The following is a 62,057-nucleotide window of genomic DNA, read 5'->3' as shown; positions in this document are numbered from 1 at the left end:
AATAATAATAATAACAATAATAACGGTAATAATAGTAATAATAATAATAATAATAGTTAATAATAATAATGATAATAATAATAATGATAGTTAATAATAATAGTAGTAATAATAATAATAATAATAATAATAATTAAAAGTAATAATTGAAATAATATGCAAATTCGGGCCTGGGACACTTATGCAAATTTGGGCTTGGGACAGAGAAGCCCAACTACCAATCCATGGGTTGCATCCTTAGCTTTTAACATTCTTGCCTAAAGATGCACCTTCCAACTGGTACCATTTCAAACCAGCTTCTATTGCTTGACAGAGAATGGTGGTGGGCAGGCTAGACGGGGTCATGGAAGACGTTGCGAGGTGGTGGCAAATGAGGATCGTGTAGCAGCGACGCCTCAGCTGGTGGCGCGAAGATTGCCACAACGGCGAGAGCGCCATTGCCCATGATATGCGTCGATGGGGGCCGCGGTTTCGTCGTGGGTACAGCATGGCGTCGGAAACTCGCGAGCAGGAGCAGACATGGGGTAGGAGGCGCAGAATAGCCAAGTGGTGGTGGTGATATCGGTGTCGGTGATGGTGGAGATGCGTGGCTTTCGAAGCCACGGCACCAACCGGTGGACGTCTCCGCTGATGGCGTCGTCGACCACGCCGCGGGAGCAGTCGAACGGCAAGCAGGCCGTCGTCGACAGCCTAGAGAGATACGTCCCGAACCGGAGCAGCAGCGCCGAACTCCTAAGGTGGCTCCGACGAGGTCTGTGGGGAATGGAAGGCTTGCTTGGCTGCTGCCCGCTCCCAGCCACTGAAGAGGACTTGCGCGCATGGAGGTGTGAGTGATGGTGGATACGCGGGCATAGAGAAAAAGAAGGTGGTGAGGGGTGGGATTGGCATGGAGATGGGTGTTTGCATGGATATTGCAGGGTTGGGATGGAGTGATGGCAACTTCGTGTGGCCATGCAAGGGTGGAGAGAAACTGGAAGTTCTCAATGCCATGATCAAACATCAAACCCAAGTGAAGATCCGCTTGTAGGGGAAATATCAACAAAATTGCAGGAAGCGAAAAAAACAGAGCAAGCATTTTTCCTTTGGGGTCTTAGATACCCACAGCAAGTCACCAAAAATAATTAAAAGAGAACCTTACCTGAATATTCCACCGCGTCACCTTCCTCTCTCTCGTCTGAATCTCCTCTGGAACCCGCCAGCCTTCCTTCTTTCTCCCCTCCTCCTTTCTCTCCTCACAGAAGGTCCCCTCCTCCTTTCTCTCCTCACAGAAGGTCCCCTCTTCTGGAATTTTCTTTCCCGCTCTTTCCTTGACAGCCCACCACCTACTCCCTGTCCCGCGTCCCATCTCGCCGCCACCCCCAGCTTGATTTCGGAGCGGTCAGAAGAGTAAACGTAAAATAATAAAAAATAAAATAATAAAAAAAAACACCGTTCCAGGGGGGTCTACAATTATATTATATTAAATTATTAAGTTAATTTACCAAATATCCTCCTAGTCTCATTCTATGTTTCGTTATATTAAAATAAAGTTAATACTATATTAATTCTTGTAATACTGGACTACTTTTGATTCGAGAAATTTTGATATCATTTGGTCTGTTGAGTTTCAAATCATTTTTAAAAAATTACTGAACTTATTAAAATACCTTACACATTATATTTCATTTGATTGGATTTGTTTTACTAGTAAAAGAATTCAAAATTTGATGAGTCTGTTTGATAATGTTTTTAAAATAAATTCTCAAATAACAATTTTTGATAATAATTCTTAAAAGTAATTATCAATTAGATTCAAGAATAATATCTTATTTAGAAACTCAAATATGAAAAACAGTTTTTTTAACTTCATTGAAGGTATTGTGCACTCGCATAAAATGTAAAAGTTTTCAAAGTATTCTCCATATTTTTAATTGCTTTTTTAAAACACTCTACAAAAAATACCTAAAAACAATCTTAATTTAAAAATAATAATAATGTATTTTTAGTAAAAAAATTTATCAAACTTTTTCTTCAAGACCAATTTATAAACAAGCACTATAGTCTTATGCAAAAGAAAATTAAATTATTAAGTTAATTTACCAAATATCCTCTAAGTCTCATTCTATGTTTCTTTATATTCAAATAAAGTTAATACCGATATTAATTCTTGTAATATTGGACTAGTTTTGATTTGGGAAATTTTTTATATCAATTAGCTTGGTTCCTGAGTTTAATTTAAAAAAAAAATTACTAAACTTATTAAAATAGCTAATACCTTAAATCTCATTTGATTTAGAGTTTTTTTTTTAGTTAAAAATTCATAAATTTATGAGTCTATTTGACAACATTTTTTAAAACAGTTCATACAAAATAGTTTTTTAGAACAATCATGAAAATTAGTTCTCAATTACTTTCGAAAATAAAATTTTATTTAGGAACTCAAATATAAAAAATAGTTTTCTTAACTTTATTAAAGATTCCATGCACTTAAAATTAAAAGCTCCCAAAGTATTCTTCAAATTTTAAATTATTGTTTTAGAACACCACAAAAAAAAATGCTCCAAACCATCTTAAATTTGTTCTAATATATATATATATATATATATATATATATATATATATATATATATATATATATATATATATATATATATATATTTTCTATCAAAAATATTTCAAACCAGCTCTTAGAAAACGTTTTCCAAGAATTGTTTCTAAACAAGCTTTATAATTGCATGCAAAAAATAAAAATAAAAATAAAAAATAAAATAAAATAAAATCTAGCAATGTCAATTTGAACTAATTTTTCCCCGAAAAGTTTTAATATTAAACGGTTCGATTTTTAAGTTTCAAACTATTTATAAAAATTACTAAATCCATTAACAAAAGTAATACATACATGATCAACGGAATACATACTTATTTCTTCAAACAATATTTAAACTTTTGTCATGCGTATTTACTTGCACTCAGCTTCCAAAATTTTTCTATCTTCTCTAGCTTCTAGCGAATGTTTCCTACTTTCTCTGAATTTTTTTCACTGTCAAGGGTGTCTCAGAGATACCAATGAACATCCTCATTCTTTTATTTCTTTTTCCTCTATCTTCTCTTCCCTTCCCTTCCCTCCCCTCCCCTTCCATCTTTTGGTATCTATCCGTACATAGCATCCATCAATGTAGATAACCCCTCTGAAGACAAACATGGAAGTTGTTGCATCAAGTGCCACCACAGATTTGTCTCAACCATAGCCCTTTATAGCTTGTAACAGATCTTGGTTACTCTGGTGAAGTTCCTGGAACCTCCCCGAACTTCCTTTCTTCACTTAAACTCGACATGACACAGAGAATGATGACTTGAGATTGTAAAGTTTCTGGGTTCAAGATTTTTATTTTCTCTGTTCTTCCAAGGGTTTTTTTTCTCTCCTAACACAAATTTCGGTTGGTATTAGAGCCATTTCTTTCCTTTCTTCTAAAATGGAAGGTAAACTGAGAACACTAATGAACTCTGTTTCAGCCATCTCAAGCATGGAAAATCTGTAGAAGACCAATTGCTCCTCGTCATTTACAACTAAGCTGAACACATCTCCATCAGTTAAGCTTGATTGTGACAACTATCTGTTGTGAAGATCTCAAGTCTTACCTGCAGTTCGTGGCCATGGATTCAGCGGATACTTATAAAGCACAAATACATGTCCACCGAAGTTTCTTGATAATCAAGACACATCTGGAAATTAAATTCAAGATATGAATTCAGCATATGAACAATGGAACAAAGAGGAACAGTTGTTACTAAGTTGGTTACTCTCGTCTCTATCAAAGACGATTCTTGGCCAAGTAATTGGATGCACCAGAACCATGGATTGCTCTGGAGCAATTGTATTCATCAAGTTCTAAGGCAGAACTCTTGCAATTGAATATACAGCTACAAACCTTGAAGACAGGCCCTCTGTCGATGAGTGACTATTTTGAGAAGATGGAAAATGTAGCAGATCAGTGTGTGGCCACTAGTTACCTTGTGAGCAATGAAGATCTTGTACTTTCCAGACTTGGATCTGAATATGACCCAATCATCTATAGCATTACGGCTCATGGGATAGCAGATGAACTTTCTTTGAAGGATATTCAAGCATTTTTGCTGAATCAAGAATGTAGACTTGAGCAGCTAAATGTTGCAATGGAGCTTCAAAATATCCTTGGGCAAATTTTGTCAATAAGAATGGTGGAAATTGTGATCATGGAAGTGTAGGGAATTAAACCGAATTCCCAACCCGTGAGAAACAAAAAATTAGAGAAAACAAACGCCAAAGAAAAACAATCACACGCACAAGACAGTATTTACGTGGTTCGACAATTTGTCTACATCCACGGAGTTGCAGGGATATCACTATTATCAGGGAAGAATACGGAGTACCACATAGCGGCTACAATATTCTCTCTATATATATAACACGGCAACCCCACCACACTAAAAAACCCTAATTACAAAAGGTGGTTCCACAATGGGCTAAACAGGCTCAACAGGCCTCAATAAATCTCCCATTAAAAAGCCATGCAATATTATTCGGGTTGGGTCGTCAAACCGGATCAAACGAAACTAGGCTCCACAAAGCCCAACAAATCTCCCACTTGGAGACTAGTCCAATCACCAACATCAAACCGATATCCTCCAAGAAACAATCCCTTATCCCTACAACTCATCCTCTTGTCCTCAAGCTAGAAGACCAATTGAAGCTGCGCATAGCTTCAACTTCTCAATAGTGACACCCTTAGTCAACATGTCTGCAGGGTTCTTAGATCCACAAATCTTCTCAAGTATTACCAGTTTATTCTCACAAGATAACAGATAAAGTGGTATTTTGTTTGTATATGTTTCGACTTTGAATGAAAAGCCGAATTTTTGGCAAGAAAAATTGCACTCTGACTGTCACTGTGTAGAATGCCCATCTCCTGCTTCTTACCCAATTCATCTAAGAAACCATGTAGCCAAATCATCTCCTTTCCAGCTTCAGTTGCTGCAACATACTCAGCTTCTGTAGTAGACAAAGTAGCAATCTTCTGTAGATTTGAAGTCCATGATATAGCTGTACCACCTAGAGTAAAAACAAACCCAGTAGTACTCTTTCTACTATCAATATCACCAGCAAAATCAGCATCTACATAACCCTGCAGTTTCAAACTAGCACCTGTGAAGCAAAGACATGTATCTAATGAACCCTTCAGATATCTTAAAATCCACTTGACTGCCTCCCAATGCTGCTTTCCAGGCCTACTCATGAATCTGCTCACAACTCCCACTGCATGTGCAATGTCTGGCCTTGTACACACCATAGCATACATCAAGCTGCCAATAGCTGAGGCATAGGGCACCTTGCTCATATGGTCCATTTCTTCTTCTGTCTTCGATGACTGTTCTTTGCTTAGTTTGAAATGGCTCCCCAAGGGTGTGCTCACTGGTTTAGCTTCATTCATGTTGAACCTGCTGAGAACTTTCTTCACATACTCTGATTGTGAAAGCTTCAATGTACCATTAGTCTTACCTCTAATGATTCTCATACCAAGGATTTGCTTTGCAGCTCTCAAATCCTTCATTGCAAATTGTTTGGACAATTGCTTCTTCAGATTATTAATCTTCTCAATGTCAGACCCTGCAATAAGCATATCATCCACATACAACAGTAATATGATGTAAGAATTGTCAAAAGACTTAACATAGCAACAGTGATCAGCTTCACATCTCTTGAACCCAATTCTATGCATAAAACTGTCAAACTTCTTGTACCACTGTCTAGGAGTTTGTTTAAGGTCATACAAGCTCTTTCTCGGTTTGCAGACTAGACTCTCTTGTCCCTGAACAATGAACCCTTCTGGCTGAATCATGTAAAGGTCTTCCTCCAAGTCACCATGAAGGAATGCTGTCTTCACATCTAACTATTCAAGATGTAAGTTTTCTGCAGCCACCATTCCAAGTACAAGTCTAATTGTTGACATCTTCACAACTGGAGAAAATATCTCTGTGTAGTCAATGCCCTCCTTTTGCTGGAACCCTTTAACAACTAATCTGGCCTTGTAACGTTTGCTACCATCATGCTCATTCTTTATTCTGTATACCCACTTGTTGTGCAAAGCCTTCTTTCCTACTAGCAATTCAGTTAGTTCCCATGTCTGATTCCCCAACAGGGAATCCATCTCATCCTTCATGGCTAACTCTCACTTGCTTGAATTCTCATCTTGCAAGGCTTCATCATAACACTCTGGCTCACCACCATCAGTCAACAGGAGATAATTTAAAACAGGTGAATAACGCTGCGGAGGTCTAATGTTCCTGGAAGATCTGCGAACTTCAGCTACAGGTGTACTCAAATCTACCTGTGAATTTACATTCTCTTTATCTTCTTCACCCCCTTTTTGGACAGTACTTTCAGTCAATTCATCTAAGTTGACAAACTTAGATTTCTTTTTATCTATCTCTGTAACATCTGACACTACAGTTGACCTGTCCTTGTACATTACATGTTCATTAAATATCACATTTCTACTTCTGATGATTTTCCTGTTTTGTTCATCCCAAAACCTATAGCCAAATTTCTCATCACCATAGCCAATGAAAAAACATATTTTTGACTTTGCATCAAGTTTACTACGAGCATCAGAATCAATATGAACATAAGAAACACAACCAAAAACTTTTAAATGTGAAAACTTCACCTCTTTACCGCTCCAAACCTCCTCAGGAAGTCTGAACTCCATGGGAACTGATGGTCCTCGGTTTATCAAGTAAGCTGCAGTGCTAACAGCATCAGCCCAAAAAGTTTTTGGTAGTCCAGCATGCAACCTCATACTTCTAGCACGCTCATTGAGAGTTCTGTTCATGCGCTCAGCCACACCATTCTGCTGTGGTGTCCCAGGAATGGTCTTCTCCATCCTAATTCCCTGTGCAGCACAATACTCACTGAACCCTCCATCTATGTACTCTCCTCCATTATCTGACCTTAGACATTTTACTTTCAAGCCTGTTTCTGTCTCAACCATGGCCTTCCACTTCTTAAAAGTTTCAAATACATCAGATTTATTTTTCAGAAAATAAACTCATACCTTTCTACTTGAGTCATCAATAAAGGTGATGTAGTACCTTGAACCTCCTAGGGATGCAACCGAAGAAAGCCCCCACAAATCAGTGTGTACTAGTTCCAATTTTTCAGCCTTCGGTGTCCTGCCAGTTTTCAAAAAGCTCACCTTTTTTTGCTTTCCTAAGATGCAACTTTCACACATGTCAAAATCAATGGACTTCAATTCTGGTAGTTTTCCTTTTGACAACAACATCTTCATCCCTTTCTCACTCATGTGACCAAGTCTACGGTGCCATAGGCTTGTATCAATACTTGCATCAGCAACTGCAATTGTGTCTCTTGGACATGAGGTCATATACAGAGTACCAGTCTTCTTTCCACGAGCCAATACCCTAGCTCCCTTTGTAACCTTCCAAGTACCACCAACAAATAGTATTGCATGTCCTTCATCATCAAGTTGTCCAACAGAAATCAGATTCCTCCTCAGGTCAGGAATATGTCGAACCTTCTCCAGTAACCAAACAGACCCATTGGGCAACGATATCCGGACGTCTCCCAGACCCACAACATCCAAGGCTGAACCATCAGCCAAATACACCTTCCCAAAATCACCTGCAACATAATTCTGTGTGATTTCTCGGTGTGGAGTGGTATGAAACGAAGCTCCTGAATCCAAAACCCAATCATCAAGTGAACTGTCTACTACAAGAAGTAATGCATCTTGTACCTCTTCTGTTACAGCATTAGCAGAATCATCTTCATTCTTCTTCTTAGGGCTTTTGCATTGCCTTTTAAAGTGACCTGTTTTCCCACAATTCCAGCATTGTACTTGTTGGCCTGATCTAGATTTGCTTCTGTTCCGATTAGAATTTCTGGAATTTGATCTACCCCGATTTGAATTTCTGTCATTACCTTTGCCTCTTGTCTCAAGGTTTAGGGCAGAACCAGATCCTGAGGTTTCACCTGCATCTCTTCGGCGAATCTCCTCAGCCAGAATTAAATCTCGTATATCATTGTACTTTAGTTTTTCCTTTCCCGTAGAATTGCTTACTGCCATCCTCATTGCCTCTCAACTGTTTGGCAAAGAAGCCAAGACGATCAGAGCACGAATCTCATCATCAAAATCAATTTCTACAGACGACAATTGATTTGTAATTGTATTAAATTCATTCAGATGTTGTGCTACTGATGCATTCTCTACCATCTTCAAATTGAACAATTTCTTCATCAGATGTACCTTATTGTTTGCGGACGGCTTTTCATACATACCGGACAAAGCCTTCATCAGATCTGCTGTGGTCTTCTCCTTTACAACATTGTGTGCAACAGACCTAGACAGAGTTAACCTAATAACTCCTAGAACCTGTCTGTCAAGAAGCGCCCATTCCTCAACCTTCATACTCTCAGGTTTTGTCCCCAAAAGAGGCAGATGCAGTTTCCTCCCATAGAGATAATCTTCAATCTGCATCCTCCAATACGCAAAGTCTGTGCCATCAAACTTTTCTATTCCAGACGCCTTTCCTGCTTCCTCTGCCATTGCTCCCACTCAAACCTAACCTGACTCTGATACCAGTTGTAGGGAATTAAACCGAATTCCCAACCCGTGAGAAACAAAAAATTAGAGAAAACAAACACCAAAGAAAAACAATCACACGCACAAGACAGTATTTATGTGGTTCGGCAATTTGCCTACATCCACGGAGTTGCAGGGATATCACTATTATCAGGGAAGAATACGGAGTACCACATAGCGGCTACAATATTCTCTCTATATATATAACACGGCAACCCCACCACACTAAAAAACCCTAATTACAAAAGGTGGTTCCACAATGGGCTAAACAGGCCCAACATGCCTCAATAAATCTCCCATTAAAAAGCCATGCAATATTATTCGGGTTGGGTCGTCAAACCGGATCAAACGAAACTAGGCTCCACAAAGCCCAACAGGAAGAGGAAATTCCAATCCTCAAGAAGGACGTGGTTGAATTCGAAATACTTTTAGATCTCCTGGTCCTGGACGTAGCGCTAGAAATAACAGACCTATTTGCTAAATCTGTGACCAACAAGGTCACATAGCCTTTAATTGTTTGCATCGTTTAGATGAGAGTTTTTAGCCTTTGGTTCACCGACTCCAAATACTTGTAACAAGACTTCACCTACTGCTTTCATGGTTACACTATAAACCATTCTTGACCCTAGCTAGTATGTTGATAGTGGCGCAACAAACCACATGATTACTATACCTGATAACACTACAATGAAAATAGAATATGGAGACCAATAGAAACTTACACTCGGAAATGGTAAGCAACTTTCAATTTCTCACATAGGTTACGCTAATCTACCAACACATTTTTCCTTCCCTCTTTGTCTTGAAAAAGTCCTTGATGTTCCCAAAATTACCAAAAATCTAGTAATTATCTCCCAACTTACAGCTGAAACTGAGTCTTTGTGGAATTTCATGCAAATTATTGTCTTGTGAAGGACAAAATTGCAGGAACTGTTCTACTTCAAGGGAAGCTTAGAGATGGCCTCTACTTGTTGCATTATCCCCGAACAACGGCAAATTCTCAGTCAAAAATCATCAAACCAGTATCACATCTTGTTAATAGTTGTAATTCTGTTGTGTCTCTTGCATATGTCAAACATGATTGTACTTCAATTTGTTTCTTTGTTTCTGCATCTTCTCTGAGTTCCAATGTGTGGCATCAAAGACTTGATCACCCTTTTGCCAAGGTCCTTAGACAAGTTTTAAATTTGTGCAACTCTTCACGAAATAAAATTCTTGAATTTTGCAGTGCCTGTCAATATGGCAAAAGCCATGTACTTCCCTTTTTTGTTTCTAAACCAAAACTACTTCACTTTTAGAATCATACACTCTGATATTTGGGGGGCATCACCAATTCCTAGAAGCGCTGGTTATAGATATTACATTCATTTTATCGATGATTTTACCTGTTTCACATGGATTTACGCTCTTAAACACAAATTGCATGCTATTGTTGCTTTTAAATAATTCAAACTTCTTATGGAAAAGTCATTGAACATGCCTATATGATGTGTTCAAACTGATTGGGAGGTGAGTTTCATCCATTTTCTATTTTCCTTTCACAAAACGAAATTCAATTTCGTCATCCAAGTCCTCATGTCCATCAACAAAATGGTCGAGCCAAAAGGAAACATCATCACATTGTTGAACTCGGGCTAACTCTATTAGCTCAAGCTTACATACCTTACCATTTTGGTGGGAGGTTTTCCATACTGTAGTTTTCTTGATTAATCACCTTTCCAGTCCAGTTCTTTCAAACACTTCTCCTTTCCAAAAGTTATTTGGTCATCTTCTAGATTACTCATTTCTTCGTAACTTTGGTTGATTGTGTTACCCGCATCTAAGGCCCTACAATACACAAACTTTAATTTCAATCTTGCAAATGTCTTTTTCTTAGATATAGTTTAGTTCATAAAGGATATTTGTGTCTCCCATAAAGCAGGTGTCAAGGGCCTAGTTCGATAGATTTGAGCAAGCACTCTTAGATAGTGGATTCACTAATTCACAGTCTAATGTATCTCTATTTATGTATAAGGAGGAGGTACCTTGCTGATTTTATTAGTTTATGTTGATGATATCTTGATCACTGGTAACAATTCAACAGTTGTATCAAAGTTAGTAAGGGACTTGAATTGTGATTTTGCTCTAAAGATCTTAGTTCCTTACATTTCTTCCTTGGAGTTGATGCTTTTTGGGATGTTACTAGGTTGTATGTAATTCAAACCAAATATATTATTAACTTATTGAAACGAACCAAGATGGATGGAGCTACACCTCTATCAACCCCTGCTAGCTCAGGAAAACTCTTATCAAAGAGAGATGGAGACCTTGCAGCAGAACCTTCACTCAATAGGAGTACTATTTGGACCTTACAATATGTCACAATGACAAGTCTAGATATCTCTTATATGGTTAGCAAGCAAAGTCAATTTTTATAGAATTCTACTGATGTTCACTAGCAGGCTTGTAAAAGAGTACTTCGTTACTTAAAAGGGACCATCACTCATGGTCTTCACTTCCAACCCAACAAACAATTGAATCTTGTAGGCTTTCACTAATGCTGATTGGGCAAGGTATCTAGATGATAGATGATCCACCAATGGCTATTGTGTGTTTTTGGGAGGAAATCTTGTGTCTTGGAGCTCCAAGAAACAAAGTGTAGTAGCACAATCAAGTACTGAGTCGGAATATTGTGCATTAGCCCTTATTGTTGTAGAGCTAACTTGGCTACATTCTTCACTGAGAGAGTTGGGGGGAGTTCATATCAAATTCTCACCAATCATTTGATGTGATAATCAAGGAGCAGCTTTGTTGGCAGCTAATCTTGTTTATCATGCTTGAAAAAGCATATTCAAATCGACATTCGTTTTGCTCAAGACAAGGTTCTTCAAAAGACATTAGAAATCCGCTTTGTTCCTTCCAAAAACCAGAATGCTAACATCTTCATCAAACCTTTGTCAACAGCTAGATTTTTAAAATTGAAGAGCAAACTCAAAGCAAATGAGTCCCCTTTTTGTTTGAGAGGGTGTGTGAAGACAAACATGGAAGCTGCTACATCAAGTGCCACCTCGGATTTGTCTTAACCACAATCTGTTATAGCTTGTAACAGGTTTTGGTTATTCTGGTGAAGTTTCTGGAACCTCCCCGAACTTCCTTTCTTCACTCTGTACTCATTTAAAAAGACTCAACACAACACAGAGAATGATGACTTGAGATTGTAAATTTTCTGGGTTCAAGATTTATTTTTCCCTTGTTTGTCCAACGGTTTTCTCTCTCTCCCAAACACAAATTTCAGTATCCTGAAGGATTTACCTTGATCCATCCAAGGGGCAATTTCACTTAGGAGCAAAATGAAAGCCAGTATTCCAAAACCTAGAACTTTACAAAATGATATTTTAATAAAAATGTAATGAACTTTCAACATATAAACCACATGTTTATGATTTTCCAGATAAATGAAAGATATCTCTAAGAGCCCTTACCATACAAAGTGAAGTTCCTGATGGATTTTGTATGATTATTGTCTTAAACATAACATGTCCCCCAGACTCAGCCTCAAATGACGCCCAGAGAAAAGAGGATCCATGGATATCAAATACAGAATATTCACATTTCTAAAACAATCTGAAGTCTAATTCCAGATGTGAATTTTACAGGACTACAATTTGATGAGAATTGAACATTCCCACCTGAAAATCATAAACGGCTATTCTATTTTAGTCACTAAAGCAAGTGGGAGAAAAAAAAATATCAGGCAAGTTCATGCCACTAACACACATGCAATAATACCTAGCAATATCTGAATGGGAAGCGGATTCTGAGCAGCACTCAGCAGCCTCGTCGTAATAAATTGTAGTACAAGGTGGGTTGGCTGCTTCTGAATTTTGATTACTGCAAAAAAAAAATGCAGATGACCTTCACCCAGTACACAAGTTTGCTTTTGAGAGAACCACTTCACATAATTTCATCATGCTCGCAAATCTCGGTACCTACAAACTCCTGTAATCTATCACAGTGACTTCATCCTCTGGGGCATCAAGGTCCTGGTAACTGCATCCACATCCAAAGGAAGTCAGCTGCAGACTTCACATTCATAAAAACATGACACCCCAAATATGGCAAAAAGAAGCTAGGGATGGAGATATATTTTGGGGTTGGGAGATCACATCCTAAATGGCTTTTTTATTATAAAGTTACATTCTCCCTCCCTTCAATCCTCCCCCCAAACCCACCTAAAGAAAAGGAAGAAAATACCCCTAGCAAAACCATTTTCATGAAATTTATGGTCATGGACAAAATTATGCTCATGAAGAAATTCCTGGCCACTTCACGAAATGTGTGTGTATAGAGAGAGATGGAGAGAGAGAGAGAGAATGTCACTTATCATTGCCAAATGAAATATTAAGGTCTCAAATAAAGTGAAGATTTCAACCACATCATCAATAAGAACAAGTATATAATAAAACACCAAATGGAGTTCCCATAGAAATTTGGTGGAAAGAAGTAAAAAATAAATATGAAAAAAAAAATCCAACTAAGTGCATGTGTGCACTCATGCACACATCTTTCTTCTTTTCTTGTTATGTCTTTATGCTGGCAAATGGAAAGAATTAAATAGTGGTAAGCCCCTATTTTATGTACGCTACATTTTTCCTTATTGACCAGTAATCTGTGCAGAGAGGATTCAACTTAATTATATATATAGAAACTACAATTCCTGCAGATAATTTGTTGCACCAAGTGCCATGATTTTCTAGCCAGCCATACCCCAAAGTTGGTGCAAACCATAAATAACAAACTCAGTTTATAGAACTGAATTGGCAAAATTTAAACGCTGGTTGTTGCAGGGCAGTCAACACCCCGAGGTTTGGGTCCTCATAGAGAGTCTTAAGGGCTTGGCCATGGAAGGTTCCTTGGTTATCAAAAAATAAAAAAAAATAAACACACTATTAAAGGTTCATATGGCACATATTCTTTTAAGAGGTCAAAGAAGGAGAGTGGGTAAAAGAAATTTAGCTGGTCCACAAGTTCATTATATCCCCCATCTTAAAAAATTTGGAAATTGGCTCAAGCTGAAGTTCTGTCACTAACCAAAACAAAACCATTAAACTGGGGCAAGGATGATCCAGAAAAAGGAATTACCTTCGTAGACGCCGAGGATCTTGTCTTAAACCTGGAGATAAAGCAAGAACTGGGGCTGGCCCACTTAACTGGGGCCCAGACCTCCCATTCCTCCCCCCACCTTCAAAAGGGGATGGCCCGCCCTGCTCTCGCAGCATACGCATTGCAACTTCAGGTGGAGCAGGAACAAAAGGTCCCAAAGGACTGCAAGTGCACCCACATATAAGCTCTCAAGGAAAACAGTAAATTAAGCTATCACAGAAAATACCAAAAAAATCATAGAACAAACTGTCAACCTACCCAGCACCAGGAACAGGCATCAATACTGGTGGAGGGGGCATATCTGAGGGAAAAGGAGGAGCAACATGCATGCCTTGACCACCAAAAGTGTCAAACATTCCTTCACCAGGATTCCCCCCATCTGGACCGTCATTGGGCTGGAAATCATTTGACTGATGGTTATCAGACCTATCATATCTTTCACTTCCATTAGCTCGATTTTCACGTTCCCTACGATTGTCTTTCAATCGATTATCTGGACCTAGCCTGCGTTTCTGTGTCTTGTCCTTCTGCAAAGAGAGGATTTAAAATAATAATATTATTATTGTTATTATAGTAATAACATGAAAAGAGAATTACAAAAATGAAACTCAATACACAACTTTCTGTCTTGTCCAATGAAAAGAGAAGATTTAATAACAATAAAAACATCACAGCAATAATCTGAAAAGAGAAACATAAAAATGGAACTCAGTAAACAAACTGTAGCTATGGAAATCAAACTAATAATTGTTTTTTATAAGTGGACAATCAAACAAAAACAGACTTCCAATAGAATTAGGTGGTGTTTTTTTAACTTAATTCTAAATAGAACTTAAAACTAAATAACACTTAATTTATCTATCAAAAAAAAAAAAAACTAAATAGCACTTAATAGTAAGTATTAGGCTGTTTGTTTTTGTAATATTTTATTTCTATTAAGCACTAAAAAGTAAAGCAAAACTAATATGTTACTTTTTTCATTTAAATAAAAAACAAATATTTTGTCTTTTTTTATTCAGCCAAAAATTTATAACAAGTTATGAAAAAGTAGAAAAACAAATAACCTAAAAAAACAAACACCCTCTTAGAAAGACTAAATGGCTCACATCAATAAAAAAAGTGATATAAAAGTCTTTATTTACTTTAAATATTGTGGAGAAAAATTGTATTCTTTTTAAATCTTGGAAGTATACCATCAATGAAATATATAAAGGAAAGAACAAGGAAGAAAAGAAAGAATAAGGAAGAATCCCTACAAATTAGGGATTATATACATAAATATACATCTAGCTATATATATATATATATATAACTGTACTTACGGCTGTACAACTTACACAGCTATCTATTAGATTTGTATATCTCCTACAGCTGTATATTACAGCTGTAATAATACTCAACAGCTGTAATAATCTTCAACAAATATCATTAATATATATGATTGATAAAGGAAGTCAATACCCAACAAACAGGTGAGGCAATTAGAACTTAGAACTCTTTAACTTACGATACACGATATGATACAATGGCACGATATATTTTTTATGGAAATCAATACGTATCGCAATCTACATCTTATTTTAAAGCATATTTTACGATACATGATATAACGATACAACAATACATACATCTTCAACTATTTTACATAATTTTTAAGAAAAACCAAAGTAATTCTTTTTTAAAAGAATTTATTATATTAATTGCTTAAAATGCACTAAAAATTTTAAAATTAAAAATAGAAAGGAGACGTAAGTAAAATAACTTTATATGAAAAGTTACATTTTTGTTGTCAAATGCTAAATTAGAAGTCAAGTAATTTACTTTTACAATGAATATTGATGAATTTTCATTTAAATGATTTGAATGTTGATATCAAAAATGATGGTGATTAGCGAATAAAAAGTTTGAATTTAATATATTAGCATTTTTTTTAATTTCTTTTTTCAATGGAGAAGGAATGGTGACGAATATGGTAAAGTTGGAACTTTGAAGATGATGCATATAGATCATAGCTAAAAAATCAATCAACAATACAATAAGTGCAAATGCCTAATTAGAATGAACTAAAAATCATAGCTAAAAAATTTGAGAATTTTATTTTTTGTGCATTATGTGATGAATTTGTATGTTAGAGCCATATTTTGTTAGTTTGAATTTGTCAAAACACTAATGTTCAATATTTTCATATGATATGATATCGTTTAATTTTTTAGATCCTATTATCTTTCATAAAATTGGTTATATATTACTCTATACTTCATACTTCCAATAGATATGCACACATATTTATTTATTTATTTATTTTTGACTATATAAAAAAACTTACAATGCACAATATGATACAATACATGATAAAAATAAATAGAAAAATGATACACGATAATTTTTACAAGTTAACAAAAAGGGATGACAAAAAGGGACATGATGTAAATCGTTAAGCTGGATAAGGTGCTCTTAATCAAAATTTGTCTTTCACCTTTTGAGATATATTATTTCTTCCACAAAGCAAGCCTTTTTATTATATTAGTTCTCTTACTTTATTTAGGCTTTTATTTTATGTTTCCTATTAGGAATAATTCAATTATAATTAGGATTTTTTTCTACCACACTTAGGATTAGAATTAACTTTACAAATACCTTAGATGTCAAAAATTTATTCATTAATTATTTATTCAAAAAAAAAATGTTTAGAACCTCTGTCTCTTGAATTATGCCAAGAGGATTCTTTATTCCCTTCTTTGTCACTTCTTTTCCATTTTTTTCTATTGCATCGGCTTGGCTTATTTTTTATTTTTCTTGCGTATATCCTAAAGCACCCACATCCACTTAAAATTGTCAAATGCAAGGCATAAAACAACTTAAAGGCCATGGCACTTTACTAATAACAAAATGTAACCACTATAATCTATAGCCTTAAGGAGTTTCCTAATGTATTATTTGTTATCTTTAATATGGGATCTCTTTTGTTTGTTATTTACTTTTCTTGGCAATTCAAGAAACCCAACTGTGGATATTTATCTTCCTCTTTTCCTTTCCTTTCTTTTTTTGGTTCCCTCTCCTACTATTGTAGTTTGAAAGCATAAAGCCTTTTTTTGGATCCCACTCAAATCCATTTTATACAAACAATTAGCATGGCACAACCAGTTAGGCCTGAAAGTTAGAAGCATAACCAATGAGGTTTTCCTTTGTTTACCCACTCCTCAGCCTTCCTTTCATTGATAAGCCCATACTAATATAGTTTTTATCTCAATCTTTTACATGGTTTCATTCACATTAAGGCTGTGGTTCACATTCATAATATGGTTGAAATACACTTCCCAAGAACATTGCTAGCCTTCAAAAAAATTTCTATAAATCAAGTTGGAATTAGATCATTTATCATTTGACAAGTCCTTTAATGATAGCAGTAATCTATTCAACTGGCTGGTAGACCTAGATCTATTTCCATAAAAGTCAATGTAGCTGAATTCAAGATTACAAGATGAGGAATTTCTAGATTGATTGAATAAAGCTGACCAATGCTTTGAATGACACAGCATGTCTAATTTGTCAGTTCTGCAAAGCTGCTAAATCCTGTTATGATATTATGATTCTTTAAGAAAGACTTACAAGCTTATATGTAGATCAGAAACTCACAAACCCTAGCTAAGTGACCAAACTAATCCAACTAAAACTATTCAAAAGGGGAAAAACCTAGTAGAATAAGGACAACCAACCAATCCAACTAAAACCCCCAAAGCAATCCCACATAGAAATAAGAGATTAATCGAGCTAACTAAAACTAAAAAATAAAAACTGATCATAGTAGAATAAGGAACAGTAATCCTAGTCCCACCAAATTATAGCATTAACTATTGAGAAAATACCCCACCCCCAATCACAGTTGTTAACTTGTACAGTGTATCATGTGTTGTTTTTATATATTTCATGTATTGTAAGTCTTTTTTAGTGAAAACTAATTCATGTTGTGTAAGTCTTTTTATAGTGAAAAATAAATGAAAAAAAATATGCATACATGTACATAGATACTAGAAACATGAAGTACCATGTAATATACAACCAATTTCACAAAAGATAATAGGATTTAAGGAGTTAAACCATATCATATCATGTGAAAATATTAGATACTAGAGTTTTCGAAGTTAAATTTAACAAAATATGAGTTTAATGTATAAATTGATTGCAAAATCCACAAAAATAAACTTTCTAAAATTGTAGATATGATTTTTAGTTTCAACTTTTAAGTAGGCATATGTGTTGTAGATATATATGCCTTTATGTGTCATCTTCAAAATGCTAACTTTTCATATTAGTTATCATTCCTTTCCCAATAATAATTAAAATAAATAAATATTAAGCAAAAGTTTATATTCATCAATCATCATTATTTTCAATATTAACATTCAAATCATTCAAATGAAAATTCTCTAATATTCATTGTAAGAATAAATTCACTTAACTTCTAGCACGACATTTGACAACAATGAAGTTTTGTAAATAGGATTATTTTACCTCTCTCTCCCCTCTATTTTTTTTATAAGTAAACGCACAGAAAAAAATATATTAGAAGAAAGGGTGCCTTAAGGCTGACCCAAAGCATACAGGAGATATACAAGAGGCACCAAAAAGCAAGAACAAAAGAAGAGGGGATACAAAAAATCACTAGCCCTCATCTAGAACCCAACCAATCAAAAAAACTGATTAAAGGAAGAGTCCTTCATCTACAATCGACTTAGTCAAAAACCAAAAATTACATACAAAAGATCTCTCTCTCCCCTCTATGATCAATTTCTAATCTTACCATACATTAAACAAATAATATAATAATTCTTTATTAATTTCAAAAAAAATGTATCATTTTGTTGCATGATATCATGCACTATTAACTTTTTAAAACCCATAGTTGGTAAAAGACGTGTCTAAAGCATGCCTATGCCCAAGGTGCAACCAATCCTAGCCATAGCATCTCACCTGCCAAAGCCCACACCTTATTGGAAAGGTCACCTCATATATGTTCTATTTCCTTTTTAAAACTTTTATTCTTTAAATTTCTAATTGCGTATTGAAACTTCTAATAACTTCAACAGTTTTGTGTTCAATGATTCTTTTAATTGTTTGAAATCTAGAATGTTGTTGCTTTGATTGAATTTTGAATCATATTCTATAAATTTGGCATGCACTCTAGGTTGTGTTTTATTTCGTTTAGGGGTGCACTTGTGTTACACCTTCTTGAAGATTATCGATATTTAAAGATCCAACTTCACCAAAGGAATTATCACCTTCATCATCACATGCTGACCCATCAATTTCTCCCTAAAACCCTGACTACTTCAAGTTGTCATAGTGCTGTCATAAGCTCTAATACGAAAACTGATAGAGGATCTTAAAAAATTTTACACTAAAGGATTTTCTTAGATTATAAAATGAGGTGAAAAGAATAAAAGATAGCTCAGAAATGAGGTAAAGAAATACTTAGCAATCAAACCAACATTCTAAGGGAATCACACATAGGGCTTCCTAAGCAACCACATTTAAGAGAAAGACAATCACACCCTCAAAGAAAGCATAACGGATGCCAAAATTCTTTATTAGATATCGGATGCTCCACTTTAAAAAAAAACTACATAGGCATATATATATATATTTATATAAGTAAGAGATTGTATTAATAAACGCAGAAAGCGCACAAAAGTATACATGTTGTATACAAATAGCACCAACCAAAAAACAAAAAAGAGGACAAAAAAATACTCCCTCCCTCAACCAAGACCCAACCAATCTATGAAATCAACCATTTGCATATAACCTCCACCTATATATACCCTAACCCACATAGAGAAATTGTCTAAGAATAAATTTTTCAGCCTTTGATTAGACAATCCCTCACAATCAAAGAATCTCTTATTTCTCTTCTTCCAAATCGTCTAGAAAATACAAGAATGAGTTGCTCTCCAAGCCTTTATACGCCTTCTTTCTATTAAAGAATCATGCCACCCTAGAAGGGTCTCCCTAATTGTCTTAGAAATAACCCACCGAACACCAAAAATGGAAAACATTAGTTGTCATAATAATCTCGCCTTGTCACAGTAAAAAAGGATATGATCAATGGACTCTAACTCCTCTTTGCACAATGCACACCTGTTGACCAAAGTCCACCCTCTTCTTTGAAGCTAATCCAAAGTCAAAACCTTTCCCTAACATGCCTCCCAAGAGAAGAAACTCACCCTTGAAGGAATCCATGGATTCCAAACTATCTTTAAAGGGAAAGGGATGGTTTCATCAATCACCAACAAAGAATATAGCCCTCTTACAAAGCAAAACCCCTTTATTATGTCCCTTCCAAACTACTCTATCCTCTTGCTCCCTCTTCACTGAATGTCCTTGGAGTTTAGAAAGAAAACATTCCATGACACCCAACTCCCAATCATTCAGATTCCTAACAAAAAAAAGGTTCTAATTTCCTCCTTCACCACAATGTTCCCAGAAATCAACTACCCAAGCTTCTTTAGCATCAAATAAGGCAAACAAGGTCGGAAAAGTCTCACATAATGGCTTTTCACTACACCACCTGTCTTTCCAAAACTTCACCCTACTCTCATTGCCCACCCGCAAAGGAAATCATTGAATTAAAAAGCTCCCACTACTTCCCAATCTTTTTCCAAACCCTAACCCCATAGGAATCTCTCATCACAACTAACCTCCATCCCCCTTCCTCATCCCCAAACTTCCCTCATACAATTTTCTTCCACAATGAATCTCTTTCGCTAGCAAAGCGCCAACACCACTTACAAAGTAAGGTCTTGTTAAACAACGAAAGAGAATGAACACCTAGCCCTCCTTTCAACTTTGCTTTACAAATGGTAGACTCTTATGACCCTTATGACATTCTTTCCTAATAGGACACCTTTCTTTTTTTTTTTTTTTGATAAATGAGCGCAAAATATATTAAAAAAGGCCGAAAGGCCGCAACGCATACAGGGAGTATACAAGCATCCACAAGGCCAAAAGTGCAAAAACAAAACAACCTCACCAGCCCTTAGGGAGCCGCTAACCACTCCAAGAAACCTAAAAGCGAAGAGGACTCCTCTCCCATATACACCTTAGCCCAACTCCACAAACTACATACAAAAGAATTCTTGAGTGTCTGAATAGCTAAAGAGCCCCCTCTAAAAGCTAACCTATTTCTTTCCTTCCAAACCATCCAAAAAATACACAACGGAATGGAATTTCAAATCTTTTTCCTCTTTTTACCCACAAAAGGGCCCCTCCAACTAATAGGACACCTTTCTTATTCCTTATCTTTCCTTGCAAGAATTTTAAAAAAATAAATAAATAAGGGAAATGAATATTATTTAAAAACCAAAATAAATAAACACTTTCCCAATATAATAAGAAGAGACAAAGAAATAAAAACTTAAACTTAACTAAAAGTAAACTACTAAAAATTAATAGATACTATAAACAGGACAATGAAATCAAACTATTCTTGGCTTACTTTTTTGTTGATAAACCCCAAGGTTCATTCCTCATCATACAAATACAGTCAGAATCTCCTTTCACAATGCATATATGACATCTTCTACTTCTTCTCTAGTATCAACAATAAAAATGTCCATAATCTTACATTCATTTTCAGACCTTTCAGTCACATCAGGACTTGAGATCAACATAGACAGAAGTAATCAATATTGACTCCAATCACAAGAAGAGGTTAGCACCCTTCATAATGTGTAGGATTACTGGAGTAAGGAATGGCCTCTTACTTATCTTGGCCTTCTACCATCTGGTAGTCCTACAGCAGCCCATTTTGGGGACCTGATTGTAGACAAAAATATATAAAAGGCTTGACAGATGGAAGAGAACTCATTCATCTTTAGGAGGTATGAGTACTCTATTTAAGGCTGCCTAGCTCATATTCTGGCTTGCTACCTTCCCATCTACAAATCCTCAGGGGAAATAGCATTTAGATTGAGAAAACCAAGGACGACTTCATCCAACATGGACCGTAAAGGAAGTGAGACAAATAGACTGGATGGACTAAGATTCACATGCCTAAATCTGTTGGGGGTGCTAAACCTAGGGGAAACCTCTATATAAGGAATAAAACCCTTATCATTAACTGGCTGTGGTGGTTCCCAAGGAAGCGTAATTCCTATGGAATTAGGTTACTAAAAGCATTTAGGTTTGCATAATAATGGGTGGGATGCCAACTTTTTTGTCTGCACTTTATACCAATGTCATTGGAAAGCTATAACCCAAGGCTACCAAGCATTCATTCATCACACTCAATTTATTGCTGATAGTGGCTCATCAGTCTACTTTCAGGGAAGATTTTGTGCAAGGGAGATCAGCCTCTGTGTTAACAATACCCCCAACTTCATTTCTAGCATAGACCGAGAGGGTCACCTATATATGGCTTCTCTTTTTCTCTTTTTTTTTTTTTTATCATAAACAAAAGTAGTATTGAAAAGCGCCAAAAAGGGCTGCACCAAAGTACACACAATGTATACAAGAGCTGCCATAAAGCGCCAAAATAAGGAAGAGAAAACAAAAAACTACTCCCTCCCTCAAAACGAACCCAACCAATCAATAAAATCAACTATGGACATCAAGCCTTCACCTATAAACAGTTTAGTCCAGGTTCACAAGTTACTTAAAAACAAGAATTTCAACCTTTGAATAGAGAGCTCCACATTTTCAAAAGATCTCCTATTCCCTTTTTTCCAAATTGTCCAGAAGAGACATAAGGATGCTACTCTCCAAACTTTTTTCCACTTTCTTCCACCAAAGGAGTTATGCCAACCTAACAACATCTCTTTAATAGTGAACTGCATCACCCAACAAACCCTAAAGAGAGAGACCAACAGCTCCCACAACAGTCGTGCCTTGCCACAATGCAGAAGGATGTGGTCAATTGACTCCTCATGAGTTAGACAAGGCAACAACGATTAGCCAAAGACCAAACCCCCCCCCCCCCCCCCCCCCCCCCCCTTCTCATTTGAAGCTTTTCGAGAGTCGAGAAAGTTTGACAAAACCAATAAATTGAGGATTTCTCCTCTCTCCTCCTAGCTTTACATAATGTCATTCTTTCCCCTTCTATCCCACATGAGAGGTGTTAGGCCTTTGAATGAGCATCCTCTTCACTTCCCAATGTTTATTCCATGCCCAATCTAAATTTAAGTCCCCGATTTTGCTCCTCAAGCCAAGTTTATTTTCAAGTCAAAGGCTCCCTTGAAAGTCAAAGCCTTTAGATGGTCGGTGGCTGATAAGAAAGTTAATATCAACAATCTGCTTTGTATCAGCTGGCCCTATAATACCATCAACTTTGAATGTTGCATTTTATATATGAAGAGCAAGGGGTAGATGGATCATCCCCTCCTCCAGTACCCTTTGCACTGGAGCTATTTTTTTTTTATAGGTCCCTTTGCACTGGAGCTATGACAAAGGTTGTTCTCCCAAGCCAGATCATGTGAGCCACTTCTTACAACTTTGGAGATAATGTTGCCATCTCTTTCCTGAGGTTTGAGAAAAGTCCAAATTCCACAACTGCAAGAGTTGGTGATGAAGAACTGTGAGTGAACAGGCCGGATTAGAGTTAAGGCATTCTCCCTTTGAGAAACTCAAGATATCTCTCTCCAAGAATCTCCAAGTCCAATCTGCTTTTCCTTTTCCTCTCATACTACATCCGAACAGAAATAATTTGATATTTTTTCCCTAGATTTTAAGAGGATTTAGGATCCCTACATCCATAGTCCAAACAAGAACTTCATTTAACGATTTGGTTAATTGGTTTGACACTAGTTAACGATTTGGCACACTAGTCATGACTACTTGGAGAACTCACTTCTTTTGAATGCCAATTTTGAGTCCAATGGGTGTAACTTTTTTTTTTTTTTTTTTGGAAAAAAAGGTTCTTGTAAATACCACCTGGCCTGTCACCTTCATTCAAGAAAAAAAAAACAAAAAGTTTCCAATGGGTGTAACGTTTTTTTTTTTTTTTTTTATGAAAAAAAAAAGATTTCTTGTAAATACTACCTGGCCTGTCGCCTTCATTTTCTAACAGCTCCTAGATTAATACCTTGTGCTCAAAAGGAGGGCAAAACATGAAAAGAGATCATAATATCATGTTGTTACCAATTTCTTCCACAACAGAAGCCATTATTAAGAGATTTTAGAATAATAAGCACAGGAAATCTATTCAGCCATGTGAATCAATGGTAATCACTGATGATGAATCATACCAGTAGAGATTGCTGCATAACAGGTGTCCCACCAGGCGCATCTGCATCACTGCAACAATTTATAGCAGTCATCATGATACTCTAGAATCAACACAAGAAGGAAAAAAAAGGCCATTAAAAAGCCATACTTACCTCATATAGTTCAGGAAATACAGATCTTCACGCACTTTAGAAGTCAGCTCCATCACAAGTTCTGGATGTTTCAATTTTAGATGCTTGTGTACAAATTCAGCAGCATGGAAGAGCTTTGTACAACCTTTGGCCCCACAACCATACTTCCACCCATACTTCTCATCCCTAATTTTTCGGACATAGGGATCCAAAGATTCAATGGCAGTAGCATCTATCTTTTCCTTAGCAGTCATTATTTCCAATGGATCCTGACTCCTCAACCTCTCTTGCCAATGTGAGTCAAGCTTCTTTTCCCACTCAACCCCATTACTTGTTAAATCAGAACTCTTGCCCTCCACTCTAACATGCCGGAGACCCTTAGCTTCATTTGTTTCTAGCATTCCATAATAATCCAAGCCATGGATTCGCCAAAGATATGTAATCAGAGTGTCCAACAACTCTATGCCCTCAAGGCCCTTGACAGAGGTCAAACCTCGTATAATTATAACAGGGCCAATGGAACCACCATGAGATTTCTCCCGGTTCATTTTGTCATTATCTGCTCTACATAATATATTCTCCTCAATTCCTTTCTCAGAATCAAGTTTACGTACAAGGGCCTGAGCTTGTTCAATGTCAACTTGGATTCGTCTGGGTTCAGAACTGACTGGATGAGCCTTGGGAGCAACAGAAAGAAGATCAGTTTCTTTAGTTGGTCCCCTACCATGCCGTCTTCTTTTGCCACCCATTTCTATTTCTTCATCAGAGTTTGGATCACTAGTCTGTCCTGATTTGTTTAAAGATGATGCATTGACACCAGGTCCTCTGCATAATAAAATTGTCCTTTCATATGATATGAAAAATATAAAAGAAAAATGTCCATAACATGTTCTTTACAAAGCAAATGCAAATGTAAAGTAAAGCACTTACAAGTCAAGTGTTCCACTTTGCAAATCAAGCAAAAAATCTTTCGCAGTTTTCCTTGCAACTTCATTCCTCCTAGAAAGGTTACAAGTAAAGATCCAGAAAAATTAAGTTGATACCAAATAAATTTTTCATAGATAAAAACAAATTGAGCTGGTGGATAAAAGGAAGCCACCCAGATAATTTATGAGGGCCATGAAACTCCTTCAACCCAGTTAGGAGTTTACAAACTAAAATATTTAAGAACCCACCTTTCTATGACACTAAGTAAGTTTGTTGGATGATATTTGTCTTTCAACCTACACAAAGATGCAAGTTCAATCATACATGTGTAAAGAATGACAAAAAATAAAAACAAAAAATAGTGGATAAGAAAGTAAATAGAAGAATTACCATTCCTCATCTTTATGGGAATCAAAAAAAGACCGCTTCTGAGTTGAAATGTACTCTGACTTGTATTCTTGATATCTGTATTATCAAAGGCCACAGTCACTCCATTATAATTTGATAGAAGTCACAAGCTAATAATCCAACTCTTACAGAAATCAAGGCATATTCCATTCAGTACCTACGCTCAGCTTCAGCTGGTAGTATATCATCTTCAAGCTCCTGAATGAATTGCTTATATGACATCAAGCCTTCTCTGAAAAAATATGTATATATATATATATATATTTAGTTTGAGAATACTGCAAGAATCAGTTCTTTTTTCCTTTTACCTCTTTTTTTTTTTTTTTTTTTTTTTTGAGTCATGGACACACATGCACACACAAAAGAGGGACTCTATAACAACAGCATAAATTAGAAAGAAAAGTGTGCATAAATTAAAAATGTGTTTGATCAAACACCAGACAGCAGAAGATACATAAATGTTTTAGGAAAAGATCTCCATTTCTTTCTTCTTTTTTTTATTCATTTTTCTGCTTTTGGTGAATAGACATCATTTGCAACACTGATCAGTGTCCCTGAAGAGCACCGTGAGAACACATGGTCATGTAGCAATACCACAAGCTTAACTATAGGATTGAACTTTTATCATGATCAGAACAATCATAAGATATTCCAGAAACTTGCATTCAAGCATACATATTATCAACAAGCTTTGACCACAGTTTAAAACTTCTGGTTTTGGTTAATGTAGGAACTCAGAATTGTTGAAATATAGACACTTCAAGTTTGATTGAAATTGTGAAATCCTGCATTAAAGTATATGCTAATTATATGCTAATTAATGCAAACATGAAACTTAATGCAACTCAACTCAAGAAAGCCTAGTTCCAATTCTTTAGGTTCAGCCACAACTTTTTCAGCCATTCCAGTTGATCTGGTTTTATTTTATCTTAAATGATTAAACTATCTCTTTTGTCCAGTATTTAACCTGCCATCTCTTTTGTCCAATATTCAACCTGTCTTCCTGGTATCTGCTCCTTATCCTCAATCACAGATCCTCACTACTATAAACATGTCAATCAAGTTTATTTCATTTGGACCCAACTGACACTCTAATTTCTAAGCTCCCAAAGGTGCACTCAATTCTAGGGAGCACAGCAGCATGGGGGATAAAAAACAATCATCCATCTAAGCATACAGTTCAACTGAAACATGTAAAACATACGGTACACAAAGGAGAGATCATTTAATGGTGTCTTGCCACCTCAAGGTGAAGACAAATGTGATTTGTCAATTCCTCATTTTTTTCACATAAAGGAGACCAATTTACCAAATGCAGCGTCTATGCCTCAACTGAATGTGTCCCATGCCAAAAAATAAAAAACCAAAACTAACTAACCAACCTACCTACCTTGGATGGCAAACAGGATAGCACATAATTGACAGGAATAAGTCCCAAGGTCTATTCAAGAGAAGGGAGAAAAGGAAAAGTTTGCAGATTTTTAAGTTTTTTGGATAATTAGTAAATAATTACCATCTGAAAAGCAAGTTAACAAGATAGTTCACAGGAAGACCTATCTATTCACATTCAAAGCTATCTAAAAAACCCAACATTGTTAAGATCTCCATTCCCATTGCATCCAAGACCACTCCAATAAGGATTTCAAAAGGGTCTCCTTCAATCTCTAATTCAATAGCTCTTCCTCACAGAAGATCTTTCGATTACGCTCTTTCCATATACACCAAAACAAAATAAGGGAACCATGTACCAATTCGTCTTTTCTCCATCATAGGAGAAGGTTTTTCACTAAGTCTAGAAACACCCACTTCAACCAAAAAATCGCTAAAATAAGATTCCACAATTTTTTTTTCTATCACAATGAATTAGGATGTGATTTGTTATTTCTTCACTATCTTTATAGAAGCTACATCTACTTACCATGGTCCACCCTTTTCTCATGAAGATATCTATGTTGTGTCTCAGGCAAGGCTTCGTTCCCAGAGCCAGAACCTTCCACCCTCCTGTTGGAAGGTTTTCAGGTTAAGGGACTCACGCCTAGGAAGATGGTCAAGGTTCAATCGGTTTTGGAGAGTTTGAGGATTAGAATTGTCAAGGATAATGGAAAAGGTGTGGAAGGAGAGAACAAGAGTACTCTCTCTGCGGATAAGATTTATTTCAGAAGAAAGAGGAAAAATGACTCTGGAACCCGAGGAGAGGATTAGATTTGGGTGCTGGTTGTGTCGGGTTGTTTTTGTTTACATGAAGATCTTAAGTTGGAATACAAGAGGATTAGGTTCTAGGAAGAAAAGGAGGACTGTGAGAAGGTTTTTAAGTACTCAAAACCCAGATGTTGTGATGCTTCAGGAAACAAAGAGAGTAATTTGGGACAGGAGGTTTGTGAGCAGTGTTTGGAAAGGCAGAGGTTTGGAGTGGGCTACTCTTCCTGCTTGTGGGGCTTCGGGGGGGGATTGTGATTTTGTGGGATTCAATTAAGTTCAAGTGTATAGAGAAGGTGTTAGGATCCTTCTCAGTAACTATAAAGTTGAACTCTGATGAGGAAGGGTCTTTTTGGTTAACCTCAATGTATGGTCCGAATAAGCCTTTGTGGAGGAAGGACTTTTGGTTGGAGCTTCAAGACCTGCATGGTCTGACTTTCCCAAGGTGGTGTGTAGGAGGGGATTTTAATGTTATCAGGAGGATATCTGAGAAGATGGGTGATTCTAGGTTAACGGTCAACATGAGGTGTTTTGACGAGTTTATAAGGGAGAGTGGTTTGTTAGATCCCCCCCCCTCTAAGGAATGCGGCTTTTACATGGTCAAACATGCAAGTGGATCCTATTTGCAAGAGATTGGATAGGTTTTTGTTTTCTTCTGAGTGGGATTCTTTTTTCTCTCAAAGTTTTCAAGAGGCCCTTCCTAGATGGACCTCTGATCATAGCCCAATTTGTTTGGAAACTAATCCTTTAAAATGGGGACCGACTCCTTTTAGGTTTGAGAATATGTGGTTGCTCCATCCTGAGTTTAAAGAGAAGCTTAGAGATTGGTGGCAAGAGTGTACGGTTGAAGGTTGGGAAGGTCACAAGTTCATGAGGAAACTAAAGTTTGTTAAATCAAAGTTGAAAGAGTGGAATATAGTGGCCTTTGGAGATTTAAGAGAGAGGAAAAAACACATTTTTTCGGACTTAGGCAGAATTGATTTAATTGAACAAGAAGGGAATTTAAATCTTGATCTAGTATCGGAAAGGACCTTAAAAAGGAAGGAGCTAGAGGATTTGTTATTAAAGGAAGAGGTTCAATGGAGACAAAAATCTAGGGTTAAGTGGATTAAAGAAGGGGACTGCAACTCTTAAGTTCTTTCACAGAGTGGCCACTGGAAGAAAAAGCAGGAAGTTCATTAAGTCTCTGATTTCTGAGAGGGGGGAGACTTTAAGTAACATTGAGGTTATTTCTGAGGAGATTGTAAATTTCTTTGGAAAACTCTATTCCAAACCTGAAGGTGACTCTTGGAGGATTGAAGGGATTGATTGGGCCCCTATTTCTGGAGAGAGTGCAGTTTGGCTAGATAGACCGTTTTCTGAAGAGGAGGTTCGAATGGCAGTTTTCCAATGGAATAAGGAAAAGGCCTCTGGCCCTGATGGCTTTACTATAGCAGTTTATCAAGAATGTTGGGATGTGATAAAAGAGGATCTTATGAGGGTGTTTCTTGAGTTCCACACTAAGGGGGTAATAAATCAAAGTACAAATGCGACATTCATTACTATGGTGCCTAAGAAAAGCCAAACTTTTAAAATCTCATATTATAGACCTATTAGCTTGGTTACAAGTTTATATAAGATAATTGATAAGGTCTTATCAGGGCGTTTACGCAAAGTTCTTCATGAAACAATCTTTGGCTCTCAAGGAGCCTTTGTGGAAGGGAGACACATTTTGGATGTTGTGTTGATAGCCAATGAAGTGGTGGATGAGAAAAGAAGGTCAGGGGAGGAAGGGATAGTCTTCAAAATTGATTTTGAGAAGGCCTATGATCATGTGGATTGGGGCTTTTTAGATCATGTGCTACAAAGGAAGGGGTTCAGCCAGAAATGGAGATCTTGGATAAGGGGTTGTTTGTCTTCATTAAGTTTTGCAATCCTAGTTAATGGGAATGCAAAGGGTTGGGTTAAGGCCTCTAGAGGTTTGAGACAAGGAGACCCCCTTTCTCCTTTCCTTTTTATTCTAGTGGCAGATGTTCTAAGTAGGTTGATGATCAGAGCAGAGGAAACTACGATAACTGAGGGTTTCTTTGTGGGGAGGGATAGGACTAGAGTGTCTTTGTTACAGTTTGCTAATGACACCATCTTTTTCTCTAAAGCCTCTATGGAACATCTTCAAAACCTCAAGATTATCCTTTTGGTTTTTGGGCAAGTATCTGGTTTAAAAATCAACTTAGAAAAAAGCACCATTTCAGGTATTAACACAAGGCAGGAGCTGTTGTCTAGTTTGGCTTCGGTTTTGGATTGCAGAGTGTCAGAGTAGCCTTTGTCTTATTTAGGCCTCCCTTTGGGAGGGAACCCAAAGACAATAGGCTTTTGGGATCCGGTGGTTGAGAGAATTTCGAGGAGGCTGGATGGGTGGAAAAAGGCCTTTTTGTCTTTGGGAGGGAGAATTACTTTAATTCAGTCTTGTCTGTCTCACATCCCTAGCTATTCCTCTCCCTCTTTAAAATCCTAGTATCAATAGTTTCAAAGATTAAGAAGATGCAAAGGGATTTTCTTTGGTCTGGGGCGGGGGAAGGGAAGAAAGATCATCTTATCAGATGGGAGGTTGTTAGTAGACCAAAGGAGTTGGGAAGTTTGGGCTTTGGGAAGACTCTATGAAAAATATTGCTCTCTTAGGGAAATGGCTTTGGAGGTTCCCTAGAGAAAGGAGTGGTCTTTGGCATAAGGTTATTGCGAGTATATATGGGACACATCCTAATGGATGGGACGCCAACATGGTGGTTAGATGGTCACACAGATGTCCTTGGAAGGGTATTGCTCAAGTTTTCCAGGAGTTTTCCCCTTTTGTCCGCCTAGTGGTGAGCAATGGGGAGAGAATTCGATTCTGGGAAGATCTTTGGTGGGGTAACCAAACTTTGTGCTCTCAATTTGCTGATCTTTACAGAGTTATTTATGTGAAAAACCTCACTGTCTCAAATGTTCTTGGCAATTCCTTATCACTGTCTTGGAATTTTAACTTTCGCCGCAATCTAACGGATTCAGAAATTGATCTCCTTCAGAGATTAATGTATTCCCTTAGTTCTGTGTTTTTCTCTTCTTCTTCATCAAATTCAAGAGCGTGGTCTTTGTCTTCGTCGGGTTTGTTTTCAGTGAAATTTTTTTTCTTGGCCTTGTCAAAAGTCTCAAATCCTTTATTGTTCCTTCCGGCCAAGTTCTTATGGAGCTCAAAAGTCCCTTCAAAGGTTAAGGCCCTCGCTTGGTTAGTAGCACATGGGAAGGTAAACACTAATGACAAGTTGCAATTGAGAAGACCCTACAAAGCCCTCTGTCCTCAATGGTGCATTCTTTGCAAAGGAAATGGAGAGTCGATTGACCACCTTTTTCTTCATTGTCTCGTTACCATTGGACTTTGGCACAGGTTGTTCAATCTAGTAGGGTTGGTTTGGGTCCCTCCAAGGAGCCTTGAGGACATGTTGGTTATTACTTTTAAAGGCTTGAGGAACTCATTAAGAGGCAAGACACTTTGGCAAATTGCTTGGCTTACTTTGATTTGGATGGTGTGGCAAGAGAGAAACAATAGGATCTTTGAGGATAAAGGGAGTACGGAAGAGATGGTATGGGATTTGATTCGGTTTTATCCTTCTCCATGGGCTTCTTGTACTGAAGCTTTTAGAGGAGTTCCTCTAAATGTTCTACAACTCAATTGGATTGGGGTTTGCGTTTCAAAAGTTTGAAGATTGATGGGGTTTCTCTTTGTTTTTAGAGTTCTATTGTTGTTTTCTCCTTTGTTCAATTTGTGTAGGAAGGACCTCTCATCCTTCCCTTGGTTTTTTTCTCTTTCTCTTGTTTCTTTTATCTCTCCTGTATTTGTTCTTATATTAATATAATCTTCTTCGTTTTTGATCAAAAAAAAAAATTCTTGCATATGCACGAGGGCTCTTCCCAAAGCCCTCTGATAGAGATTAACTCCTCCCACATCTCCCTTCTCTCTTTTCCACTCAATGGACCATAAGTAACAGAGAACACTCAATCAAAACCATCTTCACAAAGAGACAAGAAATAGAATAAACTCCCACCTCTGAGGCCCAAACATTCCAGAACTCCAAAATCCCACATCATCATAACCCCTCCTGTTGTCCCCCGAGCATCTTGAGAAATCCAATTTAAACCCCTACCTACCCAAAAGCTTCTTATTATCCCAATAGTCATAGCACTAGTCTTGGTTTCCTGCATAGAAAACATGTATGACTTCTTCCCCCTAACAAAGGATTTGATCACCCTCCTTTTATCTGAATCATGTAAGCCTCTCACATTCCAAGAAAACATGTGATGCTTCATTCAGACACCTCGACCACCAACCAACCTTCCACTGCATGGTTTGCTTCTTTCCCAGCATTGCTCTCATAATTGACAAAACTAAACAATTTTTTCAGTTCCTTTTTCTTCCTTGAACCAACTTTTGCCCTGCTCTTCCTTGATCAAACTGAGCTACTGAAGACCCTTATTTTCTCAATCTCCATTAGGATTCTTAGAATCCCAAATTTTCATGCCCTTCCAAAGAAACCCCACATTCTTACAAAATAAGAGGAATTTTTTATTAAGCCATAAGGAAGGCTTATCAAAAGAGCTCCTAACTTCTTTTGCCACTTCCGAAATCCCCCTGGCAGCCACCTCCCCATCAAAAAGAACTTATAGCTAAAGATCATCAGGGCAAGCTTCCCTTGCAAAACCTTTATCACTATATCAGCCTTTGAATCTGAATAGAAGTTCTACGATGTTTCTGGAATATCAATGGGAAGGCCATCCTTAAGGAACATACCCATGAGGCCACCTCCTCCTACATGCAACTGGTAGTGAACCCAGTTCCCCAGACCTGAACTCAAACCCTCTAGTATTTTTGCCCCCTTAAACCAAAGAGAATCACCCTAGCAAAAGGAGAAGGGTCCTAAAAAAATTTCATCACCAAACCCCATAAACCGAAAGGGTAGGGATTGAGAATGTACTTTGGTTGCTTCTTAAACACCCAAATTTTCACCATCAGGTCTTATTTCTATAAATTTCCTTTCAACTTTGATTAAACACCATGTTTGATATATTCCAAGGGACTTTTGTCCACTGGCAGAGAGGATGACTCCTCTCATGCAGGTAGCCAATGGTTGTCTGCATCCTCTTGATGCAAGTTGCAGGTTGTTGCTTTATTGTATAGTTTCATAATGAGAAAATAATGAAAAATGCAGGAAATGTACCTCTATATAGATATCAAAATTCCATAACAAGGTTCAAAACTATCACTAAGGTGATTCTGGCTTCTTGTATTGCTATCGTAATTTTATTTCAGCCATTATAGCTTTCAGAACTACATGCCACTAAGGTAAAGAAAAAATGGAGCCTGGTAAAAATGAGAAATGGCTATTTCTTAAGAGACCTACACATTTATGTATATCTTCCAGACTGGTAAACGATAAGTGCAATCCAATTCATCACCTATTATTAGTATAAAGCACTTGGCTAGCAGAGCTCACAGGAAAAACAAAAATTTAAGGAAAAAAATGATAGCAGTACTTTAATAACATTTAGTATGGATAATCATATTTACATGATATTTCTTTCAATTAATTAGAGTTACTTCAGAAAATTAGAATATCAGAGAAAATACCAGAAAGACCCACCAAAATAAGAATCCATCATACTTCCCTAGTACTAGAGTCCATAAGTAGCATGGCAAAATACTAACCTTTGGGTATTCCCCATGTTGGAAACATCACCATAACTGCGAACTGAATCCCAATCTGCAAAAGGAATGAACCAACATTTCCACATTAACTAATAAAAGAAGAAAGTAAATGCAGTGATTATCATACTACACAAGGAATAGTGATGCACTATCAGACAAACATTATGCTACAATAGGCTTACCATATTCTCTTTTAAAAATTAATAACAATATCATTGATGTGATCATGATGCAATATGGATCATAAGTCTCAAGAATTACTTTGACAGTTATATTCCACTATCATAACACTCATGCGAGCATTAGTATACTCCCTGTATGCTTTGTGGCCTTTTGTTAATTTATCGTGCTTATTTATCAAAAAAAAACACTCATGCAAGCATTACGTAACAAAAACCAAATAAAAAATAATATATTAGCAAGCTGTTGCAGAGCATGTTAAGAAGGATGGGGCTATAATGCATCTTCTTGTGGTGATAGATCAATTTGAGCTTCCTAATTGCTGTTTTTTGTGTGGTTGTGAAGAGGAAAATGTAAATCACATTCTTTTACACTGTACAGTGGCTAGGGTTCTTTGGGATATTATCCTTGCTTTGTTTGGGGTTCATTAGGTGTTCCCAGAGACGGTCATAGAGGTGTTACTTAGTTGGAGGGGCTCCTTTGTGGGGAAAAAGAGGAAAAAAATCTGGAATTCCATACCGGTGTGTATTTTTTGGACGGTTTGGAAGGAGAGAAATAGATTAGCCTTTAGGGGGGGCTCTTTAGACATACAGAAACTCAAAAATTATTTTGTTTGTAACTTGTGGAGTTGGGCTAGAGTGTACATGGGAGAGGAGTTCTCTTCGCTTTTAATCTTTTTGGAGTGGCTAGCGGCTACTTAAGGGCCGTTGAGGCTGCTCGTTTCTACTGTTTTTGGGGTGTGGCTGCGTTTGTATACTCCCTGTATGCCTTATGGCGGTTTGCCCTTTAATACAATTTGTGCTTACTTATCAAAAAAAAAAAAAATAGATCAATTTGAGCTAAGATACCCATATGATCACAACATCACATAGGTGTGGGGGGATCTTTGTCAAATACTGATGTTTTACTTCAGATAGAACCGATAATTGATTTCTTTAATTTCATTTATTGATACAACCCTTGTTGCAAAGTGGGTTTTCTTCAGGACCTAGGGATAAAAGAAAATATAAGATGAGCTTTTAGGAAAGTGGGGTGAAAAAAGTTGAGTAAATTTGGATAATAAAATAAAGCAAAAAAATAAGTTAAATCCATCTTGGTAAAAGATATAAATAACAAAGTAAAATCAATTAATGAGATAATTAGCATACAAAACCAATTCAACTTCGAAATTAATTCATACAAAACATTAAAATTTGATAATTTTTAATAAAAATGTAAGACTTCAAAAAAAGGGGGGGAGAAATGATGGATAATATGAATATTTTTTTATTACATCCCTCCATGCCTTAGAATGATGTCTTGCATTAATAAATTTCATATTATGAGATGCAACACTCCAACTAAGCTTCATTAATCCCTATTAATACAAATATTAAATTTCTCAATCATGTCCAAGTAACTGTACCATTGTACCCACTATTAAGATTCCTTTTAGCCAACTCCCCCCATCCTACAATTTTAAGAATTTGAAGAATCAGACACTTAGCACATACTGCACCAGAAAACATGTAGCATAGGCTATTGGGGATATCTATTTTTCTGGAACTATCATGAGTGTGGGAGTAGCCTAGTATCTAGGATAAATGTTGGTTATCATATTCTTTCATCAGTCGTAGTTTTGCCTATCTTAAAATTTGAAAGATCTATGCTTTCTGTTTTTAAGAATTTTCTACTTCATACTTTCTAGCTTTCAAGAACTATATTTTTTACAGAAGTTCAAATCTAAGTTAATTATGAATATTTTCTTGGCTATCTAATATCTAAGTTAGAATATTTTCTTGGCTATCCAATTAGCCCATTAAAAACTTTTAAAAACATTCTATTTTAGATAAACTTGAGTCCTCATTGGTTTCCACATTGTTGGCTTTATTTTAGAAAATTATCATGAGTATACATAAAATCCCCTGTACCCAAAAAAAAATAAAGAATAGAGTCAGATTAGTAGAAATTGGAGAGATTGCATATCATTGTCAAGTATTAAAGGTGTGATTGACCAACTCTCTGCACTACCAATCAATGCACAACCAGCCATTGTTTTTGTTTTATCTTTTTAATCTGAGAACTCACTTCCAACAGCATAAACCTTCTTCAACCATTAAGCCTCTAACCAAAACACCTCAAACACCAAAATTAATTTGTCTCCAAAATTTCAGCAACCTATTATCTGGAATTTCAACATGTCATAATTAAATTGTACCCTACTCTTCCCATATGTTGATTTTTTTTTATTTGATAAGTACCAGTCCTCCCATATGTTGATGTTTTCTTTGAGAGCTTGAGACTGCATGCTCAACATCCAAGGCTCCAAACTAAGTTCTACCCTTCAACAATTAGGCAAATTATTTGGCAATTTACTTGATTAATACTACCCAAGAGCTCCACCAGTTACAAAGTACCAAATACAAAAGTACAAATACATTTTTACCCTAAATCTTCCATGAAACACAAATCTAATCATAATCACCAAAGAAAAGCAAGTTAAAAGCATAGTTTGATATAAGTTGAGACATTACCAAATGGGCCAACTTGATATGGGCGACCAACATAACGACCATGAGGCCTTTCATCAGCATATCCAGGTCTGGGCCCCATCTCACGCTCATATCCACTAGCATAATCATACCCAAACCTATACCATTAAAATATCACAATACTATGATAATCAACAAACATTTGCACAAAATGAACCCACTGAAACCAAAATTAATAAATATAAACAAAAAGGAAATCATAAAATAATAGGGAGGATAAGAATAGGAGAAATTTTAAGGTGAATATTTTTATGAAATGAAAATGAAAAAAATAAATCAATCGCCAACAAAGTCAAAAGGCAGTAGAATAGTTGGAGGCAACTGAGAAGGCAGACTCCTTGAGCCAAGCATCAATGCATTAAAAAAGGATGTACATCTGTATGCGTATATACAAGGGAAAATTTAGAAGTGTATCAAATATGTGGAGACCTTGATTCCAGTCATGAACTAAACCAACGATGGGAAATTTAGCAAAATCTTTTTTCCCTCTTTTTTTGATAGGCAAAATACTTAACCACAGATGACCCAGAAACAACGGAAGGAAAGACCTTTTTGCAACCATGTCTACGGAGGAAAATTGCTGCTGAGAATTTTATGATTCCTTCCCATCCAAATTGTCAAAGGCACACCTTTTAAAGGAAAACTATGATTAACACATATGGAACATAGATGTAAAATCACCATGCAGAGTGCATTTACCATACTGGCTTAATCTTATCAAAACAAAAATTTACCACACTAGCTTAACAGTTAAACCATGTAGAATTAGCAAGCTTTAAAGAATTAAAACATGCATAGAACATTGTTATTCATTTTGTATATAAAAAAAAATAAAAATAAAAAAATTTAGACAATAAGAAAGTAGAAGATGTATTAAAATTTAAAAAAGAGTAAAGAGAAACAGGGGAGAGAAGGCATTCTTAAAATATGCCAACATGCAAAGTGGAAGGCTTTGGGGATTTGATCAAAGAGTGGTGGCAGAAATATAGCCAGGGGCTCCCCAAGTTTTGTGGTCACCAAGAAATTGCAAGCATTGAAAGAAGACCTGAAGAAATGGAATAAAGAGGAGTTTGGTAATGTTTCTATGAAGAAGAAAGTTGCCTTGGAAATGATAAGCTATTGGGATAGTATAGAAAGGGAAACACCTCTCTTTGAGGAGAGGACTTAACAGCTTGCCAAAGATGATTTCAGCCACCCAGCTATTTTAGAAGAAGCCTCTTAGAGGCAACAATCAACGGCTCCATGGTTAAAGGAAGGTGACAACACAAAATTCTTTCATCACATGGCTAATGCAAGGTGGGTGAGCAATTTCATCAATAGTCTAAAAAATCAATGGAGATTGTTTGGAAGGAGAGGAGCTCAAGGAGGCCATTTTTTCTTACTTGAAGTCCTATGTTTGAAAACCCTCAAGCAAGGAGACTTGACATGGCAATGGAGCTCTTTAAACGCATAGAAGGGTCGGATGGAGAATGGTTAAAGAGCCCCTTCTCGAAGGAGGAGGTGCATTTAGCTCTTTCAAAGTTAAGCAGTGATAAAGTGCCAGGACTGGACTGTTTCTCAATGGCATTTAGGAAGTTCTGTTGGTAGATAGTTGGAAGGGAGGTAATGCAACTATTTGAGGAATTTTATCCCAAGGACTCCATTGCTTATAGTCTTACTACTACATATTTTGTCCTAACATGCAAAAATATATATAAAAATAAATAAATAAATAAATAAAATAAAATAAAATAAAATTGGGGGACGGAGTATGGCAGAAGACTAAGGATTTAAGCTAATCAATCTCGTAGGTAGCTGATACAAACTTCTACCAAAGGTTTTGGCTAATAGGCTAAAAAGTGTGATGGGAAAGGTGGTGTCAAAAAACCAAAATGCATTTGTGAGGGGCAAACAAATTCTTGATGTTGCTCTCATTGCAAATGAGGTCGTTGATTCAAGCAAGAGAAGCTCAAATGTGGGCTTAGTTTGAAAAATGGATATAGAAAAAGCATATGACCATGTAGACTGGAAGTTTTTTTTTTCCCTTTTGATAGGTAAGTAACCATGAAACTAGGAAGCTTCTCCTTATGGTGTTAGAAAAGATAGGTTTTGGTATTAAATGGAGGAAGTGGATACACTTCTGCATATCAGTCCTGTGAGAATACCAGTCCTTGTTCCCGACCACCATAGGCCTAAGGCAAGGGGGCCTTCTTTCAACTTATCTTGGTTGTCTTATTCATGGAAGACCTTAGTTGTCTAATTTTCAAGGTTAAGCAGTGAGGTTTCATTAATGGTTTCAAGTTTAAGGGTAAAGGGGGAGAAGGCATGCATGCTTCTCGCCTTTTGTATGCATACAATACCCTTCTTTTCTATGAGGCTAATACAAATCAATTAAGATTGTGGAAGCGGATTGTACCTATTTTAAGCTTGTGTCAAGGCTGAAAATTAACATGTAAAAAAGTGATACTATCTCAATAGGAGAGGTGGAGGAAGTGAAGAGAGTAGCTTCTTTATTTAGATGCAAGGTGGGAGACTTCCTACTTCTTAACTTGGTTTACCTCTTGGGGCGTCTCATAAGTTTTGTGTTGTGTGGGATGCAGTAAAGGAGAGATACAAAAGGAGATTGGTTTCTTGGGAAAAAAAGCAATATTTGTTCAAAGGAAGAACATTAGTCCTTTTAAAGAGTACTCTCTCGAATGTCCCAATCTATTTTATTTCTTTCTTTGCTCTAACTAGAGTGGGGATTAGATTAAAGAAAAATCAAAGAGACTTTTATGGGAAAACCTTGAGGAAAGAAAAAAGGTGTATTTTGTGAGTTGATCAAAAGTATGCAAGGATGAGAATTTCAAAGGACTGGGAGTTAGTAATAAAGCCTTACCAAGACAATGGTCATGGAGGTTTAGTATTGAGCGGGAAAGCTTGTGAAGATAACTCTCTTGGATAATATGCAAGAACTCATTGACAATTCCCATCATCTTTTTCCCTATCCTTTTTCATAATATCTTCTTCTAAGAATGTCATGGTTGTAGATGCATGGGAGGAAGAAGGGAGTGGAGGCAAGGTTCATTTTAGAAGACCCCTCCAAGATTGGGAGTTAGAGGGGGTGACCCAATTTTTGGCTCTCATTTATCCTATGAGAGTGCAAGAAGGAGAAGGCACTTTAATATGGAGTGAAGCTAGGAGGGGAAGTTTTAGTATAAACCATTCTATACATCCTTATACGATGAGACTAATCTAGTATTCCCAACCAAATAGATTTGGGGTCTCAAGCTCCTCTGAGACTGTTTTTTCTGCATGGAAGTTGTTTGGAGAAAGATCTTAACTATAGATGTTTTAATGAAACTGGATTAGGCAATGATCAATAAATGCAATCTTTACAAAGACAATGAAGAATCAACTGATCATATCTTGATTTACTATGAAAAGACAAGAGTGCTTTGGGTGTTTCTCTTAGCAGCCTTTGGCTTGAATTGGGTGTTTTTAGCTTAAGTGAGAAATCTCCTCTTTGCATGGAAACTTAAAGGACTTGATAAGAAAAGAAGAACCATTTGGCATTGGCCCCTCTGTGTTTGTTTTTGCATACATGGTAAAAGCATAACAAAAGGATTTTCAATAAAGAAGAGCTCTCAAAGCAAAGGTTGAAGGAGGTCTTCGACTCTTCATTAAATCTCTTGTGGAGTGGTCCCACACTTCATTGAGAATGGAGAGCTTCTCTATGGTAAGAGTTCTTAGATTCCCTAATCTATGGTTAGGTTGGCTTGTTATGTCTCTTAGTGTATTGGTTGTGTACTTTTTCATGGGGCTCAATGTATACTACTTGTGTACAAAGGGTGTGCCCCCTCTTTTTGTGCTTGTTAATAGATTTTCTTTTATCTATTTAAAAAATAAAGAAATAAAAAAATAAAAAATAAAAAGGAAATAGGTAAGAATATAATTCCAAGAAATCAATCCTCATAGATCTGTGCTCGTTCAAGTAGTTTTTCCAAGTCTAGTATGAGATATATATCTTGTTAGTATATAAGAAAAAACTTATTCATCTATTTGTTTATTAGAGTTTGTATATTTGGGAAGGATTCCTCATCCTTTACATATACTTTTAAATCCTTCCCAATGAATTTTTTTTGTTTCTAATAAAAGAAAACATGCATATACTAAATGCTGCAGTAAACAAACCACTAGGAATTGATATTAAAAGGAAAATGGAAATTGTGGGTATAAAGCTTCCCTTGATTATATGCAACAATATCAATTATCTAATAAACTTGGAATCGCATCTCCTCTCCAAAATCATACGATGCACATTATTTAAAGTCTTAGCATAGCTCAATAGTACGATCTAAAAGCCTGGGGTCAAAAGATAAAGTAGAAAATAATTTTTTTGAAACATTTTGATGGGACCCCTTCTCCATCAAATATCTTTATCATCTCAGATCAACACAATTGTTTTTTCCAAAAGAAAAACCTTGTTCTACCTTTGATTAGCACCAAAAAAAAAAAAAAAGGAAAAAAAAAATCTCTTGCTCCTCTTAAAATGGTCACAATAAAGATGATGGGAATTGTCATTGAGGTCTTGCATATCAATGATTCACACTTTTGGATGATAACTCTCTTGCCAAACTAAGGTGGGATCATGTTCAAGATGTGACTTTCAGCTACTTTTAGAAGCTACATGAGGGGGTAAATACTTAGCACTGACCAGTGAGGTTACTCAACCATACTGACAGATCGGAATAACTCCAACATGGCGAAAATTACGTAAATTGGAGTGAAGAGGTCGTCTTGACATTCAGATTGAGTTCTTCTCTTAAAATGTTCTTAACAAAGATGAAAAGGATTGGCCAGTAAAGTCTTGCGCACCAATGATCCATGCTTCACTAAGCTTTGGACAACAATTCTATTTCCAAACTAAGGTTAGATCATGTTAAAGATGTGACTTTTGGCCACCTTTAGCACTACATGAGGAGGTGAGCATGCATATGTTCGTACAAAGAGAAAACCCACAAAGAAAACCTAGCCTGAGGGAGAATCAAGTTTTGATTAGTACAAGCAAAAACAAATAAGATTATAACCTTAAGCATGCATCAGATAAGACTTGACTTCAGTATATGGCAATTTCTGCCAACAATAAGCCTTATTTCTTAATTTGGGAAGAATGGAATGTGATTTGGTGCCTATCACTCTGTAGCAAACGTCAGATGTTGGTTAGATTCACAATTCTCAAAACCATCTTATTTGAACTTTTCACATTAATATGCTTGAATAGCTAAGACATGCATAAGTGTTCTTCACTAAATGGTAAAGAGATGATTAAGAAATTTTAAACATGATCAATTAGGATATAGCAGCCAGGGGAGGACCCTTTCATCAACAACTGTTGCATTTGCATTCAGAGCTTATTTATATTTAAATTGGTTTATTCTATGGTTCATTGGAATGCCTTGTGTCAGTGCACAAGCTTGCTTTCTAAATATTATCAATCCTCTTCTCCTTATGAATATTTTCCTTCTAAGAAATTTTGCTATAAAATAGAACGCAATAGCCCTGCTCCACATGACTCAGGAAAACCAAGAATTCACTACCCATCTCCCCAAGAACCGTGTATCGAGTAAGCCCAGGATTTGAACCTTGGACCTCCCATTCCTGAGTGGGAGTACCTGCTAATTGAGCTGCCCATGGAGAGTGTCCACTTTTAACAAATTTTTCTGGCTGTCAATCAAGTAACGGTTGCACAACTTCATCAGTTAATCTTTCAGTGTATCCACAAACCCAACAAAAAAAACAAACAAACAAAAGATGAAAAAACATCTCCAAAGCTTATCTCACAACGGCATTCTTGCACTCTTTAAAAACAAATTATTCCCAAAAACAGGCCTTTCAACTGTCCTAAATTCGTCACCTTCCACATTGACTAAACAATGGTCATTTCCCCATTTGCAGAAACAAATGCATTAGGAGTGAGTAAGAAACACTGAAAGGAAGCTCAAAGTCATATATCTCTATGTTTGGACCCTAATTCCTAAGCAATAAAAAAGATAAAAAAAATCAGCTCAGAATCTCAATTTCCTATAACTTAGATAAGTTGACTCTACATGTTCTTAAGAACCAAAAAAAGACAACTGAAGATTTTGTATATTCATTTCCTTTCCATTTGAATCATTTCCTCAGTAATTTTGCAACTAGTTTGGTTCCCGAGAAAACTGAGGAAAAGAAACAGGATTTGAAGTGAGTCTAATGATTCCCGCTCTTTCAGTTTCACCAAAATGTCATGTATAGTAAATAATGATTGGGTGTTTTTGGTTAGAGCAAAAGATTAAGCCTCATTAGAGTTTCACTTCTTCCCCTCTTTACCTAATCGTTCTTTGCAACCACACCAAACATGCCCTAAAATAACGAAATACAAACAAAACAACAAATCGCAACACTCATACCTTCTATCTCCAGGTCCAAACCCTCCCCTGGGACTCCCGCGCCTCCCATCATAGCCTGCATCATCTCTCCGGGACCTCTTATAGGGCTGAAGCGGCGGCGACCTCCGCGGAGGGGAGTGGCGGCGGTCGCGGTATGGCGGAGGAGGGCTAGGGCTACTCCGGCGCTTGTAGTCCCTATCCCTCTCCCTCGGCGGCGAGCTTCGGTTCCGATCGAAATAGTCAGCGCGTCGGTTGGGAGGGCGATCGAGTTCTCTGTCGTCTCTTCTGTCGCGTCTCCTCGACGACGGCGGTGGAGGTGGCGGTGGCGGTGACGGTGACTGAGACTGGGACTGCTCTTCGGCTGATTTATCGTTGCCGTCGCGGCGGTCGAGGGAGTCGAGGGGCATGTTGATGACTTCGGCCATTGGAGGTGAGAAATGAGAATTGGGAGCCCAGAAAGGGGAAATTGGAAAGAGCGTGAAGAGATGGAGTGAGTGATTTTAATGCCTTCGCCCTCCGCTCGCCTTCCTGTTTGGGTTATAACCTACGGCTTATTAAGTGTTTTGTTTATGCTTTATTGCTTTTAGTCCGATTACCGATTTTGTTTGTTTTTTCATTTTAATTCAATGTGCGGCATTGTCATACGCTACACGACTCTTTACTCCGGTCGGAAAACTTAGTAGATTTTTTATTAAACATTATCCTTTCTGCCCTATGATTATGGCGATTATGAATAACTTATGTTTGAAAACTGTTTTTTAAAATAGTTTTTTCATTTTTTTCAAAAAAGAATATAAAAAAATATATTCAACAACCAAAAATTGTTTTCTGCCTTTTATTCTTAAAAATATAAAATAGATTGTTTTTAAATAACATTTTTTAATTGTTTTTATTCGTTTTGTTACTACTCTTTTATGAAATAATTATATAAACATGTAAAATGATTAAAAATAAAACATCATATATAAAAAATATTTTTAAAACATATTTAAAAATATTAAAAACGAGTTAAAAATATTTTAAGTTTCCAATCAGACTTTTGTTTTATAAAATTTTGAAAATAGTTTTTAAAAATTGTTCTCAAAAATTATTTTTCAAAATTATTTTCAAAAATAATTACCAAACAGACCCTAAGTATTTGTATTCATATTATAAAACTCAATTTATTTTACTTTTTTACTCATAATTTGTGTCAACTTGATACCATATATGACCTAATTTGTTCAAGACTAGTTAGTTTTATGTATTTAAATTTTCAAAAAAAAAAATATACATTTTTTAATTATAAACATTGTATACTTTAAAAAATAAATAAATAACTAATACTCGTTTGAATATAATTCCTACTTTTGTTTTTAAAAATAGGAACTAATAATATTTTGATTATTTTCTATATAAAATATGCGGGACATAAAAATTCCTTGCCTAGCAAGGTCTAAAGAGGGTGTCTTACCTCCATATGTTGTCTCCTAGGATTTTATTATGGGACCAATTCCACTATAGCAAAATAAATAAATGCGATTAAACCGTAAACACAACATGATTCCATCCTAAAAAATGACCCTAGTAGTTACCACATAACAACCAAAACCTTAAAGGTCATCCCATATTAATTGTGTAATGACCAAAGTCATCAAAATAATTGTAACCAAAATCATTCAAAACAACCCATAATGGATGTTTCTATCTATTACCTTCCTTGAAATAATCCACCAAAAGGAAACCATAAAAAGGAGTCTAAGTACTAGAATTAGGGAAGAGAAATAGTTCAACCTTTATTTGTTGTCATATCATTTCACCCATGGTTAACTTGACCATTAGAGAGGGGTTCGCCTGATCAACTCATTCCTTACATTCCTATTTGTGTTCATCTATAGGATGAAGAACATGCCCAACTCATCCCAAATGAAAGGCCTGAACAAATTGATATCTTTTATGGGAAACAAACATAAAAGTTATCACTATCATTTGATTGATTTAATTATAATTGCAGGTGTCCTCGTGACAATCCTTTTCTATCATGGATCCAAGAACAAGTGGAGGAAAGGGAAAGTGAAGAAATAATGCACCAGCTCGAAGAGTTAAACAAGTGAAAATTAGAACTTGCTCGTGAAAATGCCTAACTAAAGGGGAAATTATGTGAAATTAGATCAACACTAAGTTGTTGGGATTAAGTCCTTAAAAGTACAATATAATGTAACAAAACTATACTTCATTATCCCCGGACTATCCCTTTAATGTATTGATATTAATTTGAGTATTTGATTCATATTACTTGCATTATACATGATTTTGGTGTATTATGAGTTACAATCCAAGTTTTTCAAGCCTCTTAGATAAATGTTACTTAGTTGATTACAAAAATTGGTGTAAAATAGAATTAAGAGCAACAAATAGCATTAAACATAGATGTCGCTTAGTTGACTATAGAAATTGGTGTAAAACATAATTAAGAGAAACAAATAGCATAAACCATAAAATTGATAAGTTTTAAAACTACCAAAACTGTCCTTGCTTACAAAATATTTGCTCTTTTACAAAGAAATGTTGATCTAAATTTTTAAAATCAAAACATCTCATCCCAAAATTAATCATAAGTAAAAAAATTATGAACAATGAATTCAATCATAATGGTGTACTTTCTTTGATACTTTCGTGAAGAGAGACTTGACATCAAATTTTGATCAACATCTTAGAAGTGTGGTTGAGTGGTTTGCACAAATAGGTCTACCCAATAGGAGTTAGATTTTTTATTTGCCCTTGATTTAATGTTCTAATATCATATTCTTATATCAATTGTGTGTTCCTGAAACCAATAGATGTGTATACCTAATTTTTTCTACCCCATTATCCAACTTCAATTAAATGTTAAATCCAATTCATGTTATCACAACTAAAACCAACCATATTATCATAATAATTGAAACTAGTCATACAACTAACAAATTTTACAATGTTCCCTAAATTTAAACAATTCTAAGTAGGACATTGAGATATAACAATAACATATACATTTCCCTTTTTTCTTTTCTAAGTTAGTTTGAAAATCGAAGTTATATTTATCGTTTCAGAATAAAAGCTATTTTGATTCATCAATTAATAAAAACATTAGCAATAACTCCAATTAAAATATAAAAAAAATTGAAGATTTATTTAAACATTACTTGTGATCCATCCTACAATTGCAAATAACAGACACTACCAAACCCTCATTCTCCAAGCTTGTTATCATAATTAAAATTGTTTGTAGTAGCATGTGATTCCTTCAAAGAAAATATCCTCAATGGCAATTCCTTTTTCCCTCACTCTTTCTTATACCATTGAGTCTTCTACTCATCAAACTACCATTCAAAAAAAAAATTGAAAAATAACAATAATACATTGTTTGGTTATTGAAAAATTTGAAGAAAAGAAATGAAAACTAAAAAGCTTATTTTTCCTTCAAAAAAGGAAAGTATAAGCACAATCATGTCCTAATATAGTTAATTCACTCTGAGTAAACTAAATTGCAAAAAATATAAATTTTCAAATTCCATTTCCTCTATATAATTTTGTTTTCTTGGCAACTAAACACAAATACATTCAAATAAAAATTATCCATAAAAATACACCCTTAGGTTGTTGAGGAATTGGAAGATAAGAAAGAAAAATGAAAATGAAAACCCTATCTTGTAAAAAAACAAACAAACAGGAAATTAACTCAAATAAGTCCTATTACATAAAAACCAAAAAAATTATGATCCAGAACTTAGAAACACATTCCTTAAGCAATCAAACCTCTAGTTTTAGAAGCTCTAAAATAAAAAAACACAAATTTGAATAATAGAGATAGAAGAGAAGAAAATGGTGAGAGGAAATGAAGTAAGATGCTTGAGGAGAGGCTAGGTTGTGTTAAACTCATAAGGATTTAGAAAGTGAAGAATCCTTTAGACAACAAATCTCTCATGAGGATGAAGAGTGGGTACGCAACTTTCTTGAAGGACTTAGAAGAACACTTTGGGCCATCTATGGTCATGTGCCTAAATGGAGCACGACCGTATTGGGCTTGTATCTATAGGAAAGGGTTTATCATGTCCATAAGCCAAGAGTTTATTATATGTTTTGTTTGCGAAAAAAGATTGATCATGATCATGACATACACTCTGGTAGCAGTGCTAATTTAAGTGGGCACCAAAAGCCACATTTGTAGTTGCAGTATTTAGTTGTCTACAACTATAAACTTCATGTGATTCTTTTCCTCCATTTATAATTTACCCCTACTAAAAACACGTGACTATAACTCCATTTTCGCATAATGTCATCTCCTCATTTTGGATCCATGTAAGTAAATCTTTGACCATGTTCTCCACATGTTGGAACCTATAAAAATTAAAGCTAAGTATGAACTGTAGACAACTAATTTAAAAAACATCAAGTGGATAATTATAGATAATCAAAACCTACTTAATCCATAGATGCCAAATTGCATTACCTTTATGGAAACTTGTTGTTTTCCCATCAACCATTTATGTTTTATGGTCTATGAACAACCTATTTTGTACATCGAGGTGTTAATCTTTCTCTACATCATTCAATAAAAATCTTATAGCAAAAAGAATCTACACACCCTTTTGGCTGAGCAAGCACTCAATTCAAGAGGTCTTAAAACCCCTCCTAATTTGTTAATGCATTTGACAAGTCTTAAGGCATTGGATTTGAGAAGGAATAAGTTGATTGAGGAACTTCTTCAGGAGGTAGGAAAATTGATACAATTACGATACCTTCATCTATCATGTTGTGAGAGATTGAGAGGGTTGCTTAAAATAATTTGTGATTTATATAATTTTCAAACCTTAAATATTCAATTATGTTTAAGCCTTTGGAAACTACCATAAGTAATAGATAAACTAATTAATTAGCGACATCTTCAAAATTTTGATACTTGTCATCTAAAGGCCTTGACAAAGGGAATTGGAATATTAAGTTCTCTTTAGACATTTGACAAATTCATCTTCCAATGGCAAAGATGAATGCAAAATAGGAGACTTAATTTTCCATGTTTTAATTATTTTAAATAAAATATGTTACAAAATAAATTAAAACAAAAACTAAAATTATAATAATTTTTATCAACAAATTTCAATAATAATGTTTAAATCTAAAAAACAATTTAATTTAAAATTGAAGATGAGATTAAAAAAAATATGTAAAAAAAAAAAAGGAAAAAAAAACTTGGTTTTTTTTTTTCTTTTTCTATTCGATTTTATCCTTTGCTTTGATTTTTTGCATTTACATAGCTAGGACAAAGGTTAAAACCCATGATGCAACCTTCATGTGGTGTTGCAACCTTTTTTAAATAACGTTAAAAGTTGGTAAAGTATCCTTTTGAAGGTCAATTTGATTTATCCACTGGTGTTATAGGTGGGTTATATGCAAGTACTTATTTTTAAGTAAGCTTAATTTATGTAATTATATTTTACTGCACTTTGTGGGACTCCATGTCATGTGTTTTGGGGGTGCTTATTTTGGTAGTGTCACTTTCCTTAGCCTTGAGCCTTAAGCCTTTTGAAAAGACTTAGAGTTGTTCTATCACTTCGAATTAATTGTGACCAGTGGTATTTTGAGGTGGTTTTTTGCATTAATCATTGACAACGCATAACATCCAAGATTATTTTTTTTCCCTAAGGCGGTTACTGATGGGAAAAACCCAGATCTTTCTATTTCCCAAATCCGAATCAGGTTAGGAACATGCATAATTTATCCTAAACTTTTTCTAAATCATGTGCACAATGGAAAAATATAACATTTTTATACTTTAAAATGATTTAGAAAGTGTTAACAAAAAACATATCTTAGATTTAGATGTTCCCAAATCAAATCTATGTGGTGAAGATGAAAATGAAATTACAGAAGTCTCGTAAACCCACGATATTTTGCCCCATGACTCGAACTTTGATCTTAACACATTTCTGGTGGGAATGGAAAGGAGGGTAGAGGTCATGACTCTTTTTCTCTTTCTCTGAAAATGGAAGACGATTCTCTAGAAAAACTATGTGAACCCTAACCCCTAAAAGGGTATTTATAGGGTTTCTTATTAGGCTTAAGTGACTTGAACCCAGTAAGGGTTTGGGTCACTTAATCTAGTTCAAAACAGGTTCTAATTAATTAATTAACCCAACATAACTTGCTAATTAATCAATTAACCAAATCTAAAGACCTTGTTCACTTATCCCCATGTAACCTTACATAATTACCAAAACACCCTTAAGCATAAAAGTGAACTTAGAGTCAATCTGACCCTCATAACCTATGCCAACAAGGTATATGAGCTCAAAACGGGGACCATTGGGACCCATAGGAATATCGGTTCCCTTAGAATCAAATTCTAAAGTTGATTCAACATTTCACTATAGAGAATTAATTGAACTTTAGTGTCCTATGTAAATAACAATGAGACACCAAGTGCTTGGGTTCGTGACCTACTATCCATTGTGTTCAATCTCCCTATGAATTAGTGTTCGAAGTCTAACAAAGTAAAAACTATCAACCTTTCAAGACTACCTCTACCATCCTTGGGTTACACATTCTCTTATTGTGTGTTCAATTGACATATCTTAGTTCTCAAAGAGCCTATGTCGAGTTTCACTTAAGGAACTATTATGACCATAGTTTCCATGAACACACCTCCTTAGGATCAACCAATGGGACACACTGTTTCAATCCCAAGAAATATCATGGTGTCTTTATTGAGAATACTTATTGCTACCAACTTCCATCAACAGTGATCCAATCCATAGGGAATATATGATCAGCTTACGATCTCACGCGTAGGTCAAATCCACTACTAACTTCAAAACAAGCTCAATATTTTCTCAAAGTTGAGAGACAACACAATGAAGCAGCTTGGTGAAGTCATGATTACTTGATAGCCTAAAGTCATAACTCACCATAGGTCGTGTCCAATATGCAACCATACACACTAGTGCACTCACCATGGAAAACTCAGCCTAATAACCAAGACCAATCATCCCTCCAATTAGGAGGTGGTGCACTACAACATTTAATGGGTTGCCTAAACCCATGAACCGACTGTGAACAAATCATCTATTTGCAAGGAACCCATGACTTAGATATTTTATGCAACTCTAATGCACCTAAGTCACATACAATGCAAAAGATGCAGGGAAGAATGCTCACAAAGTATAATATATGGAATAAGGATAGATAAAAATGAAACTGGAACATCATTAAATAAATAATGAATTCCAAATTTATTACATCACGTCATCATTTTAAGGACTCTATCCTAACAGTTACTACAGTGTCCCCCACGTTCGAAGGTGTGGATCTTGCCACATGTCTCTTGGTGCGATGTACCTAATGGGAACTATTTTTCTGCAAGTGAGGGTTTTAATTATAATGTTGCTTTTCGATGACTTTTTTCACTGCATTTCTTTTTCAAAGAAAGGTACAACAATTCATTTCCACATTTTCGTTCTTAATTTAATATTTTTGCAGTTCTTATATTATTCTCTTTGTGACAATATCGAAGAAAGGGAAAATGATGAAGATATTTAGGTTGTTAGAGGAATTTCTGATTGAGTTCAATATATCCTTATCAATTGGCATTGGGAGCCCCGTTGATGGTGAGTTCCTCTTGCCTAAGAGTTGCTTTGAGGTTGGGTTGATGTTGCCTCTCCCCTCACTATTTAAGAATGTGGTGTGTCACCTCCACTTGGCTCCAAACCAACTGTGTATTAATATTGAGAGATTGATTATATTTATGGTAGTTTTGGATCATATGAAAGGCCTAGGTATTTCAGCTAAGAATGTTTTATACATTTATAATGTGATCAAATCTCCTATTCCCCATGAGTGGTATCTCATATCCTCCATGGTTAGGTATGAGTGGAATTACCTATGCGCCCTTAATAAATATAGATTTAGATAGGGGCATTGTTGTAGTGTCCAACAATTGGGAGTTCAGGGCTTTTGGGCCCTTAGGTCTTCCTCATGTTCCAAGAGCTCATGACATTCCAGGTTTGTTTTATTTACATTTTGATTTTTCTCATTTTCTTTCCTACTAATTTTCTTAATGATGTTGGTATTTTGTGGTGTGTAGAGATGGAAGACATCAAAATATTAGAAATTGAAGAATCTCATTATGTCGAGATAACTAATTAGCTCAAGATTGATGTTGGTCTCTAGGACAAGAAGATATTACTGAAACCTGCCTAATTGTATGCTACTTTTGTCTTAATAGGGTTAATTTCCTCGATACATTGTCTTTCCTTTATTAAATACAAAGATGCTTCATTGGAGAAACAATTATCTTTACCCCATTCGCCTCTAATAGCTGATCGTCTAAAAAAAATTCGGTGCAACCTTTATTGAGTTGATCTTCTTGGAAAGAAAATCTCAAAATATCGGTTCTAGTACAAGAGGTTCTATGATATCTCCAATGGTTTAGGGAAATATCCACCCCATTGGTCAGGTGACTCGCTTTTCTACAACCGCATTAAGGATAAGTTTGTCTCATCTTCGTCTCCTATTAACCTCACTGAAGGTGGTGAGAATGTTGAGGACTCATCTAGACCCAAAACTCTTAGTTTGGGAGATACTATAATAGGTGCGGTAGGGTATGAAAGAGATGTTGGCTTCATTTTTTCCACTTTCTGGCATATAATTTGGGAAGAAAATGGTTATTGAAATAAATGACGTGATTATAGGTGAGGATTTTGCCCTTGCCATCAAGACTGCTAGGTTATTTTCTTTTTTAGAGGATGTAAAATTTTTGTTTAATCTTCCTAATATGTTAGTCATGGATAGGTCCATTGGCCTTTGCTATCAAGTATAAGGTGATCATTCTTTTTATTTGTTGTTTAGTAATTACATAGGTCATAGGTTTTTTCTTTGGTAGGTTTTTCAATATAACCTTGATGTTTGCCATCACCTCACTTCTTTTAGGCTGACTTTGGTAGGTCTAAGGGGTTAGATTGAGCATATGTCATCCCAAGTGACCCACCGTTCTGAGGAATTATCTAAAGCTAATGTTGAATTGAAGTTGGAGTGAGGCCTGATGATTGAATCTTAACATGAGATTGTGCAACTAAAGGAACACGTTTGGTTTTTAAAGAGAATGAAGAATTAAGTGACTTGCTTGAAAATATGAGGTGGGTAAAGAATGTTGTGCGAGACCGACTTTCTTTGCTTGCAAAAGAATTGGGAAAGAAAAAAAATAGAGTATCTATGACACAAAGTATATAGCCAATTGATTTGCGATTTGTTTGCTCGTGATGAGTAAAACCAAAATGAGGACTATGTCCTTGGGTGGAGTGAAACTCATTTGAAATTAGGTATTGAAACATTTGATCCCCTAGAGTTTAGCCCAGATAATAAGTTAGAAGGTTTATCTGATCAGCTCATTATTGGAATTGAGCCCCTAAAAGTAAGACATGATGTAACAAAGTTGGACTTAACTATCCCCTTGTTATCTCTTTGGTGTATTGACATTGATTTGGACATTCAGTCCATGTTTCTTACATTGTACATGATTTGGGTGCATTAGGCATTACACAGATGATACAAGTCATGAGTTCTTTTTAAGTAGATAAATTGTTCACAGTTGGTTCATGAATTTGGGCAATCCAATAGAAACTGTAGTACATCACCTTCTAATTGGATGGATGACTTGTCTTGGGCGTTGGGATGAGTTTCCCATGGTGAGTTTACTAGTGTATGTGATACATATTGGACAGGACCTACGATGAATCATGACGCAATGCTATCAATTGTCATGATTCACCAAGCCACTATACTACATGGACTCTCAACTTTGAGAGGATATTGAGTCTGTGTCAAAATCAATAGGAGGTTTTAACCTATGGGTGAGACCCTAAAGTGATTATATATCCTTATAGATTAGGTCACTATCGATGGAGGCTGGTGGCAATAGGTATTCTCAATAAAGACACCATAATATCTCATGGGATTGAGACAATGTGTCATATTGGGTGATCCAAAGTACAAGTGATCATGAAATATGTGGCCACAATAATTTATTTAGTGAAATTTGACGTATACTCCTTGGAACTAGAGTATGTCATTTGATCACATAATAAGTGAGATCTGTAACTCAATGATTTAAGAAATAATCTTAATAAGTGATAGAACTACCTTGTTAGATTATGGACACAAGTTCATGGGGAGTCTGCATGTAGTGAATAATAGGTCACAAACCTGAGCACTTAGTGTCTTATTGTAACATACATAGGATACTAGAGTGTAGTTGACTCTCTATAATGAGATGTTGAGTCAATTTCAGAATTTGATTCTAAGGAAGCCACTACTCCTATGGGTCCTAGTGATCCCCATTTTGAACTCATATTCCTTATTGGCGCAACTTATGAGGGTTGGATGTGTTTTTAGTTCATTTTTGTGCATAAGGTCATTTTGGTAATTATGCAAGATTGCACATGGATAAGTAAGTGGTATCTCTGGACTGGCCTAATTGGTTAATTAAGTCTTATATGATTAATTAATCAATTAACAATCTTTATGAGCTATATTAAGTGACCCAAACTCATGATAAACTTAAGTCACTTAAACCCAGTAGGAAACCTATAAATACTACTTTAGGGGTTAAGGTTTCTATGTCTTTCCATTTTCCTCTTCGGTCTAGAGAGAGAACCTTAGCCTCCACCCTTGAAATCTCTACCATCTTAGTGCTTAAACACAAAGAAGAGTCATCAGACGGAAGATCATGGTGTTTATAAGATCCATTATGACTTTGGAGTTCTCTACATCGATTGGAATTGATTCGAGAACATCTGGATCAAAGGTATGTGACTTTATTATTTAGATCTATGCTTTCTATGACATTTATATTGTTTTTGAACAATCGTTTATCCATTACGATAGATTTAGAGAGCCTAAGATAGATTTGCATGCACCTTACATGATCTAGGGCATGAGAACAGAGTAATCTAGGGTTCCCAACACTTTAGTGTTTAGAGACATGTCACTCGGAGTGGGTGATGAATTAACTAAATTAGATTTGGAGATAAGTTTTTTTTTTTCTTATGCTAAATTGGGTTACTTGTCTTTCTTTTGAGATTTAATAATGGTTGTTTCATGTGTTATGTTCAGAAACTCAGGTTGAATGAGGAGTAGACCAATGATGAGAAAAACAAGGATGGTGGTGGTAGCTCTATGGCAGTATGTGGTGAATCGCCTAGAGCTTCAAAGATCATTGTAAGAGATTAGGCTAAGGGAAAAACACCTTTGATCCTTCCTATTATTGGTTCTTCCCATTTCGAGGGTAAGTGAGGAACCTTAGAGATCGATATCAATACATCCTCGAGGATGGCTGAGTCTTCTTCAAATCCAGCCACAAGAAACGTTGTTGTCACAAAGGATGCTACCCCGTCTAACCTGTATGATTGTTAGTATATGTTTTGAGTTTAGGTTTTTTGTTGTTGACTTGTTGCCACAAAGTTTTTGTTTGTATGTTTCTTTTGGTTGCACCATCGAACTTGGATTCATACATGTTTTTATTTGGTTCTTTGATGGCACAAGTTAAATGAGTTTGACATAATGTCAAAGCTAACTTGTTTATGTTGTGCGTTGCAGGCTTTTAGATTCACACCTCGCTCAAGTGGGTTTCAGCTACAATTGGGCTTTCCCCATAAATTGATGGTTCGATAGTGAATCATTTTGCTATTTAGTAGAGTTGGTGTTAGCTAAAATAGACCTCCCTTTATGGCGGGTCACTTTTCGTTACTAGGGCTTAAGTTTTGGCTCATGACGAGCCTTTTCCTTAATAATATGCCCAAATTTAGTTTGCCAATATTCATGCGAAAGGCTTACTTTATTGTAATGTACAAGGATTAGTGGGTTGTTCATATAAATAGGTTTGAACCAAAATTTGCTAAGTGTAATTTTATGGTAGAGTTCCACAGCTATCTTAAAAAATGTAGGTTAGTTTAGGCGTAGTACCTTTTTAGGTGTGTGTGATTCTATGGTCAAGAAAATGGTGTTCCGTTGAGGTGAATGAACCAACATACTCTTGCTCGAGACATCTTAGCAATGCGAAATGGGTCTCCTAGGTTGGGGCTATTTTTTTTCACCTAGATATCTGTTAGGATCAATTACAACTTCAAGTACCAAACTTCCTTTTTCATTGGGCGATGTTGAACTTTTTGGTTATACGCTTGCATTAAGCATTGTTGGCACGCTATCATTCGAATAGTTGTCATTTCATGTTTTTTCTCCAAGAAGGTAACAATGTTTTCCAAGGCTTTTTTATTGGTGATTTCTTCATAGGTTGAGGCTTGGAAGGTTGGTTCTCCTATTTCTACTAGCACCATGACTTATGCCCCATAAGCCAATGAAAATAGAGTCTCCTTGTTTGCACTGATTTTTGCGTTTATATAGCTAGGACAAGAGTCAAGCCCATGACTCAGTCTTCACGTGGTGTTGCAACATTTTTTTATAACATTAAAAGCTCATAAAGTATCATTTGAAAATCAGTTTGATATATCCATTGGTGTTATAAGTGAATTATATGCTGGTACCTATTTGTAGATAAGCTTACTTTGTGCAATTACACCTAGTTGTATTTTGAGTGACTCCAAGTCACATGTTTTGGGAGGTACTTATTTTGGTATTGGGTGCTTATTTTGATAGTGTAAAAAAACAATACATATTTGTTATTATTTAAATTTTTATAAGTACAAGGGTTGTGGCTAAAAAATGGGTAATAGTTGGGTACGATGACGATGATTAGGATAAACTAGTAAGTTGATTTATTTATTTAAGGCTTGGGCTTGCTTTAAGTATAGGATAGGTTACAAACATTTGACATAAATGATGGGTTGAGGGGTATTTTTGAAAAAAAAAATTGATAAGAGTAATTGTAACACCCCAAAATTTACTCTAGGGGCAAAATAGTAAATTAAAAAGTAATTAATTAATTAATTAAACTCATTAAGGGTGAAAGAATCCTTTTACAATTAATAATCCTAGGTATAAATTAGATTTTCCTTTTGTCTTTTTTATTTAGAAAACCCTATCAACCAAAATTAGAGAATTGGAGATCGTAGGGCTAAAGGTTTAGAGGTTCAGAGTTTGAAGTTCAGATTCTTTTAGGTAAGATTTTAACCCTAATTTAATATATTATATTTTTTAGTTAGTTTTGAACACACTAGATATTCTTTGAAAAAAAAATCAATCTAGATTAGGGTTAGTCTATTTAATTTTTTTTAATATCAAAATATAGGAAATTTAAGATTATGGGTTGATTTATTGTTGGAAATTGGGAAATCTTAAGTTTTTAGATGAAAAAAATAAATAAAAAGATTATTTGAAATATTTCAATTTAGGCTAGGGTTAATCTATTTAAAACTTTTAGGTCAAAATATTGAAATTATGAATATAGGTTGTCCAATTGATGAAAATAGGGAAATTCAAAATTTTCTTAGATGAATAGATCTAAGCAATGAAATTTAAAAAATTAAATGAGTAAATAAATATATCATTATACATGTGTTAAGGGATTGGAAAATATTAGGAAAAGAAAAAAAAAATATAAGATTTCAATGTATTGACTGATTTCTAAAAGTATATAATAATAATAAACAGATTTTGAAATTGTGTGCACACTAGCCATTAAAAAAATATATATATGCATGCGTGTGGGAAGAATGAAAGAACGATGAAAGTAATAATAATAATAAGGAGGTATGCACTGTGTGTGAAGTGTGTGAGTGTGGTGGATGATATATATATATATATTTAAATTTATTATATGGGTAGTTGTGTGAGTGTTGTTATGGTAGTTGTGTTTGAAAAAATATAAAAATGATAGAATAAATTATGTATAAATAAAACGAGGTGAAGTACAAATTAGTTAAATTTATAATATTATAATTAGATTAATGATAGCATAAAATTTAATTAGTAAAATAAATTGTAGTTTAATTAAATTATGTTATGTCCCAATAAATAAATTGAAAATAAAATTTAAGTTTTATATGAATTAGAAATTTATTATTATTTTTTCTAAAATGGGAATAAATTAAATTATCTTTCATAATTAAAAACATTAATTTGAATGCCTACAATTTTAGGATTGTCAAACCTATAATTTTAGATAAATAGTAATGATTATTTCTCTTATGCTTTATTAGGTGAATAATAGATTTTCCAGAATTATTTTTCTCCAGTGTTTTTAAGGACTTCTTTTGAGGTAAGGGAAATTAATACAAATTTTGAAAAAGAAAATAATTTATATATATATATATATATATATATATATATATATATATATATATATATATATATATATATATATATATATATATATATATATGTTGTTTGAAATATGTAATTGTTAATTTTGCTTTTAAGCATGGATCAAACATATTTTTTGTATGAAAAAATTTGTTATAACATTTATTTTGTTTATATCAAAACACTTGGAGATTTTCTGCTTTTGTAAGTTGGAATAAATAAAATAAAGAATTTGACTCTGATTTGTTTGACCCTTGTCAATGGGATATAATAGTTGACCTTTACATTTCGTAGTGGGAAATGTAATTGATTTGAATCCCGGCCTCTAGGGGTTTGGTTAGAGCTTACTAGTACTAGTAGTGTTTGATTCTGTCCACCTTAAAAGGAACATTTGATGCTAACCACCTATTTGTAAAGTCCCACTTAAATGGACATTATTTGTTATTTGATAACCAAAGTGAAAATAATTAAAATGTATTTGATTTGAAATGGATATGAAATGATTTTTTACATATATGAAAATGTTTGTTGAACTGTTTAAATGCATTAGCATGTTTAATTCAAAAGTTTTATAGATAGAATATACGTTATATCTCCTATTTGTAAATATAATTGAAAATATTTTATTCATGAAACTGTGTTAATATTCTTTATTGGGCTTTGACCTTATTCCCCTATTTGTTGATAACTTTCCAAGTACCCTTAGTTTGGGCGAAGAGTAACGGTTAGGAAGGGAAATTGACATGTTAGGACATGTGTCAAAACTCTCTTTATTTTTTAGCATTGTTTAGATGTTAAAATTTATTTTCCATTAATATTATTTGAGTTTGGAGTTATTTGGATAATAACACTTAGTTTGAAGTGTTAAGTTTAAAAAATTGTTATTGGAAATTTTAGAATTTTTGTTCTACTACTCTAAATAAGAATTTGGTAATTGGTAAATGGTAAATTACAATAGGTTTGTATTGTTTCTACTTTGGGCTTGAGGTGTGAAATGATAGTCATGCCCTTGGAGTGGGTTTTTGGGAGTGATAGTAATTTTAGGAAACAAAATATGTAAAACACCTCGTACTTTTATTATATATATTATCATAATAATTTAAGCTGTTTTATAGGTATGTATTATTTCTATAAAATAATGGGATGACTGAATTACATGTGAGTGAGACAATGAGGTTATTTTAGGAAAAAAAAAATGGACAAACACTTTGTATTTTTATATATAATATATATAATGTGATATTATGTAATAATAATAATAATAATTTTTATTATATTTTATACGTGTTAATATCGTATAGCATTTGTTCATTATTTTTTATTTTTTAATATATTTTTATTTTAAAACACTTTAATAAAATATTTTAATATATTCCCTTTCCCTATTCTCCACATTTCTTAATCCACTATCTCCCCAAGTCCTTTGAATACCCAAATGCATCTAAAATAAATTACAAGTGACATAATAGGCATGATGGTCATCAAATTAGAAGGCGCATGGTGGTTGGAGCTTGAGAGTTGAGAGTTGAGAGACCACCCACCAAGGTTGCTTTTTCCAGAATATCCTCTTTTCAGATCTCTCTCCTTTCCTTCCCCTGAATGCAATTCATCTTTAATTTTGAAGAGCATTCTCGAATCTGGGTGTGGGTAATGGAAGCTTTCACCGCTGAAGATCTGTCCAAGATCGGGGGAATCGCCACCGTTTCGCTTCTCCACTCCTTCATCCCCACCCATTGGCTCCCTTTTTCCATCGTTGGCCGCGCCCAGAAATGGACTCTCTCCAAGACACTTTTCGTCAGTGAGTTGACCAAAATTTTCCCATTTTCTTAGCCTAATGGTTATTTTTCTTTTTGGCAAAAAAAATGAGTCCATTTCTGCGTTCAATCTGTTCAGATAAACTCATTTTATTTTTGAATTGTGGATTTTGAATTTTATCCTGGTAGACGTGGGGGTTAAGCTTTTGCCCTTTGTTTGGTTGGTGAGAGAACCGAAGAAAGGAAAAAAAAAAAACTCACTAAATACGCACAATAGTTGTGTTAATTCTAGTTGTTTGGAATTTTTTCCCCTTTTGGATTCTTCTGTGATAACAACATTTAACAATGTGGTTATGTTTGGGTTGGGGAAGGAAAGTAGTTGCTTTAAAAAAATTTGTTCTGAGATTTGAGATCAATGAAATTAGTAATGGAAAGGAATGTAAAGGATTTGGGAGGAGTTCCATTCAAGTTTGAATTCGAGCCAAAAGTGGCAAAGATCTTGATGGAACCCAATTGCTACATTTATTTCTAAGAAAATATTTTACTTTCTTAAGCAAGGGCATAAGGACAACTCACGCCAACTTAGATTATTTTCGTATGCTTGATATATGTTGTAGCCTTGTAGGCCACATTCTAGTTTACCATGGAATCAGAAGTTCAGAAATAGAGGTCTTGAATTCAAGTTTCTTCTGCTGCCCTTTCACTCAAGCCCCACTCTGATGAGGAAGGCCGAGGAAAATAAAAATAAATTCGATCTTCATAAATTTATCTCCAATAGTTCTCCAATTTTGTTCCCCTTCGATATGGAAAATAGAGAATTTTAAAATGTATATTTGTTTTAACAATTTTCATTATAATTCCTTATCTTTTGTTTCCATGACAAGTCATACAAGAGAATTTGAGTTTCCTTTGTATTTCTTTTTTCTTTCTCTAGTATTTTTCAAGATCCAAATAGAGTATTAAGGATTTGGTGGTTTAAGTTCTAAAGCTTTAGTTTCTTCACATTTTTCCTCTAAAAGAATGGATCATCTGGTCTTGTGAAATTTATATGTCTTCCATGATCTATATAGTTAGGTATTTTCTAGGTATGGCAGTGATTTGAGACTGATGAGAATGTCAAAAGATTTATTGTCCCATTTGGTGCTCATTTGATTCTTTAAACCCCAGCATTCATTTCTTTTGTTTGATTTTTAATGCATAGTTAGTTAAAACAGAAACAAAAATAAAAAGTTTCTTTTCACATGCAAATATATTGCCGGATGGGATGCCTTTTTCTTAACTATGGAGTTGGCCTCAATGTTTATGCTCTAAAACTTTGCAGAAACTAAAATTTAGGCCAAGCATGAGAGTTCGAGTGCTTTTCTGAGTTTCCTGTATAACTGAATGCCCACTTAATTGAATGCTTTGGGTGATATCCACAACCACTGGATGCCTAAGTACATTCATTGATTGACTTGTTCTTACCTCCACCTTAGATTTGCAGTATGAAATATTGGAGTTATTGCTTTATTTTCTTTTCATCCAAGTTCTTATCTCAATCTTTGGATTACCTCAAATTTCCATGGAAATTGAGAGGGAGAGCATTTTTAGCTTTATATGTAAGAGTGGAAAATTGCCATGCACTTATTGGGCCTCTGTTTGGATGCAGTGGTCCAAGTCACTGTCTCATTGAATCTTATGAATGGTACACTTAACACAATTAGGAGCTCCACTACCAAAGACTCTCTCGATCATGATGGTGACTGATGATGGAAAGGAAAGTTTCTTCCATCTCTAAGTAATGGGATTTAGGTCTAATTGGAAATACTAGAGTTAATCAATTTTTGGGGTGACCTCGTGGGGTTGTTAGCTTTGGGCTGTGTAGTTTCTGCTTCAGTAGAGGTATTACTCAATGATTGAGATCGGGATTTGCTCTATGGTGAGTTTGACAAAGCAATCTCAATCAAAAACCTGATTGATTATGGTCAACCTCGCTATTACTTATGTGAGGCTTTGGAAACCAATTCTCTTCTCACTAACTTTGTTCCAAGTGGGTCAGGTGGGCAAATTACCCAATTAACATGATTGAATGAGTATATATGCATATGGTTATGTCTGTATTATTGTTATTATTTTTTATGATTTAAAGAATTCTCATATTGATGAATAAAGTGGTGGGATTTCAAGTGCTAATGCACTGGTTTGCACTTTGCATCTGAATACTCTAAGCACAAGCTGGTTTGGAGCATATGGCTGAGACAATTTGGAGATGATGCACTGCCTTGCATTTGCACCTTGAATCATTTCATTTACAGGGATCATTGAAGGGGTTAAAAGTGGATGGGATATGTCATGCCCTCTTTTTAAGGTCATAGGTGAGTGAAGAAGTTAAAACCTATTAGTTTGAATTATAAAAGATGATCAAAAGAGATGAAGGTTGGATAGGTCAGGAAGGATAGCGGGGTCAAAATTGTTTCTCATGGAGATTAAAGTTATCATGCAATGCCAGTGGTTTAAGGAAGTTGGGAAGAGAGTTCAACTTAATTTGTTTTTTGAGGAAAAGAAATATTGTTTCATATATTAAACAAATAAGAGGTTTAAGAGTGATTGATGATAATCATTGTGACTGGGTAGCATTGCTTTCTGTTGGTCCCTCTTGTGGAATATTTTGAAGTAGGATGCTTCTGTGGTGGAGCGACTTGATATGATTGCTGAAGAGTTGTAGTGTTGATGAATTAGAAAATGGGGTTTATAGTCCTGGTAATGGAACAGTTAGTGTACTATGTGGACAAAATTGTGTTATCTTAGGGCTTTTTGGGAGTTTCCATTTTGTTTTGGAGGTGATTTCAACTGTGTCATATTTGTAGGTAAAGGGGTTTCATTTTACTTGGTGTAACAATCCAAATTAGTTGGCCCCACCTTAGCCATTACTAAATGGAGGAAAATTCTCACCGGCCAGCTATGGGATATAGTTTGGCACTTGATCATATGAAAGTCATGTTGGGGAGCTTGTCTTTGCTAACATACTGAAGGCCCTTTAAATTTGAGAATATTCTTTCAGTGGGGTGCAAGATTTGTGGGGAGTGAAAATCTAATGGGACTCTATTGATTATTTGCAAGGCAAGTCTTATTTTTTTCCAAGTAGCCCAATGTGTTGAAAGAGGCTATACGATGTGTCTTCACAAGGTTCTTCCATCCTAAGACGGATTGGAAAACTACCTCGGCATTCGCCCTGGCCAGATGTTCATGTCTTGTGGGCATCTGAGGGGTGAGGAGTTTGAGTATCTACACCAAGTATGGTCCACACAAGGCCTGGGCAACTGTACTAGGTAGCCATCATGTTATAGCATAGGAAAGAGACCAGGAGACTATGTTTTTGGTACCATGTGGAGATGGAGTTACATGTACTGCTCTATTGGTAATTCTGCTTAGATTGAGACCATTTACAATATGGCCTCTTGTGTGCCTACATAATAGGCATGTGGCTGATATCTATAAGTTTACATGTTTGCACAAAATAGACATCAATGAGGTGGAATAGGGACTATCTGAGAATGGAGGATTTTAAAGAAAACGAGCTGCTAGATAAATTCAAGG

The 62,057-nt window shown here is 35.4% G+C and overlaps 2 protein-coding genes across 2 annotated transcripts in view; one reads left to right on the top strand and one right to left on the bottom strand.

Annotated features, from left to right (window-relative positions):
* Nucleotides 1-12,075: 12,075 nt before the first annotated feature.
* Nucleotides 12,076-42,988, bottom strand: LOC117916096 (serrate RNA effector molecule). Its single transcript, XM_034831930.1, has 12 exons — nt 42,478-42,988; nt 36,053-36,168; nt 33,360-33,414; nt 25,605-25,679; nt 25,430-25,504; nt 25,288-25,335; nt 25,043-25,111; nt 24,134-24,937; nt 24,002-24,050; nt 14,019-14,287; nt 13,740-13,922; nt 12,076-12,647 (listed from the first exon to the last, which is right to left on the bottom strand). The coding sequence occupies exons 1-12, from the start codon at nt 42,879-42,881 to the stop codon at nt 12,587-12,589; spliced, it is 2,208 nt and encodes a 735-aa protein (XP_034687821.1). The 5' UTR covers nt 42,882-42,988; the 3' UTR covers nt 12,076-12,586.
* A 15,201-nt stretch (nt 42,989-58,189) lies between these two features.
* Nucleotides 58,190-62,057, top strand: part of LOC117916815 — a 12,377-nt gene continuing 8,509 nt past the window's right edge. The window contains exon 1 of the mRNA XM_034832995.1: nt 58,190-58,525. Coding sequence (XP_034688886.1) covers nt 58,327-58,525 — 199 coding nt within the window. The 5' untranslated portion in view covers nt 58,190-58,326. The remainder of the gene's footprint in view (nt 58,526-62,057) is intronic.

This window comes from Vitis riparia, chromosome 6, assembly GCF_004353265.1.
Source record: "Vitis riparia cultivar Riparia Gloire de Montpellier isolate 1030 chromosome 6, EGFV_Vit.rip_1.0, whole genome shotgun sequence".
Classification (NCBI taxonomy): domain Eukaryota; kingdom Viridiplantae; phylum Streptophyta; class Magnoliopsida; order Vitales; family Vitaceae; genus Vitis; species Vitis riparia.
The sequence above is the reverse complement of the archived record's forward strand: the minus strand, read 5'-3'. Positions and strand labels throughout refer to the sequence as shown.

Excerpts from the sequence above, each read along its gene's own strand:
- LOC117916096 (XM_034831930.1), bottom strand. The coding sequence starts at position 42,881 with ATGGCCGAAGTCATCAACATGCCCCTCGACTCCCTCGACCGCCGCGAC. Across the intron at positions 25,336-25,429 it reads TCCCATAAAGATGAGGAATG|GTTGAAAGACAAATATCATC; the intron begins GTAATTCTTCTA and ends ATCTTTGTGTAG. Across the intron at positions 24,938-25,042 it reads CAAAGTGGAACACTTGACTT|AGGACCTGGTGTCAATGCAT; the intron begins GTAAGTGCTTTA and ends TTTATTATGCAG.